The following is a 72,089-nucleotide window of genomic DNA, read 5'->3' as shown; positions in this document are numbered from 1 at the left end:
GGCATATGAGCAATATCATCCACCACTTGGACAAAAAAACAGCACGAGAGGGTATGGAGCGTGAGAAAACAAATTCACCACACATCACATCCTACTATTACGAATTAGTCTTACCCCAATAGTGCCGCCTCCTACATGGATATTTGATATGCCACCAACTAAGCCAATAATTCATTGCTGGTATACTAGAATCTGTAACTTTTCCTGAGGCCCATCGAGCCCAAATGAATCGATATTGCATTATTGCATCATCTTCCTTTGGTTGCACATCTCCACATGTGACACAAGCACTTATGCTCATCTTGGAAACTCATACATGTATTGTGACGTGTGTATTTGGAGACTTTGTTTCCAATGAAATAAGAAAGATCTCTTCCTTTCTTGCATTATGTTGTCCAGTCCACCATTGAACATTGTGTGGATGGCCCTCCAATTGTGGCGATTGCCTCATCTACCATGAATCCTTAAAAATCAGTGCTTGGGTAGCCACACTTCTCCATCACTTCATTCATTTTTGTTTAGAAAAGAGTTTGTGCATTGCATCCTCTTCCTTCATCTCACGTATTGCTAGAGTCATCAACTCATACACTACAAAAAAACAAGACATGAATGGAAGAGTAAGGAAAACTATGTTCATTATGTTCATGTTGTGATGGTAGAATCGTGTAAGAGAAACTACCTTTGGTCATACACATGTGCTGCCATGGTGGTCCAATTGTTAATGTGATGCACGTGGTTGTGCTATATCCAACTATTGTGTAGGTCCCTAAAGCCATTCCTTCACATAAAATTCACTGAGTTAACCCTTGAGGCTGGCCTAATCGTTGACATTTTGAATATAAAGCACTTGCTATCATTGTCAACGACTTGCCCAAGAAATAGGCTACCATGGAAAAATATGTATGCACAATGTTGCTTTAACTTTAGAAGACGAGATTCCATTCCCTAATCACTCTTAGCATGTGCTGCATGGACCATGTGTTTGAACATGCATGCACAGAATATTGATCTTCATATACATGGCATTTTAATCATATTTTGGGATGTGTTGTGAATGGAACAATATGTTACATGTTCCTCTAAATGAGTGGTTGGAGTTTCTCGAGCATCATCAAGAGTTCAGAGTCAAACATGGGAACACATTGCTTCGAACCATGGCACTCATCACTAGCCTTCTAGCCATAGTCATTTGTAGGTATTGAGGTCTAGCTACATTAAAGTCTTACCATTTTCTGTACAGTCTTTCGCACCTCTTTAACATTAGCTTTGCACGTGCCTCTTTGCACCTCATGGCTATGTGTGCCTTGATGGATGAATAGTCTTGACATTGGGCTCGTTGGTATCACATAATACACTACACACCCGCGGTTGGAGAGCAAGATAGGGGGGGTTCTTACAATAGAAGCATCCAAGGCTTTCAAGACCATCAATTGACATTTCGACAGCCAATATGCTGGTATTAAGTTTACCTGCATTGCATGTATGAGGACTTGATTAGCATGATTTACTTGTAGTAGGGTACTAGAACAGGTCATGTGACTCCACAATCATTGTAATGGTAGTGGAGCAAATGAAGAAACTTGTACCTGTCCATGCCACCTAGTTTAGGGAGCCAGAAATTGACCGACTAGCAAAATTTCTATTTCGACACTAGTTCTTCAACACATTTACTTTAGCAAATAGTACCAGGGAATGCCATTGATGTTGATGTGGGCTTTGTCTAGTAATGGCCATCATACTTTTTCTCCATACCCTCCACTAGATGTATATTGTCTGCTAGTGGTGAAAGCTCGTATGCCACATTGCCATCATACAAAACTAGGATCTCCTCCACTCTCTATGGCACTTGTATTCCGAAGCAAATGATGTAACAATCAATGTCGGCCCCTCGAAGACATTATGTACTCAACCACACTTACAACATAAGAGGATTGCCGTATCCCCTCCTCTTCCACATCAAGTGTGATAGGAATGGTTTTGTTTTTCATAGTGTCTAGGGGGTAGCGAGGCTTCCATAGAAATTGTTGTTTTCTCAACACTGCAAGGGCTTTGGGTGAGGTCAATGGCAAGGGAAGCTTGCAATGTAGGCCCATTTCCTTATTCGACAAGATAGTCTTGCGAGACCAAGGTATCCAAAACACATACTTGGCTAGCCTCATGGTCATCGTTGCAATGGATGGGCGTGCTTTGTATTTGGCCACACATGGGTGATAGCAAGACATAGGGGATTCACTAGTAGTAATAAGAAGACGTCACCTGCGTGCAAGAAATATATGAAAATACCCCTTATCTACCCCCTATTTATGGTACCTTACCTTATAAAATGTACCTTCCTTCCCTTAAATAACCCCCTCCCTTACACTCATGTGGTACCATACGTACGATAAACCCTAGTGAACCCCTCGAGTAGCAAGAACAGGATAACCATTGTCATTGCAAATGTCTTCCTTATTTAATATCAAGGACCGACTGCTTGTTGGTATTTGGTGTAGCACTTGTGACGCTGGATCCATTTCCAAAGCTATATACACATGTACAAATACACTTGTCAAATATGGGTGACATTGAAAGACTTAGTGTGGGGGTGTATAAAGCATATGCAGGAGAGAGAGAGAGAGAGAGAGAGAGAGAGAGAGAGAGAGAGAGAGAGAGAGAGAGAGAGAGAGAGAGAGAGAGAGAGAGAGAGAGAGAGAGAGAGAGAGAGAGATGAGCTATGCGAAGAGAGAGCCACGAGAGGGGGAGGGAGGGGTGTTTGGCACATTTTTCTTCACCAAATATGGAGGCACCGACGACCCTTTCTTTGGTGATAGAATGATCCCAATCCACATGCACTCTCTCTTCAACCGTTCTGGTCCACACGCACTCTCACTCTCGCATAGATGTGGGCACTAGCGACCCCTTTCTCGGTGGCAAAACAATCCTAATCCACATGCACTCACACTCTCTCTTCATCTCCTCCAAAAAAGATCCCATACAACTAACATATTAATGTACTATCATATTAACTGATTAATTAATCTTAATATACTAATACATTGATTTATATGAAATGATTGATACTAATATATTAATTAATATACAAATTAATTAATGTTAATATACCAGGGAGTCACTTCATACTAATTGATTACTTTACTAGCAAATTAATTAATAATCTTATTGATATAATTTGATTGTTATACTAATTAACTAATTAATAAACTAATTGATATCATTTAACTAAATACTACTTTATTTATATATGTATTAATTAATATTAATAATTTAATTAATATACTAATATTAATTAATTGAGTAGTTAATGAAATTAATTACTAATTAACTATTTAATAATACACTATTTAATATAGCAAACTACTAATATACTAATTCATTGATTACTTCAAGATTTCATTGATTAATTACTTGATTAATTTAATAATATAATAAACTAGTAATTTATTAAGAAATTAAAATAACTAATTAAAGAATTTCATTAATATTTGATGCATTAACCAAATACATGGTTAAATAAATAAATAATTAATTATTTGATTAATTTGATAACCTTAAATTGATTAATTTAGTAAACCATTTGACTAATTAATTTATTACTAAACTTATCAACTAATTACTAATGATTAACTTAATATTTATTGAGTTTTAAATCAACTTTTTAATTTTCATATTAATTCATTAAAATAACTAATTAATTAAGTAAGATAACCAATATTAATTCTTTTTGCTTGAGAAGGGCCTGCCTCGACGACCCCTTCTCGGTGAAAAAAGAAAACCACAGGTTTGAGAATAGAGAAAATGGGGGGAAGAGAGAGTAAAAGAATGATGAGAGAGAGGAGTAGAGAGAGAGCATGCAATATGTACTCTTTTTTCACACCAAGAAGGCGTTGCCATAGCCCCTTCTTGGATGAAAAAAAGAAGCCATGAATCTATTATATACTATTTTTCCATCCAAGAAGGGACTACCAGCGATGCCTTCTTAGTGAAAAGAAAAGTACATATTGTATGCTCTCTCTCCTCCTCCTCTCTGTCATCATTCTTTTACTCTCTTCCTTCCATGTTCTCTATTCTCGAACCTGTGGCTTTTTTTTTCACTGAGAAGAAGTTGCCGGCGCTTCTTGGGCCAAAAAAAATCCACAAATCCACTTGTGACTTTTTTTCCGCTCGAGAAGGGGTTGCTAGTGACCCCTTTTTGGGTAGGAAAAAACCCCATAGGTGGACTTATGACTTTTTCTCTGATGGAGAAAGGATTGTTGCCGCCGACCACTAGTTGGGCAAATAATTACACATATCGCATGGTCTCTCTCTTTCTCCCCTCCTATCTCTCATCACTTTTTCTCTCTCTTTTCCCATTTTCTCTCTCCTTCACCTATAAAAGAACACATTTCCTCCCCCTTTTTCACACTGTGAATCATTCCCATGACCCTCAGTATGTGGCTCTCTCTCTCTCTCTCTCTCTCTCTCTCTCTCTCTCTCTCTCTCTCTCTCTCTCTCTCTCTCTCTCTCTCTCTATCCCTTCCTCACTCTCCTTTCTCTCTTCTTTGTTTATAAAAGGACCCTCTCCTTTAATTCAAGTTTGTATATTTTGTCCCCTACCCTCAGCATGGTTCTCTCTATCTATGTATCTATTTCTCTCTCTCTCAGTCACACATATACACTCTCCATCTATGTGTGTGTGTGTGTGTCTCTCTCTCTCTCTCTCCCCTTCCCCCCTCTGTCTCTCTCTTGATTTGTCTCTATAGGAGAGTCCATACTTGGATTTGTTCTAGGCTATTGTCTTTCTATATATAACAATTAGTATTTGATGGCAGGAAATCAAGGAAGCAATATATCTACAAGAAGTAACCCTAAACCCCTCCATCATGGCCAAATTAGATTTCAAAAGACAAGATCACGTCACCCTTTTTTAGGGTGATGAAAGCATAGAAGGTTTAATTTGACAAACGTTTCCCTCATCGAGCTTGCTCACTAGATAAGTTGGAGTTCTTGTCATCCTCATGCATCGAAGAGGTGTGAAGGCCCGTGGCATAGGCAGTACTGAGATTGATGGCAACATTGAGATTGACGTCGAGGAAAACACAATTGTGCAATGGTCAATGGAATAGACGGTAATAGCCCCTCTCTTGATTTTTATTATGGCTACTTTATCTCCCCTTGTTACCCTATTTTGGATCGTTGTGTGTAGGAAAGAGAGCAACGATCGGACAAGTGTCCCGAGGACTTTGACTAGCCCCTACGACCTAGAGCAAGACAAGCTATTGTTACCAGTAGCATGGAATCACAAGGGGGGTGTCACCCTCTAAGAGTGAGGGGGAGAGTAACAAACACAATCATTGACATCCACCGAGTTGCCATGGCACTAGCATGTGGCGAAGGAGTGACATCAAGAGAAGGTGGGCACACTTTGATGACACAAACAAGGAAGGGCAAGAGAAAGCTCGTAGCATCAGAGAGTGATACTAACGAGGAAAGCAACGGCCATCAAAGCATCAAGTCCTTTAGTGCACAATAGGGGCATGGTTGCATGCAAAGCAAGAAGAAGCGGACATGAAGAATTGAAAAGGAGCACACGAAAAAGGCCAGGGATACAACTTGGCGAGACCACTCTCACATTCACTTGCGATAAATGTATCGTGCAAGGATGCATCAAGGACCAATTGGAAATGTTGATGGTGAGTGCTTATAAGAGATGGTGACATAATATTGATTATGGTTTTTATTTCTTTACATTGATGTGGATATTACTTCATCATTTTATACAGATGCAAACATTCACCCCTTTGCCACCCATCCCATTATGTTGTTTGGTTTCCATGCCTACAAGAAGACAAGTCACATCAAGGTACAAGCAACTCTCAGAGACCTTTTTTAGTAATGGGTATGTTAGAGGGATGGGTATATTCATAATATCATTAGAGACTCCAAGGCACTAGTGTAGGAGGTTGATGATACAATTAGAAATGAGTGGGAAACCCATTGGCTAAATAAGCACGAGAACTTTGAGGTAGAAATTACCGACACCAATTGGGTCTCTTTGTCAAATTGCATGTTTTATGTTTAGGATGGTAACCATTGGCTCACAACATGGATGAATGAGATACACATATGTGAGTGCCCCTTAGCTATAGGATCTTAACATTTTGTAATGTTGTTGCTTATGTCGTCATTAACGTAATTGATTGTTTGCAACAGCCTTTCCATAACACAAGGCAACATGTGTGCATTGATTGTCACCTTGTGAAAGTGACGAGTAATGCATGAGATCGTGATATAGAATGTACATAGGCCGGCACAAAAGGAGGTTGTCCACACCTCATATCCAAACCTTTTTTGCGAAACAAGGATGCTAGGGCAGGTTGACTATGCAACTATTTTTGATAAGTTAACTGATGGTGCAAAGGCATAGGTGCAAGTGCACAGAAAGCAAGTGCCCAATCCCGCATGGTACAAGGCACCATTGATTGCACTTGCCTGTGTCACGTGGAAGATAGGTAGTTTTTCAAGCTAACTTAATAATGTTTTTCCTGATGCATTTTTTTCCTATGCAATAATGTTATCCTTTTAGCAAGTGCAGGATGAGTATGATATGGTGGTGCGGCCAACCAAACAGAAATGGATGTAGCTCTCCAACTTTGAGTTTAGAATGAAGTGGGGCAAGGTGTATTATAGTGTCAATGCAAAGCTTGTTAAGAAAATATGACATTTGCTAAGAGTTGTAGACCCTAGCCTCAAAGAAAAGTGGTATCAATAAGTTGCCACCTCTTTCTACTTGCCATTGATATGTACTCAAACTACATTGGTCCAAATTAACAATGTTTTTGTCAATGTAGAATTGTCTCGTACTTGGAGTGGGGCTTTAAGATGGGGAGTATGTTGAATGAGGAGGGAGTATACACATTGGCATCCTCAAAGCTAAATGAGGAAGATTGTGTAAGGATATTGAAGGCCATGGAGAGTTCTGATAGGAAAATTTGAACGTTGATGGGTATGCCTGAACATAGATTATTCTTGTTCGTCTATATTGTCTGCATCATAAGTCTGATGAATTGGTATTAAATGACATAACTTTAATTCGAGCAAATGGAAAGGCACCATTTCGAAGTTGGGTAAGACAAGAGACCTTTCGGGCCATGTTGCAAGATGGTGGAAGGAGGCCACTCTTGAGTTGGGAGGACTATTATAACATTCAATTGGAACAGGCTTTGTTCTTCCAATGTACATATGAGGTAAAGAGAAAGCATATAGAGAAAATGTTTCACACCGTCTTACATGATTTCAAGCCGGATGAAGATATAGAGTCACAGAAGTCATTGAAGTTGGCAACATGGAGGCTTTTGTACAAGTAGTTCATAATATCCTTCTTTTGTAGCATGCTTGTGGTGGTATCTTGCCAATTAATTCCAAAAATGTAATGGTGACTTTGCCTATCAGGTTCATGTATGAGTAGATGGGGGGGGGGGGGGGGGGGGGGAGGCATACAAACTCTACCGGGAGAATGTGAGGATTGGGTGGACCTGCAAGATGATTAGTGCATGTATACGGATTACTAGATAGATCAAGATTGGAATGAGGAGGTATATCGAAGATCCCCTACTTTCCTTGATTATCTAGAAGGTGAATATCCCTCCAATGAGAAAGGATTGTACAAAAAAATACTCGAGGAAAAAACAAACGCAAGAGACACAAGGTTCCGGGGGCATGGTAAGTAAAATGAGTTGCATTCTTAGGAGTATATTGCACTTTGTTCTCTCCTAATAAAGAGACTATAATGGGTTTATAGGAAACTGATACTAGTAGTGTGGTTATCGAAAAAAGAAAACAAAAGAGTAGGCTGCCTACACACCTAATATTGTCCAAGAAAGGCCAATCCTCATCACCAATTAATTTGGTTTCTCCACACCCAAAATATTTGATGTTTTAAAGTACTATAGATTGGATATCTCTCATATTCTTGTGGTGAAAATATGTCACTGAATATGAATCATAAGCACCAAACTATGTAGGCTCCTTGATTGACACCGCTGAAGAGCACATCGCAATCCCAATAGTGCAACAAACAATGCACTCAAGCAATAGATGTACGATAATTGAAAGTTGCAAGTTTGTCATTTATAGCATGTTCATCCATACTGTCCCAGAGGATTTGTATTGTTCCATACCTTGACATGTTTCCAATGGACTTGATTTGTAGTGGAAGGCACCATCGGGGAGGTTCATCTTATTGGCATGGATAGAAGAATAGAGTAAGTTCTTGTAGACTTACAGTGGAGAGTCTCAATACCACTGAAGAGCAAATTGCAATCCCAGCGATACAACAAACAATGCACTCAAGCAATAGATGTAAGACAACTGAAAGTTGCAAGTTTTCCATTTATAACATGTTCATCCATATTGTCCCAAAGATTTGTATTGATGATGCCAGGAGGCATATTCCACGGTGGATTCCGTAAAATTTTATTATCGGGTCTCATACACAAGGTGGATTCTTTGTGCGAAAAGTCGATGGGGACGCCTATCCTTTTTGGGCGTCTTGTTAATTTAATGTGTAAGTGGGTGATTTCATAGCAGGTGATTCTGCAAAATATATATTTAAATTAATAAACGTTTATGAGTTTAGAGTGTACACTCGTAATAAATTAAGGTTAGGATCGAGTTCTAACCAATTTATTTATTTTGTAGCTGAAGACTGCTAGGTATTCACTTTTGTCGGTTTAATTATATTATTTTTCTAACAATTGTGAATGCTTTAGTTGATGTGTAGAGCAAGCAGCGGTGGCATTGGGAAGCATTGGAGGATAGCGTGTATTCAAATTATTATCAATTTTTGATGGGCACGCATCTTAGGCATGGCGCCAATATTTTGATGCGCTTATTTATTAAAGCGCTTGATATTTATTTATTACTTTTGTATGTGCATGGGCGCACTGTTTAAATATTTGTATTGAACATTGTATTTGGGTACCGCCTAACTCCTTGGGCACCCAATAGCTTTAATTCTCTAGTGGCACAAAAGCAAACACAAAAGCTAAAGCGTGCTAATTGTAAATTGGGCTATTTTTTGAGCTTGAAGATGAATAATATATAAAATACATGCTTTGTGGAGTGCTCACACAAGGTATGGGGGGAAATTGTACCCAATTAGTCTCTTGCTTTATGTTGTGCAAGCTTTCTTCCTTGTTTTTGGTGCAAAAGTAGAGTTCTTTTGTTCTTGGAGACCTTTCGATGCTCACTACGCGTGCATACGGCGTCCGAACTATGCACCAGTGGTATCAAAGTGAAGCTGAGATCGAGAGCTTCCAATCGCTTACCATCTTGCGTGAAGGCGGAGCTTCTGGAACGATCGAGCTCTACAGTCCGTCGCGTGGCAAACGGTCGATACCAACGTATTCCTGGTAGTCAAGAACCCCCTGTTCTACACTCAGATTGCGAGGGACCGGCCTCTGCGGCAGGCGGAGGACCACGCGGAAAGATCCTACATCAAGTTGTTGGTTTCTTCTCGACAGATAAGCAAATTTCCACCATAGCTATTAAAGCTTCAAAGTTAAGCTTGGAAGGCTTAAAGAGAAGCTTTTAAAAAGCTTCAAATCTCGTTTTTAATCCGTCAGTGGCGGCAGTATGTATTGCACGTCGTCGAAACGAACGTCAACATACTCTTGTCCTCAAAGTCACGATTATTAAAAAAAAAACTGAAGCTATAAGCTCCAAAGGTCCTAAAGTTCCTAAGCTTCAATTTCAACCAACTACCATAGAGACAGTTCCTATTCGACAATACACGAACCTGCTTACAACTCTCTGGAAGCCCCTGTTCACACCTGTGAATTGACAAAATCAGATTCCAGCGAACAATCGGCAACATGCAGTCTATACGCAAAATATTTTCTTAGAAGACGACTGTGATATCAAATTTCGCAATCGTAAAGGAGAAATACTACAAAAGCCAAACAATATATATATATATATAAGCCTTGTAAACCCGCCTTTGAGCTATGCTCATCCCGCTACAAGGTTTCGAGTGTGTGAGGTCTTTTGGAATTTTGTAGGATGACTGATCAAACTATGGAAGATTTTATGGCTGAAGGTGATTTACCCGAACCAACAATGGAGCAAAAATTGGATTTGATTATGATGCAGCTTCAAGAGGAACGAAGAGCACGACAAACTTTGCAAGCTCAATTGGCCAATCTGCAACGATCTACCTCCGACCAAGATGCATCGCAACCTGAAGATCTTATACGACATACGATCGATGCAACACTTGAAGCCCAATCTATTCGGAAAGAAACAAAGATAAGTAAAAGAAACTTCAAATTTCATACTTTTAATGGATCACGCGATGGAAAGACTGTACTTGCTTTTATAAGTCAATTTGATGATTATTTCCATGAAGAATCATATGCTGAGAAAGATAAAATTAAATGTGTCACTAACCATCTAGTTGACCGAGCATCCTTATGGTGGATTGTCGTCCGTAAAAGCGTTGATTGTCCCACTACTTGGGAGACTTTCCAAAAGAAATTTTTGCAGAATTTCCTTCCACCCCAATTCCACGAAAAAGCAATCAAATAATGGGATCTTCTACAACAAAGGGATTGTGAACCTATTTCATAATATACTGAGCGTTTTTGGAATGCTTTACTGCAACTACGAATGCTCGAAGATGTACCTGAAGCAACTCATAAACGCAAGTTTATGTGTGGCTTATTTGGAAATTTTTATGCGGAGGTCAATATGTTCAAGCCAATAACCCTTGAAGACACAATTTCCTTGGCCCATGACACTGAAGACAAAATTCATGGACGAGATAAGCGACCACAACAATTTCAAACTAATGGTAACTTTGGTTCCAAATAGTTCAATTCAAATTTTTGAAGATTCAATCAAAGTCGTTTTCTTCCATCTTCATTCCGTAAATCTTGGACACAACCACCTGCCTTGCCATCAAACACAAATCCAAACCCTAAGCCATCTCTTCAGTCAAATCCCAACATTACTAAACTTCTTGCTATTACCAATAATGTATCCAAAGCAAAACCCATAGTTTGTTACAAATGTCATCAACCTGGACATCTAGCAGCCAATTGTCAATCTAAAAAGCCATCTGTTCATATCAATTATCTGGGAGCAATAGAAGATGAAGAACGTGAAGAGATGTCGGATTTTATGGAAGATGATGACGACATTGGTACTACTTTTGATACTTTGCCAGGTATACCAACTCCCCATTCCTTATTAACAATGAAATGTTTTGTGCATGGTAAAGAAAAGACTATTTTACATGATGAGGGGAGTACACATAACTTTATTTTTGCAAAATTGGTCAAAGAATTGAATTTACATACTGTTTCTACACATTATCGCATCAAGGTTGCATTCTTAGGTACGAGATATAATGGAACACAAGAGGTGCATAATTTAGAAATTAAAATTGGTGATTATACTGAACAAAGAAATTTCTTAGTTGTACCTTTGCAGTCTAGTGACATTATCTTAGGAATGCCTTGGCGACATCAATACAATCCTGATATAGATTATTCTATGCATTCAATAAAAATCCATTCTCAAGGAAAACAAATCACACTGAATGGTATGCACACTTCCAATAATTCTCCATTGCTTACTCATACTCACGCTAAACGTGCATTACGTAAAAGTAGCAAATCCTATTTAATATGGGTGAATGAAATTAAAGCTAAAGAAAATCAGATGCATCCTAGGCATGCACAATTTCTTTCCCAATTCCAAGATTGTTTTGCTGCTGATTTACCACCTGGATTACCACCTGTACGTCCTGAAGATCATAAGATAGATTTAATTCCTGGATCACAACCACCACCATGTAAAGCACCATATAGACATAACCAAATTGAACAAAAAGAAATTCAAAACCAAATAGACGAATTGCTAACCAGAGGATTAATTAGACCTAGTAGTTCTCCATTTGGTGCACCTGTCTTATTAGTAAAGAAGAAAAACAATACCTATTGCATGTACATTGATTATTGTGCCCTAAATAAAATTATTGTTAAGAATAGATATCCGATTCCTAGGGTAGATGATCTTATGGACAAGCTACAAGGATCTGCCATATTCAACAAGATAGATCTTAAATCTGGATATCATCAAGTAAGATTGGACAAATCTGATATATTCAAAACTGCATTTAGAACACAATTTGGACACTATGAATTCTTGGTTATGCCTTTCGGTTTAACTAATGTACCAGCCACATTCAGTCATATGATGAATCGCATATTTTTGAAACATCAGCATTGTGTCATTGTTTTCTTTGATGACATATTAGTTTTCAGTAAAAATGAGAATGAGCATTATGAACATTTGTCTTTAGTTTTTAAATTATTAAAAGACAATCAATTATATCCTAATCCAAAAAAGAGTGAATTTTTCCAAACAGAAATTGAATATTTTGGACATATTATTTCATCAGAAGGTATTAAAGTCGACCCTAAAAAAATAGAAGCAATCTTAAATTGGCTAATACCCAAAAATGTGCATGAATTACGTTCTTTCTTAGGTCTTGCTAGCTTTTACAGAAAATTTGTGAGGAATTTCTCATTACTTGCATTACCTTTGACAAAACTATTAAAGAAGGGTATCATGTATAATTGGTCTGACAATCAACAAAAGTCCTTTAATTTGCTGAAACATGCTTTAACTCATGCTCTTGTATTACAATTACCTAACTTCAATAGACCATTTTTCTTAGTAGTTACTGACGCTAGTGGATCTGGAATAGGAGCAGTCCTTATGCAAGATTCTCATCCCATAGCCTACTCTAGCTGCAAACTCAAACCAACTGAACTTAAGTAGTCTACCTATGACAAGGAATTGCTAGCCGTAGTACAAGCCTTATGTCAATGGAAACATTATTTAATGGGATCTAAATTCGTGATAAAAAAAAAACCAACAAAGCATTAGACATCTCCTTAGTCAACCACAAATATCTGACCGACACATTAAATGGACTGCTTTTATTCAAAGCTTTCATCCCCTTATACAATATCAACCTAGAAAAGAGAATGTTGTTGCTGATGCTTTGAGTAGAAGACCGACAATTCACAATATTTCTGTGATATCATTTGATTCCCTTATCCCAATGAAAGATGCTTATCACCAAGTTCCTACTTTTCAAGCTGATTGGAATAAACTAGTTGCAAATAATTGGATTCCTATTGATTCATTGTCTTATACTAATGGATTTATGTTTTATGAAAAAAGATTATGTGTGACTGTTCCATTTCGATCATTTATTTTGCATGAAATTCATTGTCCCCCATACCAAGGTCATAGAGGAATTATATCTACTTTGCGTACACTGATTGAAGATTTTTATTGGCCACACATGGACACTGATGTATCTAATTTTGTATCTGAATGCCTAATTTGTCAAAGAGTTAAGAGACACCATGGTAAACAATATGGTTTACTAATGCCCTTATCCATTTCATCACGACCATGGGAACAGATTTCAATGGATTTTATCACTGGTTTACCTAATACTAAAGCTAATCATTATATGATTTGGACTATTGTAGATAGGTTTAGCAAACAAGCATATTTTATTCCATGCAAGAAAACCTTAACTGCATCTCAAGCTACTCAATTGTTCTTGAAAACTATTTTCACTAGCCATGGTTTACAAAAAGTTATTATTTCTGATTGTGATTCTAGGTTCTGCAATAATTTTTGGATTACTTTGTTTGCTAACTTAGGAATAAAGATTGATTTTCCATCTACATTTCATCCTGAAACAAATGGTCAAACAGAAGCTACTAACAGTACCATTTTAGATCTTTTGCGTGCCTACACAATTTCAAAACCGCACACATGGGATATATATCTACATTTACTTCAGTTTGCATATAATAACACACCACATACAGCTACAAAGAAAGCACCATTTGAAATTATTTATGGATATCGATTGCCTACACCTGTTACATCATTGTCAAATAAAATTCAAACTGCTGATGATATTGCTAATATGCATGCTACTATTTTTGATGAAGTTAAAAATATGATTGCCAAAGCCCAGCAATCATACACAAAACAAGCAAACAAGAAAAGAAAAGCTATGAGTTTTAAAGTTGATGATTATGTTTGGTTACGAATTGAAAAGCAAAGATTACAAAGTGTAGATAAACACCCTGTTGTAAAATTAGCACCTAGATTTATATGGACCATTCAAGATCATACACAAAATCAATGACAATGCATTTAAACTAGAATTACCACAACATTGGAAAATCCATAACACCTTCCATATCAGTTTATTACGACCTTTTAGAGGACAACTACCTGTACACCCTTGTCTATGAAAACCCTCCTTTGCTAAACGAAGAAACTGAAATTCTTGAGCCTGAAACTATTATAGATACTGATTTTATGACCACTAGAACTGGCTGTAGATATTCTAGATATTTGGTTAAGTTTAAAAATCATCCTATTGAAGAGGCCCAATGGATGCACGCTAGAGACCTAAGTGCTTTTCCCACACTGTTAGCTCCACAATGAGCTAATAGCAATTGAGGACAATTGCTATCCCACCCCGGGGGTATGATGCCAGGAGGCATATTCCATGATGGATTCCGTAAAATTTTATTGCCGGGGCTCATACACAATGTGGATTCTTTGTGTGAAAAGTCGATGGGGACGCCTATCCTTTTCGGGCGTCTTGTTAATTTAATGTGTAAGTGGGTGATTCCATAGCGGGTGATTCCGCAAAATACACATTTAAATTAATAAACGTTTATGAGTTTGGAGTGCACACTCATAAGAAATTAAGGTTAGGATTGAGTTCTAACCAATTTATTTATTTTGTACCTGAAGACTGCTAGGTATTCACTTTTGTCGGTTTAATTGTATTATTTTTCTAACAATTGTGAATGCTTCAGTTGATGTGTAGAGCAAGCAGCGGTGGCATTGGGAAGCATTGGAGGATAGCGTGTATTCAAATTATTATCAATTTTTGATGGGCACGCATCTTAGGCATGGCGCCAATATTTTGACGCGCTTATTTATTAAAGCACTTGATATTTATTTATTACTTTTGTATGCACATGGGCGCACGATTTAAATATTTGTATTGGACATTGTATTTGGGTACCACCTGACTCCTTGGGCGCCCAATAGCTTTAATTCTCTAGTGGCACAAAAGCAAACACAAAAGCTAAAGCATGCTAATTGTAAATTGAGCTATTTTTTGAGCTTGAAGATGAATAATATATAAAATATATGCTTTGTGGAGCGCTCACATAAGGCATGGGGAAAATTGTACCCAATTAGTCTCTTGCTTCATGTCGTGCAAGCTTTCTTCCTTGTTTTTGGTGCAAAAATAGAGTTCTTTTGTTCTTGGGGACCTTTCGACGCCCACTACGCGTGCATATGACATCGGATCTGTGCACCAATTGTTCCATACCTTGATATGTTTCCAATGGACTTGATTTGTAGTGGAAGGCGCCATCAATGAGGTCTAACTCATTAGCATGGATAGAAGAATAGAGTAAGTTCTTCTAGATCTTGCAATGGAGAGTCTTACACACTACTATAGAGAGATGTATGACAACAATGAGAAGCAGTGAGGTAATAATCAAGGACATGGCATCACATCAAATTGGCACATGTATTATAGAGCACTGAGGTGGTAAGCTTGCTCATGCACAAAACTCATGATGTGAAGGAACGTAAATCTTGTTCATCATCAAAGTTACAATAAGAATGTTTTTTTACTATGCAGAGGGTGAAAGAACTAAAGGTCTTAGATTTGAGGAGGTGACAGTGGACATGGCCCATGCATAGAGAGATGAAGAAATGATGCTCATGAATTTTACACATGTCGTGATCAAATGACATCATAGCTTAAAAACATTCTATCATTATATGATGTTAATAGTGATATGTCTCCCTATGTAGGGAAGGAAAGAATGCAAGAACATGGACTAGCCATGCTGCCAAGGGATGTGGTGGCTACCGGTAAACAAGTGTGACTCCTGGGTTTTTTCCATAATACAATGTTAATAAGAATGGTCTATATTTTTGCAGGGGGATACAATTTTTTATTATGGACCTATAGTGGTGGAGGATGTGCCAACCACAAGAATTGATAAACTAATATACCTCAACAATACTATCTATAGTAACATTTTAAAGAAAGAATATATTACTGATTGTGAGGTCTTTGTGCAGAGTGCCATACTGAAAGTCGCATGGAATCCCCCTTACAAGACATTGTCTCCCATGAAGCTACAATGGTGCAAGATGTGCTAGCCACACACATAAGTAAACAAATGTGTATCAAGAATATTATGTATAGTAACATTTAGTAAGAAGAATATATTACTAATCGAGGAGTCAATGTGCAGAGGTCCATATTGAAAGCTATATGGAAGACCCCTTGCAAGTTATTGTTTTCCATACCACTACGATGGCGAAGGTGGAGTGGCATACTATTCTATGTGACCCATTCGAGATAGGAAATTCATTACGAGATGATAATCCAAGGGAGGCATTCTCCCGATTGGTAGAGGCATTAGAGGAGGTCAACCAACACAAGATGGTTGAGGTTGACAAAGAAACCACAAACATGACATGCGATATCATGGTGATTCATCTCCTTGAAGATAGTGGTGTGCATGGATTGGGGGATGGAATTTTATCAATGGAACTCCCATATTGAGGTAGAGTTAGTCGATGCCATGCATCTGGCTAATCATATGCTCAAGGAGATAGGGATGTTACTTTTTCTTTCCACAACACACTACATGGTAGAGCTTGTCAAATAGGTTGCAGAAGATAGACATCGATAGATGGAGTTGGGGCAAAAGTGTTGGGGCCTATGCATGGCACAAATTGTTCATTGCAAGTGACGCCTGCCTGTGTCATTACAGATAGTGAGGTGAGAGTTTTAAAGTCATGATATGGTCATGCTCGATATTATTTATGTATCACACTTGCTAGCTCTATTCAGTAAGTGCAATTGCTAAAATGAGTATTTCATGCTTTAAATGTAGGTTTATGTGATATATATTCTACCAGACATGCATTCACATGTCATTTACAATGGATTTATCCCTTTGAAGTTCAAGAAAGACAACATTATTGCAAATGAGTGGGTGTGAGATACATCAGGATCCTTGGTAAGAGGCTAGAATGAGATCCAATGTTATTAAACTACTATAGAGATGTTTTGTAGACATTTAGTAGATTTCTAATCCCTTATATGAATATGATATACTATAGGTGGCATGCAACATAGCAAGGCTTTTTGGAGCTCATTCTTGCAAATGTACACAAAAGAAAGAGACACCATTTTAGATTGCAATGTGGGATGGAGATAAATTGAGGATTGTATTTAATAAGTCAAGGAACTCACTCAGATAAACCACTCAAGGAACCCACCAATAGGAGAGGACCCAAAGACGTAGAAAAACCATCAACACGCGAAGTAGGACGAAGCAAGTAGTGCCAACGAAGTGGATTTGACAAACCTACTCAACATGATCGATAGCTTGGTGGAGCAGGAGAACTCAACTATGGCAGAAGAAAGCTCAAACTACACGTCTAACGAGGAACTCGACTTAGGCGTTTTCCCAGACGTTATTCAGCAGCTGGTCAGTAGCTATGATGCGCACGCCCGGTATGAACACCGCGGTAGGACAGCAGATGCTATCATCGTAGACTTAGAAGAAGAAAGAAAGCCAGCCCACAAGGCATTGCAAAGCATAGTCGAATACAATAGAGACCAGCAGGCTAGGAGCCACAGAGTTGCGTGAGGCGTAGAGGGTGCTGAACTTAGCCGATAGGAACCAAACAGATCACGAGAGAGCCCTAGAAGGAGACTTAACGCTGAGCAAGCTTCTCATGAAGCGACTGCTAGACAACACCACAGCAGAGCAAAGTGTCGTAGCATTGGTGACATCACTGCTGGCAAGATTAGGAGCTCTTTCTAACCACATTGAGGGTCTTGGCATAGCCAGGATGTCCTGAGAAAGGGGAGTCATGGGCTTCCCAAAGTATCTTCTGCTTTAGTGATTGGCTTGCCGAGATACATAATCTCGTTCTATAGTAGACAAGTCCACTATTGATAGAGAATTCTTGATACTTTGTTTGTAGCTTCGTGTCTTGATCCTTGATGGGGATCTCCCTTAGCAAATTTTGATAGGTTGGATTATCACTAAGGGAATCAACGAAGAAGAGGACCCGTCCATGGAAGATAAGATCGAGAGGGCAATTGTTCATGCTGCTCTCCATAAAAAGGGACCAAATTGCCAATTTTCGATGATTCAAATACCATCGAGCTACCGGGGTAAGAAATTCAAAACTCTGATTGACTGTGGCAGCACTCATTCTTTCATTTCACTAGCCTGTGCAAGAAGGTTAGGGATAACCACTGTAGTTGCACCCACTTTGCTTGTCGAAAGTGACCTTCCATCGATAGCACTCAATTCTAATAAACGAATTACATGTTTGTATTTCTTTGCTGAAGATGAAAGATATCTAAGAGCAAAGGTAACATGTTTACATAAACTTGTAGAATATTTAAGTGATATGTAGTGCTCTTTTTCGTCACACCAATGCATGGGTGCTCACCTTTCCATGTGTGCATGTGTAGCTACCTCCCACAATTCGAAAACTAATTGTGTTCAATGTGAATGCGGTGCTTCAACATAGGTGGCCAAAGCAAAAGGGATCGTTAAAAATATTGGGTGATTTTGCAGCTAGGGCTTGCAATATTTTTAAAGGAAATATCCACATTGTTTGACATTGCCATTTGGAGCTCCCTGAAGGAAGACAACTTAAGTGAGCTACTCTAATTGGTTAGAAGTGAATGTGTGAAGTCATCAAAGTAAGCACCAAACTTTGCATTTCAATATGGACAAGGCAAGTGCAAAGCAACTCCCACAACCACTTCTTCCAAAAGGAGTTACACAAGGCCCCTTTTCCTAAAACGTTTTGATGACATTGATTGGTTGCACTTCAGCCCAACAATGACACTATTTGTGGATGATAGCATGGAGAAGATCCAGATGAACCCACCCAATGCCTTTGTATGCCCACCCCATTTAAGGGAAACCCTATGGATATAGTCCTCCTAGGGAACATGCTTTCCTACTTGACCAAGCTAGCATGCTTCCATAGTTCAGTCCTAGACTTTGTTAAGGATAACCAATTCCATCCTCCAGCAATGTAACTTGATTAATATTTGATGTGCATGATGAATATGCACTTTTAGAATTATTTTATTGTGTTGATTTACAAGCGCAATGAAATGATGATGACAGGAAAGAGAAGAAAGAGAGAAGAATGCACAAGTGAAGGAGATTGTGTATATGCGTTCACTCAATTGCAAACTATAAGGTGTCTAAATAAAGCACGTGTGAAATATGTAGAAAAGGGTGGAGTGTAGATACATACATGCATGTGAGTGTATATGTGGGCAGTAGATTGAGTAACAATGAGAGAATATTGTTGTCCCGAAATTAACTATTCAATCAATGTGAAAAACAATAGATATTGCATGTTATTGCAGTAAGTGTAACAAACTCTTTGATATCGTATCCTCTTGTAGTCAGTCCACACAATAATGCTCAATTGAAAGTAGCAAAAACTTGTGTGATGTAGTTTCACTCATGTGTGCACAATGGGAGTGATATATCAAGGTGTAATAGCAAATCATACACATAAAAGTGAGACGTACATGAATGTATTATGCACATGGGAATAACAATGTGATATTATTTTTGTCCTAATATTAATAACTAAAAGTGTCTAAGACAATGGACCTCATGCAACCCTTGACCCTTGCAAAATTAAGAGGGTTGTGAAAAACAAGTGGACGACTCTTGCAAAATCAAGAGGGGGGAGAGAGAGAAGTTACTAATTCACAGAGAGAGAGAGAGAGAGAGAGAGAGAGAGTTGCACTTGAGGCAATTAACACGGGGGGAGTTACATGGGTAGGGACATTGGTGGTGGAAGTGGTGGAGGTGGTAGTGATTGTGGTGATGGAGGTGGTGGTGGCGACGAAGGTGGTAGTGGTGGTAGCGACGACAACGGTGGTGGCGGTGACGGTGGGGAAGTAGTAGTGGTGCTTGATATATGGCCTAGGAGAAGAGGAGGAATAAGTGGACTATGTGGAACAAGAAATGGAGGTTTCCCAGAAATGCTCACTTAGAAAGCTAGCTTCTTGCGTGGTGGATGGCTTCAATCTTGGTGATGTTTGGTTTGAAAGGATGAGACAAAAAGAAGTGAAGGTCACGTGTAAATGCCACCAATGTTGAAGGGTCTCCATTGAAATATTTGGTGGTATGTATAACAATCTGCACTCCCTAGGGTTTTGACTACCTAAGGGAGGGTGCATTGTACAAGAACAATTAGGAAATGGGTCAAACCCAAAGGGTTATTCCATACTTGAGGACCCTATTTGTATGAATTGTATGAAGCTAGTTGTGTGGCGTTAGCCTAAGGGTAACAAGGTGGCTAAGTGACCTCAGGATCCCTTAATGTGCCTTGAGATTGTGTAGTGGTGGAAGGGCTAGGGTTAGAACCCCTAGTTGTAGTGAGAGTGTGTCCATCTTTTTCTTTTCATTTTTTCTTGCAATACTTTTATGACTTAGAGAGAGGCTGCAATGTTCTTGATATTCCTTTATAGATTCCCCCAACTTAATAAAAGAATCTATGAAGAACGGGTACGTGTGGACATAATGTTGATAATGTCTTCTAGTATGGCAATAAAATATGTTAAGAGGAGAAATGCTTTGAGATAAAGTCATGTCATTATGACACAATCAATTTCAATTTTTATGTCAAAGAAGAGGGATGGAAAGCCAACCTCATATGGCATGGGTACTTGCTACAAAAGCTTCGCTAATAGATGAGGATAATTACATGTCATGTGATGAATGATAGGTACATGCATTTACTAAATGTCTTAACAAAATTATTGAAGGAAGACTTGAGATCCCTAAGTTGGAATAGCTAGATCTTTTTGAATTTGGTGGCTTGCACATTAGGATCTTTGGGAAATTTATATCTCCCATGAAATTGGACATTATACTCACTATGGAGTCTTCTAGGGAATGGGTAATAGAGTACATTAGTCCACTTGCTAGGTAATGAGTAGCAAAATGCAGACTAGGCATGCTCATTAGCTTCAAGAATGGTGTAATGCCACTGTGGTTGCTTGGCCCATGCCTCTTGGGCTTTGTTCCAAGACACCTCCTTCTATTCCCTTAAAGCTTGCATGCTTCAAGGAGGGCCTCATTGCCTTGTTGGTTAAGCCATTTTCTTGATTAATCAGTGGCATTTTGCATCCATGCTTTGTAGGATCTTGATCATCTTCTCATAACTTTTCTTATTATGGAGAGCCATTTCCTTTCGTGATTGTGAGCCTTGTCGTTCTTCTTTTTTTGCCTCTATGGGAGCATCAAAATCTAATGGGTTCATGTACTCTGATGTCAAAATTATGACTATAGGTGACTCGATAGCTCTATTAGTAGTAAATAGGCATCATTAGACTCCAAGGGTGCTTGTGACCAAAACCCCATTTCCTCAATTCTTGGTCATTGTAGCCCATGTATTGAAGGTGATCTAGTAGTCTTTGTTTAGTAGGTAGATAGGAGATGACATTGAACTAGGTGCCAAGATCAAAGTTGTCCAATGCTATTGTGGCAATGACAAGTTGAATTTCAACTCCTTCACCTTATTTATCTTTGTAATAGAGGCAGTTATGATGCCCTTTTGATATAATTATAAGAAAAGCCCATAACCACTTTTGAAGAATCTTTGTCTTGGCCATAAAGGTGGTCATGATGGCCTTTTGATATAATTATACGGCAAGTCCATAGCCACTTTTTGAAGAATATATGCATGCACATGATTAACTCCTTCTTCCACCCAGCCTCGATTATAGCTCGTAGACCTATAAGCACTATGTGGAGTTATACACGTGTTTGATGGTTTGCTTCTAGCTCTCTTTTCAGAGCAACCACTTTTGCACTTTCATATTCCAATTGATGAACTTTGCTACTTGCTCCTTGGCTTAAGCCCCCTTTCACTATACCTTAAACCTACTTGCTTATCTCTTCCAACTCCCTTCTTTTATATTCCATTTGAGTTTGAGGTCCTAATATTTCCAAACAAACTATTGTGACATCTCCAAAGGTAGGTCCTTGTTTGATTGCCTACTCTGAATCCAATTTGTGTGGGTTTAGTTTCTAGTACGAATTTTTTTATGTAATCCACAAATCCCAGCGTTCGGACTAGTCCACACATAGCCTTGGTGAAGTTGGTGAGGCCACATTCTTATATCAATCCCTTTGTCATGTTACTAATCTCTATTACCTTGTCTAGGTTGGCAAAAAGACAAGATTTTAGGTCTAACATTAAATGCTTGAGGTTTGATGTCGAATTCTTGCTTATGCTTCATACTAAAAATTTTATATTGCTTTTTGGTATCCTTGGTGGGAATGAGCCCTTGGGGTATTTCTTCCCTTATGCAAAAACACAAAATTTGATGTGAGAATTTCCAAGTAAATGGTGATTGTAAGTTAAGAACTTTTTACCAATTTTTACATTTATCTTTTACGTGATCCCAACATGTGAGTCTATGTGGTTGTCCCCCCACTAAAATCTTTTGCAAAGCTTCCTAGCTTTGCAATGTGAAAAGGTGCATAGTAGTTTGCTACTGTGTGAGTTAAAAGAAAATTAATTATTGTTATATACATGAGGGTTATTCATTTTAGTTATTTACAAGGGTTTTTGGGATTCGATTTTGGGAAGCCATCAATTGTAGAATCATGGATTATATTGTAATTCTACAAAGGGGATCTAAATCAAATGTTCAACATACTAGCAGGCATAGATATGTGACAATGTTGGTCTTAGAGTTGAGGGTCGATCAAACTAGCTAGCAATGTTAAGCTCTTCCTCATATAAAACTTTGTCCAAGAGAGGGTGGTGTTCAAGCTCTAATAGATAGGCCAAGTTTCTTACAAGAATGCTAGATGTAAGATAGATCATATCATTGTGAGTTGGGTGATACCATAGCTTTTTCGAATGTTCCTCACTTCATCAAATAATTATTCCATTGAAGAACTTAATTGTATATATTATTAGAGGTTTGCCTTGGGGATCCTAAACCAACCAAAAAGGCTCCTAATCCTATGTGGCACAAGGAGGAGAAGTTTGGTATTCAAGAAATAAATAGGGCTTTTTCTTGAAGGGTGAGTGGGGATTGTAATTAACACACCACCCCACTCCCTGCCCCCTCTTTCTCTCTCAATTCAATACACGTACACATACTCTTTTAATTGAACACACACACACACACACACACACACACACACACACACAATTGAGCATAGGATATGACTATGGAAAGGGGAAACGTGAAGCTTTGAAAATTTGTATCTGGCTCTCTCTCTCTCTCTCTCTCTCTCTCTCTCCCCTTTTCCTAGAGAGAGAGCGATGGAATTCTTTTTTAATTAGACATGAAATGATATGATATCTCAATGTTTGAATATGTGTATGCAATGTGTACATACTCTAAGAATACATGCACACACACATTATAAGAATACATGCACACATGTGCAAACACATTTGCACATGTATGCATATATACATACATATACTGTAGAGAGAGAGAGAGAGAGAGAGAGAGAGAGAGAGAGAGAGAGAGAAGAAATGGATACACACTTATAAAACATGAACATATGCAAACTTATATACCTATACACAAATATATTTGTGTATATATACATGTAATAAACACACATATAAACGTGCATATACATTGTAAGAAAGCAATCAACCATGGAATGAAATCTAACTGAAATTGAAAATTAACTAAGCTACAACAAAGAATTAACCAATCTATTGCACCAAGACATCCTCATCATGTATTAATGGTTGGGGATTCAAGAATACATGACGGCCATAGCTGAGTGCTTCATAGACTAAGAAGAAGCTAACTCCAAGAAGATGGTAAAGCCAAGATTATTGAATGATCAAAAGATGTCTTGCCTTTGGCCTCTAGTCCCTTTTGTTCTAACCCTCTTTCCAAACTTAAGGGCTGTTCACACATGTACACATAGGCTAGGGCTGAATTTACAAAGGCTGGAATTAATCCAAGGTGCAAATATTAATGTTGTATTTTCCTTCATGACAAACCATCCCGTCCTGAAGATGGTTTTGTCCTCAAAACCAAGAAGTAATGGACTAAATCCAAGTCAAGGATGATAGTCATGCCCATTCATCTTCCAAGTGATAAGAAAGCACTGTTCATGAAAAGAAGACCTTTTTGCATGCCAAACTGCGAGAAAACTGGTTGCTGTCCAAACAGGACTGATTCACTAAAACTGCCATAACTTTTGATATATTGGTCCAAATGAGGCATATGAGGTGTAGAAACGAAGTATACACTCCCAAACATCACCTCATAACATCAAAATCAAATTTTGATGAAGTCAAGACAGTTTTATTGTCTGCAGAAATTTCATACAACAAGCTGTCTCTGCACAGTCACTGCATACTGCATCATATATCATCCTGTAATAACCAAGGAAAGTTACTGACATAAGTGGATGGTTGCCAAGAAGACTCTTCAATGGGCAAATTCTTCCACTTAATGAGATACTCAATGACAGTACGATTTCTGAGAACTTTCTCTCTCTTTCCAATAATGCTTTCAGGTTCATATATGATCAGTCCTGCCTCATCCAATGGTGGTACCTCTTCCAATACTTGTACATCGGGCCCAACATACTTCTTCAGCTGTGAAACATGGAATACATCATGTATTCTAGTAGAAGATGGTAGCTGAAGTTTATAAGCGAGCTCTCCAATTTTGTCCAAGATCAAGTATGGCCCATAAAACCTATGAGCAAGCTTATTGTTCCCACCCTTTAATGAAGCATAATGCGTCTTGGGCACTTTGAGAAATACCCAATCTCCAACCTTGAAGTCTAAATGTCTTCTTTTCTCATCTACATAGACCTTCATTACCTCTTGTGCTTTCCTTATGCCGTCCTTGCATTGCCTCATGAGCAACTCCATTCTTTCCAACTCTTCCTTTGCTTGTGGGTTGATGTCTTCATGGAATAAAACTGATGGAAGTTGGACTTTATACCCATAAAGAGCTTCAAACGGAGACATCCCAATGCTCATGTGGTGCGTGTTATTATAGCAAAATTCAGCAAGGTGGATCCAACGATCCCATGAAGCTTGTGTGTCATGACAATAATGCCTAAGGTACACTTCCACCCAATGATTGACTCTCTCCGTTTGCCCATCAGTCTGAGGGTGATAGGCCGTGCTAGGAGTGAGGAAAGTACCTGTAGATGAGAATAGACTTTTCCAAAAGTTGCCCATAAACTTCGAATCACGGTCAGATACTATTCTCATAGTGTCATGAAGGAAAATACAACATTAATATTTGCACCTTGGATTAATTCCAGCCTTTGTAAATTTAGCCCTAGCCTATGTGTACATGTGTGAACAGCCCTTAAGTTTGGAAGAGGGTTAGAATAAAAGGGACTAGAGGCCAAAGGCTTTGATCATTCAATAATCTTGGCTTTACATTTTCTTGGAGTTAGCTTCTTCTTAGCTTTGAAGCACTCTGCCATGGCCGTCATGTATTCTTGAATCCCCAACCATTAATACATGATGAGGATGTCTTGGTGCAATAGATTTGTTAATTCTTTGTTGTAGCTTAGTTAATTTTTCATTTTCAGTTAGATTTCATTCCATGGTTGATTGCTTTCATTACATTGGTATCAGAGCTGTAGCTTAGATCCTTGCAGAAGTCATTTTCAAGTACTAGATTCAGTTTCCTAGGCTAGAGAGAGCAAACCATAGTTAGAAATTTGAGTGACACGACTTAACAGGACATGAAGGCTTCAAACCGGAGTTACATGTGAAGGTCTGCTACAAACAGGGATGAAGATGGTGATTCTTGGCATTACTAATGGAAGAAATGGAGGGCTCCAGCCAAAATAGCAGGACGTGATCAAGATTTGAGCCAAAAATTTGGGTAAGTGGACAAACTAATGGTTACAGGATTTAGAGGAAGGAAAAGTTAGAGTTGCTTTTCATGAAACAAAGGGTTTCTTCTCTTTTCCTTCAAGGGGTCCACAAGAATCCATGGCCAAGACAACATCAGATCTCCTCCTTCTCACTTCTATCATGAGAATGTATTGGATGACCTTCTTCCCTGCTTCAAGAGCTTCAAGGGGAGTAGCTAACATAGCTACTTAGCTTCATCGTGGATTTCTGGTACATGAGTATGTACTCACGCTGTTTGCGCCGCCTGCACATACTCCCTTACTGCGTGGAAAAATTTCAGAGAAATGATGTTTCTTAAGCATTGCTAATGAACTTCAAACCCTGGGCAAGAGATCTCTCACAAGTTTCTTCAAGGTTCTTACTATTTTGGAGTTTTCCCTCTTCTTCAAAACCCTAGCTATGGCAGTTTGGAACAACATCAAATATTCCTGAAATTTTTAAAGCAAATCATGGGGTTTTTGTGGGCAAAGCATCTCTGAAGCTTCCTCAACCATTTCCCCTCAAGAATCCATCAACATTGGACCGACATTGAAGGAGATTGAAGCCAATGTAGGTCTAGGTGTTCAATGGACAGCATGAAGCTTTTATGCCATTAAATTTTGGCATTCCCTCTCAAATTTCGGGATCTCTTGGACACATTGAAGCCCTCTCTATTACCTATTGCAACCTACTTCATGTAGAGAAGGTAATCGGTCTTCATCAACCCTCATTTGGAGCATTCATGGAGTCATGGAGCTTTCATGGAATTAAAGAAGCTGAAGCTTATCAAGGAAGGGATTATTCTTGAATATTGAAGATCTCTTGGACTGATTTTAGAAGGATTATCAAGCTCAACTCACCTATGTCAAGCATTATGGATTGAAGGTCATTTCATCAACAATGCTCTTCTCCAATCAATTAAATGAGGTACTCTAATCACTCTTAATTTCTCTTTACATCCAATTGCTGATCTCATTTCCAATTGTTGAAGAGTCAATTTACTGAAATGGCCATCTCTAAATGTCTCAAACTCTTCCATAATGAATGAGCATTACCCATCTACTTTTCATTCACTGAAATCGGTAATTTCTTGAGCTTCATTACTCAATCTTTATTGCCTAACCCTGACATGAAATTGATTGCCTATTTTGCCTCTTGATCATAAGAAAATCATTACCCAATTGGTAAGTGAGAAAAGCTTTGTAAGCAGTGAGTCACTGCTGAGGTAAATACCTCTCCATTTCTCATTTACATTTCAGCCTTTTCAATTCCAATCTTACATACCATGAAAGGGCAAATGAAAGGCAGTTGTATTTCTTTCCTATTCCATGCATATCATACTCATTTTTAGAGCTAGAATTCACTTGCCATGTACTTGCCCACGAGGAAAAGTGGATGCTGGGCGAGTCGGTAGGACAAAAGAGAGGTGACCCTCCCCTACCGACGAGGACTCTGAAGGGGAGCGCAACCCGGCCCGAGAGGGAACTTTGCAAACCCCTCGGGTCTCGGATCCCACGTATTTTCAAGTTTAGGTGTAGGTACAAATCTCAAAGGCACTTGAAATCAGCCTACAGCATGAGTTATGGGCAGTGAGTTCTTGAGATTTTGGCAAATGTATGGTATGGCAAATGTATGAAGACATATGGCTACAGTAAAATGTATGCATTCTATGGTAAAGACACTATGGTTCAGCATTAAAGTTTGGAACAGAGTATGTATACATACCCTCATTAAAGATTGCAGTCTACATTGAGTTAGGCAGCCATTTTACTGGTTACAGAGGTCATTTTCAATATGGGCAGACGTATGAGACTCTCCTACAGGGTTATGAAGTTGGTACATGCTTGGTATTGATGGTACAAGCCATTAATTGACTAGAACAGGGTATTCACTGCCTACAGGAATTTTCAGACAGCAACAGAAAATCCCTTACAGAAATTTATGTACTCATACATTTTATGCACTTGATAGATCGTTGGATAGAGGGCTCTTCAAGCTTTGAACAAAGCCAAAGACCTCGTAATTTGGAGCTCTAGAAGTGAAGATAATCAAGTTTTTCTACTGCAGGAAATTCAGGACAGAAATCAACCCATGGCTAGGAATAAGAAGAGAGACCTTGTTTTGGATACTATCAATGAAGAATTGAAGGAATATCAACAGGAAAGGGATGAACATCAACAGGAAAGGGGTGAACATGACACTTCTCAAGATGCCATTTACCGAATGCATTATGAGAACGATGAGGTCGATGCAAGTTCCACCCACTCCCCTACCAATCAACCCATAGAGACGTCTCATATCTCAATGAATTCAAACAGTTTTCAACAATTGTCAAATGACATAAAGGATATGAAATCAGGTTTCGAGGGTATGAGGTTGGGTATTGACAAGCTTGTAGCACTTCTTGGTGAGAAAATGTTGCCTACAGCTGGTCTTAATATCCCACATCCTCATAGGACTGAAGAACCACCTAAACCACCTACTCCTAAGATGGTAGGTCAATTTGAAGTTGGAGAATCATCTAAAGCTAAGGAATTTGTTCATCCCACTTCACTTCAGCCACAATTCCATCAACAAAAGGGTCACTTTCAGCCACATGGGCAGGATCTTCAAGAAAGAGTGCAAACAAACTCAAAGCATGATGAAGACATCCATGGGTGCAACTCTTTCTACAAGCAATTTTACCCTCAAGCAAATGTTGGTGGCTATGAGCAAGGGCATGTTAATTCAGCCCCAAACTCTTATGGGCAGCCACATGGACATGTGAATTCAGCCACAACATAATTTCTCTACTCAAGTGCAGCCCAATAGGCCAAGTCCCATGTTAAATCATGGTTGGAATCAGCAATATAATGGGCAGCAACCACCTTTCAACTCACCTATGCATGGACAACCTCCCAATGTGAGCAACACATACTTTCAGCCTCAAGGACATTGTTTCCAGCCACAAAGTCATGGTATGCATTATGGACAGCAAACTCCTTATGCGCAAGGGCATGGAAATAATGAATATCCTAGGTAAGGACCTTTTGGCAATTCTTTTGGGCCACAACACCATAGTGGGCAGCAGCACCCTAATGGACAACCTCCTCAATACGAGAGAGAGTACAAGGAGAAAATAATTATCTCAAACTTCAAGGGAGAGAACCCTTCACCCACGGAGTTGGAGGAGTGGTTTGACAAGTTAGAGATGTATTTTTCCCTTTACCCAAGGCCCGAGAATGCCAAAGTAAAATTTGCAGCCCTTCATCTAGAAGGCTATGCTCACACTTGGTGGAGATATATGGCGAGGATGGGACATGACTTCTTGTCTTGGGATACATTGAAAAATGCTATGATTGAAGTCTTTGTTTCCCCTATTGAAAAAGAGCGGTTAGAGAAAAAGTGGTATGCACTTGAGCAATGTGGTCTCTCGGTTAGAGAGTACTCAAATCAATTTTTGAACCTCTTGATGTATGTTCATGGGGTCTCCGATAGTGCCAAGTTGAATAAATACATATTTGGTTTGGAACCTATTCTTTCTTCTGAAGTTGGAGCCATGAATCCTATATCCCTACAAGCTGCCATTCAATTGGTTGAACGTTATGGGCAGAAATACAAGGGTTTTTAGCCAAAAACAGGGCATTCTTTTCAGCCTACGCAGTTCCCAAGGACATCAAGCCATTATGGGCATGCTAAAACTGATTTTCAGCATATTGGGAAGCCATCAAATACTTTCAGCAATACCTACAGCAAGATACCCACTTTTCCTACTGTTTTTGGGTCAAAACAAAGCAGTAATTTCAGACCTAATGCTGAAAATAGATTTGATGGAAAGAGGACTGATATAAGTGCCAAAACTTTAGCCCCTACTCAAGGCAAACATGTATCGAATGACAAGCTCAAAGATATGTATGCTAAAGGTCTATGCTACAAATGTGGAGAGAAATGGTCACCCGATCATAAGTCCAAATGCAAGGCCAAAAATATGAAGATTAGCATGATCATCGAGGATGATTCCGACGTTGAATCTATTGAAGGAAGCTTGGCTCAGCTTGATGTCACAACAACTCAAGAAGAGGCGCATGAAAATGAAGAGAATGTCCATGATGAGTTCTATGATCCGATGGATGGGTTTCCTTTCGACCCGGGCGGTCATTATTTGGATGATGCATGGACTGATTTACATCCATCACTATGTGCCATATCAAGTGATGCATGGAGTGGTTCAAGAGGGGATAATACCCTACGTCTTAAAGGTCAAATCAAGGGAAGGACCGCTCATATACTCATTAATACGGGAAGTACACATAGCTTCATTAATGCTAAGTCACTCAGTGGGCTGAAATTGAATACGCATGAAATGCCTACATCACTCAAAATCCAAGTGGCAAATGGAAATTTTGAGAAGAGCAATCAATGGTGTCCAAATGTACCTATCACCTTTTCCCCATTGTGCACTACATCGGTGAGCCTAATTGCATTAGAAATGGGTCCCATTGATATAATACTTGGCTGCAATTGGCTGAAATCTTTGGGCAGATTTACCATGGATCTCAACAACATGGAAATGGAGTTTAAATGGTGTGGACAACAAGTAACACTACATGGAGTTGAAAAGAAAAGAATGGAGATGATCAGTCCCAAGAAGGTTAAGAAAGAGATAAATGCAAAGGCATGTATGTTCACCATTCTTCTTTCCAAGATTGAAGAGGATCAGCCCTCTTCTCCTACCAACAATATGGACCCATGTCTTTGTAAATTGCTGAAAGAATATGATGATATTTTTCAGCCACCTACCTCTCTTCCTCCCAAAAGAGAAGTGGATCATCCCATTGACTTGCTGCCCAATACAAAGCCCATCAACAAACCACCATATCGCCTCTCCAAAGTGGAAAGAGAAGAGGTAGAACGCCAAGTCAAAGAGCTTTTGGAAATGGGTCTCATTAAGGCAAGCCAATCACCTTTTGCTTCTCCAATCCTTCTTGTGAAGAAGAAAGATGGCTCCTTTCGAATGTGCATTGATTACCGCGATCTCAACAAGGTCACTATCAAGAATAGGTATCCAATACCTAGAATAGATGATCTCTTAGATGAATTGAAGGATGCCAAGGTGTTCTCCAAAATTGACTTGAGATCGGGATATCATCAAATACGCATGAAGGAAGGGGATGAATTTAAAACAGCCTTCAGGACGGAGAGGGGTCTTTACCAGTTTATGGTTATGCCTTTTGGGTTATCAAATGCTCAAGCCACATTCCAGTCTCTCATGAATAAGATACTTCAGCCATTGCTCTTTAAAACAGTTTTGGTATTCTTTGATGACATTTTGATCTATAGCAAGAATAAAGAAGACCATTTGCAACATGTAAAAGAGGTCTTTGACATATTGAGGATACACAAACTGTTTGCCAAGGCCACTAAATGCTCTTTTATGACAAAGGAAGTTGAGTACTTGGGTCATATAGTGGGAGAAGATGGAATCAAAGTGGATCCTAAGAAGGTTCAGTGCGTCAAAGAATGGCCTACACCAACCAATGCCACTTCATTAAGAGGTTTTCTTGGTTTGTCATCCTTTTACCGACGGTTTATGAAGAACTATGCTCATGTTGCAGCTCCTCTTACCGATCGGCTGAAAAATGAGGCCTTCTTCTGGGATGAGATCGCTGACAAGAGTTTTAATGAGTTGAAGCAATTGCTTGTTTCAGCACCCATACTAGTTTGCCCTGACTTCTCCAAGACTTTTACCATTTATGCATATGCCAGTGGTAGAGGTTTGGGGGCAGTTTTGGTACAGGAGCATGGTGTCATTGCATTTGAGAGCAGAAAATTTGATGACAAAGAGAGAGAGATGCATGTTTATGAGCAGGAGATGCTTGCTATCTTACATGCAATCAAGAAATGGCACCACTACCTCTATGGGACACACTTCAAAGTCAAAAGCGATCATAGGGTCTTGAGATATTTTCTCTCGCAGCCCAATCTTTCTCCCAAGCAAAAGAGATGGTTGGCCACTTTGCAATCATATGATTTTGAAATATCATACATGGCTGGCAAGGATAATGTGGTGGCTGATGCGTTATCAAGAATGTGGGCATGCAGTCTATCTACTGTGTCTACCATCTATAAGGATTGGATTGAAGACATTCAAGAGGAATATGTGCTTGATGAGCATGCTGCCCATATTTTACAGAAGTTACAGCAAGGGTGTGATGCTGAATTTCCTAATTTTAAAGTGCATAATGGCCTCTTATGGTTTAAGGGTAAAGTGTACTTGATTCCCAGCAGTAAATTCAAGCTAAAGGTGCTTCAAGAGATGCATTCATCGCCAATGGCTGGTTACTTGGGCCTTTTCAAGACGTTTGATAGAGTTCATCAAAGCTTCTATTGGAAAGGTCTATGGAAAGATGTTAAAGAGTATGTATCTCAGTGCTTGGAGTGTCAGCAAAATAAGGATTTCACTCTATTACCTACCGGCTTACTTCAGCCTTTACCCATACCTACGGGCAAATGGACAGATATTTCCATGGATTTCATAACGGGATTGCCTACTACCAGTCATGGATGGAACAGTATCTATGTGGTAGTTGATAGATTGACCAAATCAGCCCACTTTATCCCAACTAAAGTCCAATTTTCAGCAAGGCAAGTCGCTGAGCAATTTATGGAAGGTGTGTTCAAACTACATGGTATGCCTATGAGAATAGTATCAGACCGTGATTCGAAGTTTATGGGCAACTTCTGGAAAAGTCTATTCTCATCTATGGGTACTTTCCTCACTCCTAGCACGGCCTATCACCCTCAGAGTGATGGGCAAACGGAGAGAGTCAATCATTGGATGGAAGTGTACCTTAGGCATTATTGTCATGATACACAAGCTTCATGGGATCATTGGATCCACCTTGCTGAATTTTGCTATAATAACACGCACCACATGAGCATTGGGATGTCTCCGTTTGAAGCTCTTTATGGGTATAAAGTCCAACTTCCATCAGTTTTATTCCATGAAGACATCAACCCACAAGCAAAGGAAGAGTTGGAAAGAATGGAGTTGCTCATGAGGCAATGCAAGGACGGCATAAGGAAAGCACAACAGGTAATGAAGGTCTATGCAGATGAGAAAAGAAGACATTTAGACTTCAAGGTTGGAGATTAGGTATTTCTCAAAGTGCCCAAGACGCATTATGCTTCATTAAAGGGTGGGAACAATAAGCTTGCTCATAGGTTTTATGGGCCATACTTGATCTTGGACAAAATTGGAGAGCTTGCTTATAAACATCAGCTACCATCTTCTACTAGAATACATGATGTATTCCATGTTTCACAGCTGAAGAAGTATGTTGGGCCCGATGTACAAGTATTGGAAGAGTTACCACCATTGGATGAGGTAGGACTGATCATATATGAACCTGAAAGCATTATTGGAAAGAGAAAGAAAGTTCTCAGAAATCGTACTCTCATTGAGTATCTCATTAAGTGGAAGAATTTGCCCATTGAAGAGTCTTCTTGGCAACCATCCACTTATGTCAGTAACTTTCCTTGGTTATTACAGGATGATATATGATGCAGTATGCAGTGACTGTGCAGAGACAGCTTATTGTATGAAATTTTTGCAGACAATAAAACTGTCCTGACTTCATCAAAATTTGATTTTGATGTTATGAGGTGATGCTTGGGAGTGTATACTTCGTTTCTACACCTCATATGCCTCATTTGGACCAATATATCAAAAGTTATGGCAGTTTTAGTGAATCAGTCCTGTTTGGACAGCAGCCTGTTTTCTCACAGTTTGGCATACAAAAAGGTCTTCTTTTCATGAACAGTGCTTTCTTATCACTTGGAAGATGAATGGGCATGATTACTATCATCCTTGACTTGGATTTAGTCCATTACTTCTTGGTTTTGAGGACAAAACCATCTTCAGGACGGGATGGTTTGTCATGAAGGAAAATACAACATTAATATTTGCACCTTGGATTAATTTCAGCCTTTGTAAATTTAGCCCTAGCCTATGTGTACATGTGTGAATAGCCCTTAAGTTTGGAAAGAGGGTTAGAACAAAAGGGACTAGAGGCCAAAGGCAAGACATCTTTTGATCATTCAATAATCTTGGCTTTACCATCTTCTTGGAGTTAGCTTATTATTAGTCTATGAAGCACTCAGCCATGGCCGTCATGTATTCTTGAATCCCCAACCATTAATACATGATGAGGATGTCTTGGTGCAATAGATTTGTTAATTCTTTGTTGTAGCTTAGTTAATTTTCAATTTCAGTTAGATTTCATTCCATGGTTGATTGCTTTCTTACATGACGCGACTAGCGACGTGCAATTCCTCTTCCGTAAGGAATTGGTCAATGTAAGGGTGGGCTCGTCTAAGTGTATGTTGCGTGTAATGGCCAAAACCCTAAATGAAAGAGGTGCCACATAAGTAGGATCGTGTTCAATTGTTTTGATTGCCCTTCTTTGCTCGACTTGTCATGATACAGCAGCTTTTTTTCTCCCATTGGAGTCACAAGGCATACCACTATTGTAAGAACGAAGAAGCAGAGCTGGCAAGCTGCGTGAGCTCCTCCAGTTCTTGTTCACGTGTAGAGCAAGCAGGCTTGTGGTACGAGGTAATTAGTCTTCTGAGAACGGCTTGCTCCTTTGAGATTTCTCCATTAGCGATTAATTCAGTGGTAGTTTTGGGGAATTTGACAGTCATAAACTTATAGTCTTCCCAAGTGCATGGCAACGCACGAACATCAAAAGCAAGGGGTTCATCAAGAAGTCCTAGGTCAAGCCTCTCGTAGCTCCTAGCAAATGTGGTGAAGGTGTTATCTAACTCCTTGATGCATGTCACTACGTCATCTCTCGAGGTCTCAGCAAGATCCTTGGCCACTGAAAGGAAAGATCGTCTTTCATACGAAGGCCTAAGACCTACTGGTGGTGATGGTGTAATTGGGCTGGACAGAGGTGACTCCATTGCTGGCATCAGAAATGGACTTTGCACTCAGAAGCACTTTGAGATGCTGCAGGGGGCTCCAGTGGCATAGAAGGTGTACCGCATTCTATGTGAGCCGGCATGGGGGTGCTCGCCTCCTCTGACTTGGATAATTCTGGGGCATCTAGATTTGGACGATAAATGAGTTGGGATTCATTAGTCACAACCAGTGCTGGTCCAGCTTGCTTTGCAGCCTGTGCTCCATATGTGCAAGCATCTCTAGCTGGAGCGGGGTTGCTTAGAGTTGAGCCTCTTGAATGGCCACTCTTAGGCACCCATATCCAAGGGTTGCCCTCATAGTATCCTTGTGCTCGCAAGAGATCTTTGGGGATCCATCGTGGCATGGTAGTGCGCCTATGTCGATAGCATCTGAGCTGCCTCTTAGGCTGTGACTGATAGTTTTTGTGTTTAGAAGCACGTTTCTGCGGTTTACCAAGAGGTGGCCCTTGTCGTTTTGTCACCCATATGAGCGTGGGCTCTTTGGCCTTGTGAATAGCCTTGGTGGGCTTGGTTCTAGCAGTTTGAGCGTGGCGTGAGATATCACAGCCTTTCTCCCTAGGCTTGGTTATAGGCGTGGTCATAGGGGTCTCTATTGGTGGCTTTGCAATTGTAGAAGGATCAAGATAACCCTTGCTGAAAGTAGTCACTATGCGCACATTGCCTATAGCAAGATGGATGCGATCTAGATTATAGTCCACATTGCAGTTCGTCTGCTTTTTAAAAGTGCGACCTAGTAGTGACTTATTACCAACCCCTTTAGTGTTTGACAACACATAAAACAAGACTGGCTTACTTTCAGACTCGATAGAGACGGCCACTTTGCATTTTCTTGAGAGTGGATAAGTGTTGCCCCCAAATGGGCTGAGTTTAGCATTTGTGGGTTGTAATTTAGGTTGACGAATGCGTGTCCAATGGTCATGCGTCAAGATATTATAGTCAGCATCGTTGTCGATCAAGGCATCAAAAGAATACGTCCGTTCTACAGTGACCGTGATTCGTAGGTAGGCGGGTGCCACTACTTTATCTTAATCTGTCAATTCGGTAATAGTGGCTACACAGACATTGACAGGGGCTTCAAGCATAGGTGGCTCATGCAACGGATGGGAAGGAGGATAGTACTTTTTCATGCGACTGCCATTGAAGAAGCCTATTCCTTCACCTTCGAGCGTCTCTAACTCAACATTGCCTGTTCTACTAATTGTACGTACTCAGAAAGGTCCTAGTCCTCGAAATTTCATTTTCTGTTTGTGACCCTTCACAGAGTATAGTAGAACGAGGTCCCCCCGATCAAAGTTGCGTTGTTTGACATGCTTGTCGAACCACATCTTTCTTCGTGTCTTCTTATAAATCAGAGCATGGGTGGCTAAGAGTCGAGTCTCCGTGAGACGCTCTAACTCCACCAAGTGGTTGGTCCAAGCCTATCTTCCCTCCCAACGCTCCCGAGCTGCTATCCTTAAGCTAGGGACAAAGAACTCTAAGGATAGAATGGCCTCTACTCCATAAGTCAGCCTAAAGGGCGTCTGTCCGACAGCCGTCTTATAAGCTGTACGATAGGCCCACAAGGCCACCATTAATTTGTTATCCCAGTCACTTCGTGATGTGGATACTATTTTAGTAAGCATGTTGACTAGGATTTTATTCATGGATTCTGCTTGGCCATTTGCTTGAGGGTAGTAGGGCGAGGATCTTCTATGAATGATCTTCTATGAATGATTAGGAAGGTCAAGAGCAGGTGGGATATCACTTCATTAATGAAGTGTGTGCCATGATCACTTACTAGTTCAATTGGACAACCAAAACGTGAAAGGACTTGCTCCCACAAGAAATTCGCAGTGGTTCTAGCATCATTCTTCCTAGTGGCTCTTGCCTCTGTCCACTTTGCCAGGTAATCAGTTGCCACAATGATATAGCGTGCCTGTGAGTACTGTGCCGCAGGACTAATAGGTCCAATGAAGTCAATGCCCCATTTTTCGAAGGGCTGTTATGCTATGACGGGGGTCAACTCCATCTTATCCTTGCGCACAGGCACCTTAGTCCTCTAGCACTCATCGCAGTGTTTTATAAATGTAGCAGCATCACGGAATAAGGTGGGCCACCATAGTTGGGATTGTAGCACCTTACGGGCTATTGTATCCCCACTAAAGTGTCCTCCAGCTATTCCACCATGCGCTTCTCTTAATACATCGTGCATCTCGTGCTCACACACACATCTACGCAACAAACCATCTTGTCCTAGCCTATTGAGTTGGCCGGCGATCAGTTGGTATGGCTGGATCTTTAAGATAAGTCTCCTTAGCCTGGCTTTCTCAATAGGTCTCTCAGGCAGACCATTTTCTAGCACTTGAACTACATCATCGGCCCAAAATGGCGTCAGATCGGCCCTAAACAAGTCTCTTTCGCTAGACAAGCCAAAGAGATTAGCGTCTGGTAGGTTGTCAGGCATGCCTTGTCCAGCAGCTTCTCTTGTGGGTATGCGGGACATGTGATCAACCATGTAGTGCCACTTTTCCTTACATACAACCATAGAAAAATCAAATTCCAACAGGAAAAGTAACCATCTAGCTATGCGACCTGTAGCGCACGGCTTGTTCATGAGATAAAGCAAGGCTTGATGGTCAACGAAAAAGACGAAGGGGGTGGCCAACTGATAATGCCTAAATTTCTTTATAGCAAACACCATGGTTAACCCTTCCCATTCTGTAATGGAATAGTTCATCTCCGTTTCAGTGAGTTGCCTGCTAGCAAAACTCACGGGGTAATCTAGGTTATGCTCACCAGGCTGGCATAGAACAGCTCCAATAGCAAACTTAGAGGCATCTATGTGTACATGGAATGTTATGCTCCAGTTTGGGGCTCGTAAGATTGGTGTAGTGGTGAGAGCCTTCTTCAACTCTTCATATGCACGCTGGCATTCTTAAGTCCACTCGAATACGATCAGCAGCTTGTACAATGGTTTAGCAATCAGTGCATAATTCAATACAAAGCATCGATAGTATCCCGTATGGCCTAAGAAACACTGAACGCCCTTGTAGTTAATGGGTGATGGTAGGTCGACAATGACCCTGAATTTTGAGAAGTCAGTGGCAATCTCATTCCTTGACACTACGTGCCCTACAATACATACGTGCTTCACCTAGAACTGGCACTTTAAAGGGTTCAACGAGAGGTTGTATAACTGACATTGTTCAAAGACAGCTCTCAACTTTTCTAAGTGTTCGGCCCAACTAGAGTATACGCATAAGTCATCTACGAACACCTCTAGCTCACGTCTAAGCATATCCTTGAAGATGGTGCACATTAATCGTTGGAAGGCCGTAGGTGCATTCATTAGCCCAAAGGGCATAACGATGTAGGTGAATACACCCCACTCCGTAGCGAAGGCAGTCTTATGCCTATCGTCAAGGTGCACTTGCACTTGATTATAGCTAGAGAAGCCATCCAGGAAGCTATAGGCTTCTTTCCCTGCTACCCTCTCCAGCATGTGCTCGGCATACAATAAGGGGTAGTTGTCCCTCTTCGTAGCGGCATTAACTTTCTTGTAATTCACGCACACTCAAATTTTACCATTCTTTTTCATAACGATCACTATGGGTGATACCCAATCCGTCTGCTCAATCTCATATATAAATCCCGCCTTCATGAGCTTATCGATTTCCTCCTTTACTGCATGGGCATGTTTGGGATTCATAGGATAAGGTCATTGCTTTGTTGGCACCGCATCTGGAACCATTGGGATATTATGGGTCACAACCCTAGGATCGACTCCTTTAAGTTCCTCCAAGGACCAGGCAAACACGTCGACATACTCTCGTAGGAGAGCAACAAGTTTAGCCTCCTCATCCTTGGTCAAGTCATCAGCAATGAACATAGGTCGAGGCTTCTCGCCTTCCCCTGCCAAGTTGGCTTCCTTGACCTTGGCGGGTCCCTCAATCGGCTCACTGGTTTGCCCTTGTCTCTTTGCTCCTAGCAGAATCACTACTCTCACCCTTCTTAAACTTTGTGAAGTATTTGGGGAGATCCTGCGACTTCTTTTGCCTCTCTGATTCTAAGTCATTAGTTCGCTTCCTGGCCTCCTCCTTTAGCCGTCTGTGCCTTATGTGGACTGGCAAGTCCCCTTTGGTGTGTCTAACCTTAGAGGGTTGGGGTATTTCGGGATCACTCTCCGTACTGACTTCAGACTTCGAGTTAAACTCACATCCCTTGCTTGAGGAAGGAGTTTCACCAGGGGGTCTTAATTCAGTAGGTGTATCCGTCTTAAGCACTGGAACTACCAATGGTTGCGCCACCCCTGCCTGCTCATAATCCATTGCTCCTATGTGCTCCAACCAGGATCTATCGCACTCCATCTGCATGACTCCTCTTTCATTCCAGCCTGCCCTTTCCCTTCTGGGCCTAGAGTCTGCCTTGATCTGTGCGATCGCTCTCCCTTCAGTGTCATATTCTATCATGTTTAACTCTTCTTCACTCTTGTCTCCAATAGAGCGGCAGTCCTCGTACTCCTCATCATCAGAGTCTTGCCCCTCTGACTGCTCATCATCCCCCAAGCTTTCCTCTCCAATCTCCTTTTCGTCAGTAACTAAAGCCCAATTGTATAACAGGTTAAGATCGTGAATTTCGGTCCATTTCCACTCAGGCTTAGCCAAAAGATCACTTAGGGGTTTTAGATTGGCAGCCATGTTGCTCTTCAGTTTACCAGTCAGGTACTCTATGATTCCCTGAAGCTCGAGCTTGTTGGTGGGGATATGGAATGAGACCGGTTTCCCTGGGTTATGTGAGCTTCCTGCCATCATGCAGAGTGGCACGATGGGCTCCCTTGCTGGAATGCTTAGGGATTTAGCAGATTGCCTATATAGCACTTCCTCATCTGAGAACGGTAGGTCCACGGATGCCAAGATGTGCATCCAATCCCGCTCATCCTTAGGGCAAGGGATGTACTTGTTCAATGACCCATAAGGTTTGCTTGCTTGTGCATCACCTTTTAGCATGGTTGAGATAGCATCAAGGTCGACTGGGGTAGTCTTCCAGGTATCCATCTCAACCCTTACAACTTCTATTCTATTCCCCAAGAAGATGAGATTGTTACCCCAATCTTCAATAACTCGTGCATTCCTCATCCAGGGTCGGCCTAGCAGTATGTCATAGTCCACTCCCTTCCTGACAATGAAGTTCACAAAAAACTGCACCCCTGCGACCTTCATTGGCCAGTTCTTTAGGACCCCAAATGGTCTGACCTTCATTCCATTGGCCAATGTGACATTCAATCTAGCCGTTTCCACAGGTGGGTTTCCCCAGGCCTGTAGAACAGTGTGGCTCAAGACACTGACACCGGCACCTGTGTCTACGATTCCTTTTCGTGTTGCATCCCCCAAGGCTAAGATAGGTAAGACTGCATGTATCTCAGTGCCTTCCTAGAAAGCATTGACGTGTAGTGACCTTGGAACTGAGTGTAGCGTTAGACTTAGAATCTGCGTGACTACGTCCTGCTCTTGCAAGTCAGCGGCAGTGTGCTCCTCCTTTCCCTCCACCCAGTGCTTTAATTCTTGCCATAAGAAAGGGTGCTGCCGAAGCAGATCTCCTAGGCTTAAGGTTACTGGCGTGGTTATAAAGTGGTGAGGAGGTTGCCATGTGGTTGCCTTCCTCCTTGATCAGCATTCTTTGGCCATATGTCTTGGTTAGCTTGCTAACATGCTTTTTCTTGGTCTTGTCTCTGTGGCATCTCACGTGGTGTGGGTATGTACCCCGATTGAGGTCGCGATGGTGAAACGGGTGTACCCACACTAGAGAGGTCTTCAATATGATCCTCCAGTATGGGCTCTTAATCCTTAAGGTATTCCTGGGCATCCTTGACCCACTCCTTGACTTTGGCTATAGCCTCGAGTTGCCGTCTGGGGTGGGGGTATTTCCTTACCTTGGCACTCCCTAGTTCTGTTGTCCTAAGAGCTGAGGTTTCTGCCTCTGCATCAGTGACCCTCTTTCCCGTCACTAGCATTGTAGCTCCCTCAGTCTTGAGGGTAATCCTTGTGTCCGTTCTCTTTCTCCTTCTCCTCCGTCTTTTCTTTTCCAACGAGGTTGCATCTAGGTTACTTGGCCCAGGCAATGAGATGCCTGCCTGTTTGGTCTGTGCTCGCGTCATGACATATAATGGGATGGGCGTATCCTCACTGTCAAAGGTCTCCACACCGAAAAGCCCCAAGGGTATTGAGGGCACATTGGCAAAACTAGTTGATGGCTTTCGTCTAGGACAGTCAGGAAATAGGTATGTGATTTCACACTCAGTGCATCAAAGGTCAGCTTTGTCCTTGTTTGCATGTTCCCTTTCCAGGCAGCATGATGAAATATGGCCGCAAGTCCAGCATGAGATTGGATCTTGGCTTGGTCCTCCAAAGCCTCTACCTCTTCCTCTACCTAGCACCGTCACCGATACTGGTCGGTAGTCCATCAGGACTGGATTGCCTTCCTCATCATAGGATATGTATGGGTTCACGTAGGTCTCCTCTTCACTAGGTTTTTCACATAATGAACAGGAGCGTCACTCGGTGGATGGGTTACATAGGGCCTTGGTGGTCTGGGTTGCCTGTTGGGTTCATCTCTAGCCTAGGAATGGCCGATCTTGCGTCATTTGGTGCTGGAAGAGGCAATTGGGGTCCCTTGCCAAAGAGGTTAAGTGGCATGTTACCTAAGTATGGAGGGTTGTATTGCTGTGCATATGGGAATCTCCATGGCAGTCTCCAATGTAATGCGTCATGACCAAACTTATCGCAGTTCGAGCATGGCCTAGATCTAGGATCTTGGCACTCGGCTGGGAGGTGGCTACTGCCACAGTGTATACACTGCACATGCGACCACACAAGCTTCCTCATTTGTTCTTGCAATCGTGCAAGCTCCGTTCTTACCTCAGCTAGCTCCTGGCCTTGGTCAACACTCTTTCCCTTCTCATGTATGCTAGAGTTCTCTCTCTCTCTCAAATTGTTGACCGCTTTGGAGCCCTTTGGCTTGTATTGTCCCGATTGGTGTTCCTCATGCTTCGCTCCCTAAGCTGATCGTCCACCCTTATTGCCTCTTCAAAGACTCTAGCTAACACGTCCCGGTGTAGAGTGGAGTTACTAGCCAAAGCCTTGTAGAGCTCCTCGCTTCGAATTCCATTTATAAACACGGTAGACACAGTCTTCTCGTTAGGTCACTCATTGGTAGGGATCCTCTTATGAAGAGACTACGCACATGAGTGACATAGTCCCTTACGTCTTCCTTTTCCCTCTGACCGACATTCATCAATCGCACGATGAGATTGTCAGAGTACCCTGCCTCAGAGAATCTCTTGATAAAGAGGTCCTTAAGACGGGCAAAGTTCGTGCACTCAGTTGCATCTAAACTAGTGTACCAAATTCTCCCCTTATCACCTAAGCACAAACCGAAAGCTTAAGAGCGTTGTGCAAGGTCCGTGAGACCATTTGCTTCGCAAACTTGTTCAAATTGCTCCACAAAGCTATATGGGTCATTGCTAGGTTCATACTTGTCTAGCTGCTTTGCTACAATAGGGATCCTAGATTGCCCCTTTGCCCCTTGCGTGATCCCCAATCCCGAGAGTAATGCTGTAGCTAAGGCTGTTGCACTCTCCTCAGTAGACGTATTGTCCATGAGCCGCTTGGCTATAAGTTCACTCAACGATAAGTCAGCCTCTGTTGCTCGTTCTCTCTCTGCATTTGGTCATGCTTTGTCTGCACCAGCCAAGGCTAGCACACGGGCCTCGTACATGTCTACATCTTGTTGGAGTTTTCTAGCCTTTTGCTCGTGGTTAGAGGCAATTATGCTCTCTAATGCTTTTCTAATCGCCTTTCTTTCCTCTTCTAGGTTTGCTACCACTTCCTCTACTGGTCTGCCCCGAACTACCATCCTAGTCAACAAGTCGTACTCATTAACTAACTCTTGCACCAAGACTAGGAATTCTCTCAAGTCCAGTCGGTCCTCTCCTTGTCCGCCTCCTGATCTTGACATTGCTCCCACTTCCAGCTCCACAAGGTCATCGATCAATTTGAGTAGCTCCGACAGCGTTCGATCCTCTATGTTATCGCCTTCTAGATCTTTGTGTCCTCTTACGGTCCTACTGATGGGGCTCTCAGGCACCCAACTATGTTTTGGGATCTTCTCCTAATCGTGGGTTCCTTGATGTTATTATACCTCCTGATGAGTTCCTTGTTATTGAAAGCAGATGTCAATCTTATTCACAAGTTGTGCTTTATGCTTTCTAGTGCTCAGTGCAAAAACAGGTTTTTTCTTTTCTTGTAGTGCACCTTTGGTGATGAAATCAAAAGTGAGGTGCGGATGCAGGCAATGCTCAATGCAAACTCCACTCTTCCCCTCACGTTCGTAGCCTGATATGGCTCTAAGCGCAGGTTCTGGCTGATCTAAGGTCTTACTGAAAGTCCATGCTGCGTTCTCTATTCTACTTCAGGGTTGGTTGGTTGGTTACGGAAAGTCAAGTCAAGTTCTAAATTCGATCTGCTCAGTGTCTAGCTATTTGAGGTAAATCCTCGGTTATCCTGTCTCGTCTCTGGCTTCTAGGGGCTAAATTGGGTTTCCAGGGGGGTCAGAGATTTGATCAGGATGGCCAAGACTATAGGGCAGGCTGAAAAACCCTCTATTTTAAGTTCTGGTGAAGTGGTCCGATTCTGGGAATCGGACATGCTAGTTTGATTCTGGGAATCGGACGGGCTGGTCCGATTTTCACAATAGGAATGGTGGTCCAATTATCATAGTTGATCCTATTTTGAGACTCGGACAGGGTGGTCAAATTTTACTTTGGTCCGATTTCCCTATTCGGACAGGGGGGACTGACTACTGCGATGGGTCGAGTGGTCCGATTCTAGGACTAGGACACGTGGTCCAATTTTGGCACTAGGTCCGATTCTCGCAATGGTCCGATTCTTGGAATCGAATCGGACAAAGTGGTCCGATTCTCGCAGTCGAACGGTCCGACTCTAGAAATCAGGTGGTCCTATTCTGGGAGTCGGACGAACTGGTCTGACAGCGCAAACAACGGCACGTGGGTTGCGCACGATGCTTCAAGGTCAACACCTACTCCGTGGAATCATCCCGTGCCTTCCAAATAAGAGCAAAACAATACAAGGAAATGCCAGGCAATACCTGGAATCACTGTGGCGCTCGAATCGATCGGCATTCCAAAGATCTCCCTACAGCTCTCTCTCTCTCTCTCTCTCTCTCTCTCTCTCTCTCTCTCTCTCTCTCTCTCTCTCTCTCTCTCTCTCTCTCTCTCTCTCTCTCTCTCTCTCTCTCTCTCTCTCTCTCTCTCTCTCTCTCTCTCTCTCTCTCTCTCTCTCTCTCTCTCTCTCTCTCTCTCTCTCTCTCTCTCTCTGTAAAAAATTTATGATTGAAGTTAGTGTATATAATCAATTTTAAGAAATGTGCATCGATTGGATTAAATCAAAGATTCAAGTTGGAAGATCAAATGTCAAGAACTCTTCAAATGAAAAAGCATATGTGAAACGGCTTGTAGATCAAGTAGACACAATTGAGGATTTAGAAAAAGACCTCAAATGGCGAGTATGCATGGCAAGTATGGAAATGGAGGGTGAATTTTTCTTGGATACATGTTTGAAAGTAGAGAGTCTACATTTGGGCATGTGTATAATTGATCAAACCCAAGGGCATGCATCAAGGATGCCATGGGATTTCCAATTGTATTTCAAGTTCTTTCAAGAACTAATGCATGTTACAGAGCTTGGATTTTGAAAATGAAAGGCTTTGTTGTTATGCAACGGCCTTGAAATAGGAAACTTCGAAGCATTGGATCTTCTTTGGGATGGAAAGCATTAGAGAGATGATACACCCTTCAAGCATGTTCTTGAGATAATGTTAGTTTTTGTCTTTATTGGAAAGGAACGAGTATGATGGGTTTGTCATATATTTGAATGTTCCCATTGATGAGAAGCTAGATCTCAACATTTACAATATTATGGAAGGTGATCTTCAACAAAGAAGATACAATTTATTCTCTCTCTCTCTCTCTCCCTGGCTCTCAAGCTCACTCTCTTCTCACAAGGCAGAATGTCAAATGTGGTCTTTCCTGGTTCCCTGGGCCTCTTATTGCCCCATCCCAGCGTGTTGTAACCTCAGAAATTAGTCCCTCACTCTCTTCCAGCCAGAAAATCAGAATCTGTGTCCCTATTTCATTGTTTCCAGCAGTAGCAGAACCCTTATGTTTTCCTTCCTTTTCCTGTCCTAATCTTAACCTAATGCAACAAAAATCAAAACCAAAGATAGAGATGGATGGTCCATTCAACAACAAATCAAAATACTTACTTGCTCCAAGGATTAAAACCTCCTAAATCTCCTAACTATCTCGAGCACCGGTTTGGGCTGCAAACCCTACTTCTATGCTCGATTCGATGCACACGGCGCTCAAGGCTCGATTCCTTCGGTCCCGACAACGAAACCAAAATGGAGGGGAGCTACGGAGCTCTACCTGAGACCTACGGACCGCTTATTAATCAAGCGTTTCAAGCCGAGCAGCCATGGCTACCTCTCACATAGCCGACGCGCAATGCCTACCTTACGAGTGTAGTGAGCCTACCTTGATGCTCGATCGAGTTCCCTCCTCTCTCTTGCACTCAGGTAGTTTCACAATCCTTGTGGCAAGCTCAAGCAATCTCAAGCCCTCTTCGTCAAGCTCCATCCTCCATAGCCGCGCGAGAGAAAAGAAGAGAAGAGAAGAAGAGAAGATGAAGAGAGAAGATGAGGAGCTTCTTCTCCACGATCCCTCACTCTCACACACTCACTCCCTCACACTTCCTCAACCCCTCACTCAAGCACAAGCAAGAAGGTAAGAAACAAGAGAAGAAGAAGAAGAAGAAGCTTTGGCCACACAAGAGAATGAGCTTCTCATTCACTTTTGAGCTTTATATACATGCCCTACTTTTTGGACGGTCATCCCTACTTTTACATGGCCGGCCATTAGCCTATGCCCCCTTTTCCTATTTCCCACCGTTCTAACTTATCCCATTCCCAACTAGTGCATACAATTTGCACAGGAGTGAGCCTGGCACTCTTTTACAAGGATTCGAGAGCGCTTTCACAATTAATGGTGCGCTTTTACTTTTTTCTTTTCTCGAGGCGACATTGAGGCCTTCTGGAGAGGTCGTCATTCACATTTTTCAGGGTCTAACTTCCATCCGGGGCGCCTTTTCCTTCCTTTGTCCTATGCCCTTTTCGGTTATCTCCTTTCCATTTTTCCGCTCCTCTGCTCCATTTTCCTGCTCCACTGTGCTGTGGTAAATAGCTTGACAAGCAGATATCAGATGTAATCCTTGAGGATATGCAAAAGAAGGGAATTGGCCGAAGAGCTAAACTCTCCAAAAAGGGAGGCAGTTGTACCCTCACAACCTAGCGAGGCTATTCAACAGGCCACGACTATGTCCCATGAGGACACACTAAAGAAAGAGAATGCTGAGGCCCAACCAAGCACATCAAAACGGTTGACCTAGTCTAGGGTCCTGAGTCATTGAGAGATGCACCTTCACTAACCAAGAAAAAGAGTAGGAAACAATAAAAACAACAGCAGTTACAAGTGATTGTGGACCCCAAGAACATTGAGACCAAGAGCGCTGGAGAGCTGAGGAATAATACAGGGTGACAAATTTATACTAGTCACATTTAAGGAGAACCATGATGCAATAACAAAGCCTAAGGGGAAACATGGAAACCTCGAGAGCATAAGCAACCCTAGTGTTGACCAATCTTGCTCATCTAGGCCTAAGCCCCCAGCTATGCTAAAGCCTAGGGAAATTCCTAGAACCTTGCATGAGATAGCGACCAAGAAAGCCCTCATTGAACATAGAAGTGTCGCAGAATGCTTAACTAAGTTGGATGCTAAGCTCAAAGTGTTCGCACGTGTCTATATCCTGGCAAACATGGGTGCATTCCCTAAGGAGTAGCTTGAAGAATACTTGCCATTTCCCCTATCCTGGGAAGAGCAAGAACATCTTAACGAGCACTATGACAGGCTCCTGCATGAACGCATGCGACAGCCGACGAACCTACGCTTAACTGTAACATTCAATGATATGCTCTACCAACCAAATCTCTTAGAGATAGAGAAACTAACACAACAATCATAGGGTCGAAGTCAATTCGAAAAACGTTGGGTTGAAAACCGCGTTGTAATGGCCGAACTAGGAACCCAAATTATAGTGGTCTCGGAGGAGTGATTGGCCAAATGATGATCTCAAAGAGACCCAACCTATGTGGCACCAACTTCCTTTTGAGTGTGCTGACTACCATTCGGGATGCAAACTTAGCTGGAACTAGCCAAGAGAACTCTCTGGCTGATAAAGTTCTCACTGAGGAGGAGCTACATGTTGCAAGTCGACTTGGACAAGGTACCATGATACTTGACGTTGCAAAATACCTGATGCTATTAAGAAGACTGTCTGGATGCGTGTGCCATGCTCCAGTACAATCTTGAATTCTACAATTGGTTTTTATCCTCATAAAGTGACATGGATTCGTAAACATGTGCATAAATAGACAATGAATTTTGTGACCCTATATGGATAATATCAACACACACAAGCAACGATAGTCAAGCATAGGGAGAAGAGTTGGGTTTGATACGCTGAGCTCCTCAGGTCCTCCTCTCACCACACATTTAGAATTCTTGCCTCCAAGTGGAGGGCATACAACCCTCATTGCCGCCATAGGAAGCCTTGACCAACATCTCTGATGGTGTAGATAGGGTACCGTCCCTTTCTATACACCTTTTCCCCTTTCTGGTCTATCCTTCCGAGGATGAGCCCTGCCCCACTCCATGACAACCAGTCCACGCAACTTAGCATAAGCCAAGATCTACTAATGGCTGGAGGCAAAACGAACATCATCATGGGGGCCATCCCTCTACAACAAACACTGCATGCCTCACCTCTCCCCTCCTCATCATATGCGCTTGATAACCCATTGTATAATCCCTTCCATGAGAATAGGTTTATCCTACCTTAGGGCCTAATCCTTGGTTCGCATTTTGCAGGTCCCCCTACGGTAGCAGCCATGGACCACGTAGTGCAGCTGGCATACAAGGAAGCTCTCTGCCTGCCGTCAAAAAGAGCATAAGGCACTAGTGCCCCCACCAAAACGCTACATGCCTACTCTAAAGAGGTACGCGCCGAAAAGAGACCCTAAACAACACCGCCCTGGACGCAGGCCGAAAACCCCCCAAGCCAAGAGGACGAGGGCTCAAGGGAGTACACGAGGTGTGGCAACACCAACCGTGCAAGCTCCCACCAGGCGCTCGGGCACCAGGTGCTCAAAAGAGGAGAGGGCAGCTCGAGACAAGGAAGAATTTGATGCATTGTTTAAAAGCATTCTGGAAACAGTTGCGGCCAGGGACTACACCATATGGGTCCCAGCCGACATCTTCCTCGCCCAACCTCATAGGAGCCCCTCACTGGCACAACCTCGGTCGCGCGACCACCCAAACTCGCCCCGCCTCGTGCAAATAGAGTAGCCCCTATGATATATAAGCAGCTTAACAAAGACCATCCTATCATAACTTTTTGTCTTTAAATGGTTAAAGAGGCAAGCTCCCCACCTGTATACACTTTCCTTACCTATTGCTAATATATGCCACGCCTTTAACAAGCACCGGAATATGCATTGCAATCAGTATCATAGAATTTTGATAAAGTAATATCTTGACATGATTGCTTCTATTTGTTGTACTTGAGACGTGCAACTTGCATATACTCTCATGAAGTGACAAGTGGATGCAAGACGACATAGGTCTTCATACGAACGTGTTCAATGCCCAAGTCATCGCAAGACCACTAACCTCACAAAGAGCCGCAACAAAGCCACGCTGCCGAAAGCAAAAATCACCATTGCAAATACCCACCTCGCATGGCCCAAAGCATGATCTTAACCACTTTCTCTTTCTAGGTTACACTCTGCGCCAGGCACTCATGGCAGCTGTTATCCCAGTTATACCAATATCGCATGTTCCAAGGAGGGTTGTAATATCTCAAGTGTATCTCCCCATCTCAAAACTGCTTCTCTAACAACAAGGCTAGGACACAATCATCACTGTAATATCCATTCTATGAGCCTTCGAAGCTTGACATTTTCCAACCCAGTGAAAGGTTGATAGCCTCAACATATTGCAATGGTTGTACTCAGGCAAGTCCAACAAAAAAAAAGAGGAGAAAAGAGAAGAGAAAAAAAGAAAGAAAGAAAAAAGCACAAGAAAAAGAAACGAAAAAGAAAATGGAAAATAAAAAAAGAAAAGAAAAGAATGAAAAGATACGAAGCACCCATGATCACAGCACAGCACCTAGGGGCCCTCAAATTAGGTACGTCCAATGACCTCAGTCAGCTGGCTCCGTCCCTAGTCCCCTAGCTCTTTAGCATCACCCACAATTGTTCAGGGCACATCAAGGACAGGACATACCTAGGGAGCTTGTCTCGCCTATGGTTAGACCTGTCACCCTGATCCATTCGCACGATTCCCTCTTGCACTCTACCGTAATACCATTGCAATTAATTGTGGTAAGCGCCGCACGAATGGCCATGAAAAGTACACCGTCCTCATCAAGCAAGTCCAATAGCTCCCAGCTATCGAAAGTGTAGTGTCCTTGTGTTCAATTATGCTACGCCGTGCAATCACAATGCAAAAGATGTCTCATACACCTTCACGTGTACTTCTTCTCAACATGGACAACTTTACTTCATCCACACATTGTTACGAGAACCCAGTCCGTGGTCTTCTAACTACGTAATATCTAAGTATACATAAGCACTCATATAATATCTGTACCAAAATATATACACAATTTGAGTCCTCAAGTGCAGGACAATACTCTCAGCTTCCTTAGAGTTCGACCTGTCTCCCAAACTAATTGAACTATCTCTTGTGCATGATAGAGAAGACTAGCACTACCCCTAGGGAGAGACCACCTATGAGAGGTTTTCAATTGTAGGTATTGAAGACTCCAACGAGAGTTTCGTTTGCTCTTCATCGAGACCTAACTCTGAATTCTTATCCTTTATCATCTTGCAAGCCTACCAGGAATCATCATGTGCAGAATCCCCAACCAACCAACACTTGTGCTGGCCATCAATGCAATCCCCAACAAAAAACAACCCCACCACCAACTTCGACAACCCTACCACCAGCCACCTATGCCACCAACGTGCCCCCAACAACCTTCCTTCACACCACCACCAACACTCCTCCACAGCAACCATCGATGTCCCTTCCACCCACATCTTCAGTACAGGCCAAAGCTTACTACCTACGACGGTGAGTGCCATGGAACTGGCACTCGTCTAGAAGGGGGATAATGTTAACCGTCAAACGAACAAGGTGGAAAAGTTAAAAAATCTAAAGTAGAAGACACGACCAAGGCAAAAGTGAAACAGAAGATAAAGGCGCACTAAGAAAAATCTGAAAACACAAGAAGCATAGAAAAGTCCTAAAAAAGGGAAAAATGTGCACAAGGAAAAGCGCAAGTCAATACTTTTGTAAAAGAGCGCAAGCGCATCATGGTTTAATTTAAAGAGCGCCTGACTTTCACCCATGCAATTTGTAAAGGTAGATGGGTGGTAGGAAGGAAGCTAGGAAGATAGGAGGACAATGGGAAAAATGACCTAGGCCACATCCGGCCATGTAAAAAAGGGGATAAGGGGATGACCGCCCAAAAGGGATTTAGGGTTTTGTATATAAAGTTGAAAAGTGAATGAGAAGCTCATTCTTGTGTGTGGCCAAAAGTGGATCTCCTCTTCTTCTTCTTCTTCTTCTTCTTCTTCTTCTTCTTCTTCTTGCTTGCTTAAGCTTGTACTTGAGAGAGGAAGTGTGAGAGTGTGAGGGAGTGAGTGTGTGAGGGTGAGGGACCAAGGAGGAGAAGCTCTCCATCTTTCCCTCTATTCTTCTCTTCTCTTCTCTTGCTCGCGGCTACGGAGCTTGGAGTGTGGAGCTTGAGGATGAAGCTTACTTGAAGCTTGCACTTAGATCGTGGAGCTACCGGAGTGCGTGGCAAAGGAGGTAACTCAATCAACCTGGAGGTAAGCTCACTACACCCATAGATGTGGATGGCGCATCGGGTATGTGAGAGGTAGCCATTAGTACTCGGCTTGGAACGCTTGAAACGATAAGTAGTCCATAAGTAGTCCATGGATCTTAGCGGTTGAGCGTGAGCTCCCACAACATGGATCTACATGAAACACCCCTAAGGATAGTCGAGACTCCACAACTCATCATTTATATTTCCTTGATTCCCCAATAAAGTTTGCTTCGAATTAAGTATGATGAAACCCTATCTTCCTCATATGAGATTGTAGCTTATTCCAATAGGTGCAAATCTTGACACGGTCCCAAAAAAAATGTCCTTGGCTAACTCTTCTCCCCTTTTACAAAGTGGGCATAAATGAGTGACACCTTTAACATTAATGCTATCCCTTATTGACAGCCTGTTAGCTATGATTCTCCACAAATCAAATTGAGCTTGAAAGAGGGAGTAGCCCTCCATACTTTTTTCAATCTCTTCTTTCTAAGTACACATATTGACTCTAGGATCATAACATTTCTAGCTAGCTACCATCCTAAGTATCCAAACAATATTGGATACCACAAAGTCACCCAAAAATTGCACCACAATTGAAGGCCATTTGTCCTTCAAACTTTACTTGATTTCATGGTATCAATCGAGTTCCTATCTTTCCAATCCAAAATCTTTGACCAACAACATCAACATCACAAAACTCCAAAGAAGTAGGATCCTAAACATCACACCACCTAACCATACCTTTGTTGCACATCACCTTGGAAAATTCTAGATTTGTTTTAGCAGAATAGAAGTTTCATTCAAAAGCTGCACTTTGCCACTAAATAGATTGGTGCAAAGAACCATCAACCCTACCTATTTCATCTCCCTTTCATTGATAGTTCATTATTAGAGCTTTTCAAGAATTAAATATATTTTGAGCAACATCAAGTTACTTGATTTTGATGGAGAAATCCTTGTACAAAATATTATCCCAATGAGACAAGTCCATCCACCTATGACCTACATTAGCATCATTGATCCAATGCCTAAAAAGTATAGCCCATGGTGGCTAGAGTCCAACCATTTTAAGGAGATAGAACCACAAGACTTATGACTTCTCCTTAAGGGACTCCAAACCAACACCTCCTTTCTCCTTAGGCCAATTTAACTAGTCCCAGATGAGCCACTTTTCCCTTTGAATGACAACACATACCCCCAAAAGAGAGCGTCCGCCTTATTCCAAGTTGTATTGGAGAATGAAATCATCGTTGCATTGAAGATAATCATTGGGCTAAAGATTGATTTGAGAATCGTAAGTCTACTAGCAACACCTAGGGCTAATCCACACCTCAAACCAATCTTATTTATTGATTTGCAATGAAATCTCTAGGCTTATGAGCAGTTACCTAATCAAAGAAAAAAGCAACAGGAGTAGAGCACACCCTTGATGGATAGAATACCTAAGCACAAAAGGCTTAAAGAAACAACCGTTGATACCCACCACAACCAACGCATTGGAAAATAAGGCTTAGACCATGTTGCAAAACAAATCACTAAAACCACACTAGTACAAGACTTCAATAATGAAACCCTAGTTGCAAGATCAAGGTTGATGAAGCAATAGCCTTCTCTTAGTTGCATGGCCTAGTTAATCTCAAATAGTAAGTTCGAAATATCGTCATGAATCTCATAGGAATACACAAAGCCATATTGTCTTCCATGCATGATCCTAGACAAGATAAATTATAATCCTCATTGCCAATGACTTAAAGACCACCTTATAAAGGACATTCATCATATAGGTCCAAGGAACCTATGAAGACACTCTTGATACCCCTATACATAATCGAATAGAAGCTAGATGCTTTACAAAAATGTTGGAGATATCATCTTGATCCCTCACGCTCCTACCAACTTCATCCTCAATAACAACTATAGTATCACATTGCTGCTTGCATTTAAAAGCTTGAAAAAAAAGATTGGTGATTGGCTTATCGCAATGGAGTTTCAGAGGCCCTCTATTGTATCTTACAAGTTGAAATTCTACTATTTTGCCATGCATGAATGTAACTTTCAACATCCTATTATAGTCGATGAAGGTAGCCATTAGAAGGATCAACAGAAGCACAATTAGACACCAATTGTCTACCTCAATGGCATCATCCAAATGCTTTCTACTTCTCATAGCTTGAGCCTCTCCACGCTCATTGGCCACTACAATAATCAACGTGATGCAATTACACCACCTCTTTGTCAAGCCCTCAAAGATAGTTGCATCAAAACACCATGAAAACCTCATGCATGTAACAAAGCATCTGTCAATAAAGAAAGCTAGTGTTAAACCTTGGAAGGGGAAGGGGGGGGGGGGGGGGGGGGGGGGGGGGGTTTTGTAGGTTCGCCTCGTGCACTTAACATTTGATCATCATCAAAATATGGTCAAAATCCACATACCCATTTAAAACCCCGTATTTTACCTCAAGAGAATACCAATTAGCATCCTAATTCACATCAAATCTATCAAGGCAAGCCCCACACCACATGCCACCAATTCTCCTATTGTGACATTTGAAAACCTTGACCCTTCAGCTCACTCATAAATTGCAAATCATCATGCAACTTCCACCACTCAAACTTCTCCTTCACCATGCAACCATTACCATGCAACCTATCCACAAGCAACATTGTCATATTCTAGTCTATGCAAAATGGATTGGCGGCCAATATGTTGCTAGCAATCCATGCCCAAACCTTTGCCCTCTCTGTCAAAGAGTTGGGAGCATACACAAAGACCACCATGATCTCCTCACTATCCAATCTAATCTTGATGCCAAATACCAAACCAAAATCATCAACAAATGCTAAGTCTAAGGTAAAAGCGCATTGATCAATATTAGAATTCCCCAAGTTCTTCTATTTTGGAAATTATTAAAAAATTAAGTATCCTCATAATCTAATCGATGCATTTGGGTCCATTTTTACATCCTACAATGTGAGTACATCTAGTTTTCTTGTCATCAAAAGCATCTAACAAGTGTTTTGCCTACCTATGAAATAAAAGCCCCTCACATTCCATGATATCAAGGTAAATCTTATTGTAACCCTACCCATAATGGCTTAATTAGATGTTAAAGTCCAACTCACCCAATGAGCAATACAAGTTGGTCAATCCCTAGCCCCTCCGAGATAAATTCTTAAGCTTCTTTCAATGCTCCTTGGGATTGGTGCCACTATCAACTAAGGGAACACCCTTGCTTGAAATAGTCACATTTTCTTGATATCAAGGTAAATCTTATTGTAGCCCTACCCATAATGGCTTAATTAGATGTTAAGAGTCCAACTCACCCAATGAGCCATACAAGTTGGCAAATCCCTAGCCCCTCTAGGATAGATTCTTAAGCTTCTTTCGATGCTCCTTGGGATTGGTGCCAATGTCTCCTCTACCACTATCAACTGAGGAAACACCCTTGCTTACAATAATCACATTTTCATTATTAGAATACACCTCCTTAGAAGGAGGCAATTTCCCCTTTTCCTTGTTACTTCTCAAGATCTTTGTACAATGCAACTTAGCAATCGTTGTACGTTTCACACGCAAAGCATTTTACCGTAAGTCTAAGCTCTCTTACCTCCATTTGAAGGTTTCCATGTAAGCCTTCCACTGGAGACAAGAGGCCTTATTCGAACACTGCCGATCGCTATGAGTAGGACGAAGACGAGCAACTGCGAAAGATGCGGATGGCTCTCAGTGAGAGAACAGGTGGTGTTCAAAAACACCATAAGAAAGGCTGACCAACAAGAGCAAGCAATGTGGTGTACTCTAGGCGCTGGTGAACTTGGTGACGGCCTTGGTGCCCTCCGAGACGGCGTGCTTGGCGAGCTCACCGGGCAAGATGAGGCGGACGGCGGTCTGGATCTCCCGGGAGGTGATGGTGGGCTTCTTGTTGTATCGGGCGAGGCGGGAGGCCTCCTGGGCGAGCTTCTCGAAGATGTCGTTGATGAAGGAGTTCATGATGCCCATGGCTTTGGACGAGATGCCGGTGTCCGGGTGGACCTGCTTCAGCACCTTGAAGATATAGATCTTGTAGCTCTCCACCGACCTCTTGGCCTTCTTCCTCGACTTCTTATCAGCCCCGCCTTCCTTCGCAGGCTTCTTCTCGGCCTTGGGCTTCTTCGATGCCACAGGCTTCTTCCCGGCGCCGGCAGGCTTGGTGGCCTTCAATGCCTTCTGCTCGCCCTCGCCAACAGCGGCGGCTTCTTTCGCTTTAGGCGCCATTTCTTTGGCTTCTACAGACGCACAAACAGAGCACAGGAGAGGATGAGAGAAGTTTTTGAGTGCGCGGATGATGGGCGTGTCGAATGGCATGCTTTATGCGCTTGAGCATTTGCCATAGCCAATCAGCGACAACCAACCGGATCCTGTTTGAATTTTTCTTTTTGAACGCAGCCAGCAGGGCGGGATCCTCATCCCCCCCCCCCCCCCCCAATAGATATCTCTTACTTTTTGAGAGCTAGGCGATTGGTTGGAGGCCATCGGAAAAAGTTTAAATTGGTCAGAATCGCCTACCCACCCCCCAATAGAGCATCAATATATCTTACTTTTTGAGAGAGGCAATTGGTAAGAGGCCATCGGGAAAAGTTTAGATTCGTCACAATAGCCTCCTCGTTTAGTCATGCTTTTGGTCTCTCAGCATCACCCATTCTTTTACAAAACATGTCCCATGTACAGTCCATCAATCAAAGCAATAAAAATTTCCCAATGTTAATCAATCCTTGCAATTCTGATGGTAGAAGTTAAGACAAAGAAATCGGTTGCGTTTTCGACAAGCACAATGTTTTGCACCAACTTATTGACTCCGCTACCCTAGAGTCTAGAAACCATAAGGGCTAACTTTACTTAGAGACTTCATGTGGCGTTTGAAACTTCTTCTCAAAATGTGGCAACTAGGGATGTTATAGTTTGAAACATGGTTACACAAGTAATGGTATCTGATATTAAAGGTCAATCATGGAGTTCATGTAAGCTGAAGGAGAAAATCGTGGATTAGTAGTGAGTAAATGATTGCCTATAACAAGTCAATGTAGAAAACAAAAGGCAAAGTTCCATAACTTTATCTAAAAAGTAAACGTTATCAAATGCACAAAAGGAGCTCAAAAATGGAAAATTCGCTCCATTTTTTGCCCGCAAATGGCTTCCATGCATTCTAAATAGGCTCATGGGAGGGTGTTGTTACCTATCAAACTGCTTTAGAAAAGGTACCATATGTGATGCACTTCACTTGCACTTTCAAAAAGTCTAGTCATGACGTGCACATGGCTTGACCTTGTTATAATAGCTTGGGTAGACATCTACTCTTATAGCTCATCTACACAAGCTTCTCACTATAATAACCATTCAGAAAAAACATCTTTGGTAATACATAGAAAAACTTTAACTTAAATTTTGGAGGGATTATTTAATCAAATTTCACATATACATCTATTTTATAATCAATAATTTTATAAATTTCAAAGGTTTAAACCTTATTCTTTAAAGTTCAAAAGTTATTTTGAAATTTTTACAATTTTCTTTACTTTAAACCTCAATTTTTCATGAATAATGCTGCGAAACTATCATGTACTATTTGTTTATGATCATGACTCAAAAATCACTAAATTTGCATGATTACTAAACATAGATGATGTGTATTGTGTTTTGGAGATTCTCAACCAATAATAAGTTTGCCATTTTGATGAAATTATAGAAACAATCATTTTACACCCAAGGGCTTTTTTGTTCATAGATTATGATTTGCTACACTACTTAAAAGGGCAAGATATTCTTCATTTATTATTACTATTATCCTATTTGGTCCTCATGTATATGGCCTCTCGATGGGAAAAGGGTTTTGTGCAATTTCACAACTTTTAAATGTGAAACTAATTACATTAGGGACTTTAATGTAAAAGCCAGTAATGCATGTTACTTATTCAAACTTCTATACATGTAGTGCTAAACTTTGTAAGTAAACTAAAGTCAATTAATTAAGAAAAGAAAACACAAGAGTCTGAGAGAGAGGAGTGGAGAACATGACATTAATGCCCTTTTTTTGGCTTTCTTATCATCAACTACTACCATTAACTTTAGGGAATGTGTCCATATGGACATGTAAAGTCCACCCTCCTACATGCAGCTTCCTATATTGTGCCTTGCTCAATCTACCCTCAACGAAGCTTCTCATGAGGATGAAGCCATGGGGGAAAAGAACATTGACTATAATGATATGATAATTGAAAGTCAAGAAGTCGTGAGGGCAAGTCACGCAATATGAAAATAGGGGAAGAGGAGATGGACGGTGTCAACACAACAATTTGTGCATGCCGAGGGTTGTGAACTATCATGTGCATTAAAGGCCTAATTTAAATATCTCTTATTTGTAAGTTTATCATGAATAACACACACTCCTTTTCTATTCAACCTAAGAATATCCCCATTAATTGATATCCTTCGATAGATAAAAAGAGTCTTAAAAAGGGGGGTTTTAAAAATCCTTTGCATTGAATCCACATTATAAACTTGTATATTTATGAGAGACACCCCCAAGGGTCACTAAGATCCTTGATAAGCACATCTAAAAGAACATGGAAGATAAGTTGCACTAATGGATTGGGGGAGCCTCTTTGTGTATCACCTTTGGCAAGTCCTTTCAAGAATAGGAATGGGATAGGAAAGACACACAAGCAACTAATAGCCAACCCTAGGCAATTTGAGCAAGTTACATTTTCCTACATGATCGAGAAAGTATAAGCGAAATTGCCATAGACACTTAAGAGAACAAGTAGGACCCATGGGAAATCTTTATTCATGCACATCAACATCGTCTTAGCCTATAAGGGGTTTGAATTTGTGAAAACGAAAGAAAGAAAATGCTTTGGGTCAAATAGTTTTTCAAGAAGCTAACAGAAGGAACTAAATTTGGAAGAAGAATCTTTACTTAATCATGCCCAAGTCATGAGGAAAGCAACCTTGTAATAGAACTCAATAAACTAAGCTTTCAATGTAACCAAATAATTATGAGATTTCCAATGCACTTATTGGGAAACAATTAGGAGCCTTCAGCTTGGCAACACTATAGCAAGAAGATGGTACATGAGTCAGTGATCAAAAAAAGTATCATGCAACAATGCCAATACTATTTTCATTCTCTATATGAAGAGGAATGCCCTTTTGAGTAGGAAGCCATTAAGCAACTAGTAGAATCGATGGATAAGGTGGTTATATGTGAGAAAAATGCACTCCTCACTAAGTCCTTAGTTTAAGTTGAGAAACTAGGGGTCCATTGCATGGCTGTTGTATGTAAAACTAGATATTCTTAAGTGTTTCATACACCCTAATTGGAGATGGGCTTTGATCTTCCTCTTGCTTCCATAATGGGCAAGAGAGGACTGTATTTGGTGAGGCAAGGACTTAGTGAAGCACCATGGCTGAAATTAGATGGAAGCCTGAGGTCTTTTGAGGACTCCATCACCTTCTAGGCTTTGCCTATTTCTAGAAGACCTTATTGGGAGGTGCTGGCCAACAAATGTTTTAACTTTCACCTATCAGATGGTCTTCATGATAACTCTCAAATCTTGCCCTTCTTTACTTTAAAATGAGAAACTGCTATGTAGACCTTGTGTAGCAAGGCTATCAAATAGCTAAAAGCCAAGGGAAAGGGGAAATGGAGCAAGTGTGCAAAGCATGGGAGCTCCCTTTTATGAATGTCAAGTCGATGAATTCTTTAAGGGATAATTGATACTCAACACTACCTCTCCAAGGTAGAGTTTTTTTTTTTTTTTAACATAAAGTGATGCTTGGGGATATCATGACAATAGAGAAGCTTCAAAAAAGAGGATTTGCAATCGTGAAGTGTATTATAGCAAATCAATCAAGATACAAAGTAAAATAAATTGCACAACATCATATTCAAGAAGACTTAAAGCAATAAGGTTGGCCAAACAATGTTAATTATCTACTTATCCATGGGTATCTATATCCATCTCGAGGCCTAATTTTCATTTGAATTAGGAAAAAGAACAAATAAAACCTAAGGTGTATGCTCTATACAAGAAGTTGACATTCAATAGATACTCCCTCATGTACTTTAAATGTTCTCCTCAAGTCCAATTTCATTAGGTTGAACACCCTCAAGCTCCTCTGATACGACCTTCTCGTCAAATCTAGCAGTCTCCTCTCCCTCTTTAGTTGTACATGTGAGATATCATGAGAAATTTTTAATGCTAATGAAGCACAACAATTTGTAATTATCTCCTCATGTGTTTTCATTCTCGTGTTGTGATGAAATTGTTGCTCCATTATCATTTCTTCTCCATAGAAGTGCTCCCATGTATCTTACTTATTGTGTTGGTGATGATACAATGTCTCCAAGCAAGAGGAAATTCTAGCAAAAATTTTTATATGTAAAATAACAACACTATTATGAGTATTAAATGCCATTAAAAACAACATAAGATGCACATAAAGTTAATGAATAGATTAGATTCTTGCAAACTCAACCTCTCATAATTCAATACCTCTTGGATTGAAGTGTGACAATGCATCCTACGACATTTGGAATTGTGGGGCCTCTGTGTGGTGTCAATCAAAGAACCCCCCACTGTATACTTCTTTGTTTGGTTCCACTCGCCCTTTTGAATTGTTGTAGGATGGCCATGTGGATGAATTTCTCACTTTATTCATTTCTATTGAGTCTTGTCTTGGCCCTTTAGTAAGCACCTCTTATTGGCAATGATAGATTTGACTTTACTTACTACCCATTTGTTGAAAAATATATGGTCATCATGATTTGAAAACCTATTGTGCACAAGTCTAATGGTCTCCTTGGACAAGGTTGCTTTTGAAATTTAACATGCACAAAATAGTCTTTATAGTCTACATCACAGAATCGAGGTGGCTCACAACCTCCCTCCCATGCATGAACTTAAACGCACCACCCACATCATTTATGTTGTGCTATGTTTAACTTTCACAAGGAGATGGTGGTGATAATGAAGAGTTATCCCCAACCTCAAAGCACTTTCCTACATATTCTTGACCTCCTCTAGTCTCCCTACTAATATGATGTCTATGACTGCTACCACTCTCATGGGACAACCACAAAGATGGTGATGGGGTTGAAAAGATGGAATAGGTGTGGTAGATACTAGAGCATTTAATAGCAATGTGAAGAAGAAGGGTGTTTGTGACAGAAAAGGACTTACTAATGGACTTTGTAAGGTAGAGGGACTATCATTGTGCAATGAATAAAGTGCATGTAAACACAGATTAGACCACCATAATGACATCAAATATTTGTATCTAAGGTAACTAACATTCGTACAAGATTCAAGCCTTCTTGTGCCATCCTCTTGTTTCCTACTACTTTCTAATTCCCTCTTATTCTATAGATGTTTTCAAACATTTTCTCATGTTTTGTGGGTTGTCAACCTCGTATGCTTGGGATTAGGATACCTTGGAGCAAAACCGCATCTTGGTTGGCAAATGCTATAAATCAAATTCTATAGTTAGTATGTACTATGGCATGAAGGTATCTCACAACCTCCTTTCTAGGTGGGACTTGGAAGATCCCATCCTTTCTAGCCAACATGTTTTACATATGTTCCTCAGTATTGGCTATTGTTGATATGTTATTCATCCTATTGGGTCACTAGGGAGGGCCTATGATTGCCAAAATAGGCTCCCATACATCCTATACCTTAACCTATCTCCCTATGCCTATGATTGCCAAAATAGGCTCCCATACATCCTATATCTCAACCTATCTCCCTATGCCTATGATTGCCAAAATAGGCTCACATACATCCTATACCTCAACCTATCTCCCTATGCCTATGGTATCCACAACTATTGCCACTCTCGTAAGACATCCCAAATGATGTAGAAAATGGAGCAGTCACAGCAAGAGCAAGTAATGCTACTACTAGTGGACAAACTGACCTTTGTGATGTCGGTTGAGTTAAGAAGGTCAAGGGTTATTCATGTGCTCATAAAACTCAGCTACATTAGGGGGATGCCCAAAAAATCTTGTATCTCAATTATAAAATCTATCACATGTTGCAATATTCTTTTCAATATCAAGGTTGGGGTTTTGAGATGATGACCAAGGACGCATCAATATTTGCAACATAGTAACACAACACATCATGATTAGTAGTGTATATCATCAAAATACATTCTAACAACAACAACATAATGGTGGTTTAACATTCTAACATGGGCATACACATGACATAAACCTAGCCTAGCATACATATATGTATGACATACACATATTCGTACACATATGCATTACATATGCCTAGTATAGCATACATATACACATGACATACACATATGCATATGCATGACATTACATTTGCATGGCATAGCATACACACGACTATATATATGCATACATATAACATACGACTAGCCTAGCATACACATACACATGTGCCTAGCCTAGCGTACACATATGCATAACATACACATGCACATGCATATACATGGCATGTACCTAGCCTAACAAACACAATGCTAATGTTTAGGCTTATAGTTTGGTGTAGGATATTTGTTTTTTGATATGTTGTTATCATGTTGAAGGTGGGATTCGCTTTCACAATTTGGGGTGATTTCTCTTGGTTTTATTTTAGTAAAATGTAGACATAGTTACATTGTTGAATGCAATTTGTTTGCAATATGAACACACATATACTTGCATGCATAAATGGGTATGTTTTCTTCTAACATTTTGTCAAGTTTTCTTATCTACTTTTGTTCTATTTGGGGTAGGATTTCAGTTTATAGTTTCAAGGTGGATGTCTCTTATTTGGTGCTCGGAGAAGAATAGAAGAAGAAGCATGTAGGTTCTACAAAAGATCAAAGGAATAGATTTGCATTATTCTTTTGATGTTTGGTAGGATTTCTCTTCTTCTTTATTGTTTCGAATTCCAATGGGTGAGTGGGTAAGGATGTCCTAGTAGTTGGTTAGTGTGCTTTTTTTTTTGTGGGACTAAAGTTAGAATGGTCACTTGGTCACCAATTTGTTTAGGTGAATCCAATGGCTTGTATTCATGACAATAGCTATATTATATTAAGCACAAGATGCAACTTCATCATATCTTTCTTTTATTTATTAGTCTTTCATGGCATGGAGGTTGGTTTGGGTATAAAGGTTCTTGCAAGCTCTAGAGTGTGAGAGTCTACACATACAACTATGTTAAATGATGTGGATCTAGGACATGACACAAGCTATGGTGGATCAAAGATGTAAACCAAGTTCATAATGACATGGACAAGTAGAGACAAACTATTACACAAGTGAATTAGGTTCCAAGATAGATTAGCTTGGACTCATAAACACAATCTTGTGTAGAATCGACAATGACAGACACTTAACTGAAAGTACAAAGCATCATGATATTGTGTTCATTTCATAGTCAAGTACAATGCTTTATAGGCTTTGAGTTGTTCCACTCTCCTCACTGTGCATATGGGATTCAAGACAGCTCCTCTTGGAGCATACATCATTTGTCTATTTCTCAACACCCCCCCTTAAATGATGAGTCCCTACACTTGCTGGCTTTTGCCCCCCCTTCATGATAACATGGCCCGGAAGACTAGCTCATAGGCAGCCTAGTCAAGTTAAAGCTTGAGACTTTACATCTTGGCAAGGGTTGTACAAATCAAATCCACTAAGGAAAAGAAAGATCCACTATGGGAAAAACATATGAAAGATATAATGAAAGTTCTTCAAAACAATTTGTCAGAGTTGTTGATGGTAGCGGAAGCATATTCTTCTTCTTCTGCTTCTTCCATGAATTGGTTCTGGTGATGATCACTTTGCAATTGTTGGGCTCTCTTCTTGTGGAAACATTCACTGGCTACATGGCCAGTCTTACCACAACAGTGACATGTAATCCGATCCTTGTTATTGTTGTTGATGAATCCTCGACCTCTTCCTTTAGGTCCAGCAGCTCCTTTGGTGTACAAAAGATTGTCCCTAGATGATGAGACATTGTCTTTTGCATTCTTGGTCCATGAATGTGCAGTTTCACATGCACATAAGCACGAAGGCATAGTCACGTACACATATGTATACATATATAATGCTAACATCACTATGCTCAACCTCTACATTTGTTGCAAATTGTTGTTGTACATAGGCCTTTTTCTAAAATGTTGTAGGTGGCTATATTTGTGCCTCATAATATATAGTATCTACATTTGTAGAGAATTCCTTATTCTTAATTAAAGTTGGCTAACAAGGTTGGTGAGAGACATTTTTAGCAAATGGAGATTCATTAGTGCACCTAACCCCCTCTCTCTCTCTCTCTCTCTCTCTCTCTCTCTCTCTCTCTCTCTCTCTCTCTCTCTCTCTCTCTCTCTCTCTCTCTCTCTCTCTCTCTCTCTCTCTCTCTCTCTCTCTCTCTGTGTGTATATGTACATGCACATTTTTATGTGTATATATGCATATTTGTGTGTGTGTGTGTGTGTGTGTGCGCGTGCGTGTGTGCGTGCGTGCATGCGTGTGCGCTACAAGTGTAACATGTGAATTACTTTTTCCTTATTTACAAAAAAGGGGCAAATTTAGAGCACCTATAATTTATAACCATAGAATGTTTAAAATCGCATGTAGGTATGCATGCACATTAAAGTCTCAGTTTTGCACGCGCATGCGTGCACACACACACACACACACGCACACATGCATGTTCATATTTGAATATGATGTCCCTTTGGCCCATGCATTTACACATGGCATTAGATACGCCTGTAAATGCACATCTACAAATTGCATTTATGCTTTTGTTATGTTGTAGTGAAAGCAAGTTGGAACTACCACACTTCACTTAAGTCTATAGTTAGAACAGACTTATCTCCTATGCATCTCTTGGATGCAAGCACTCTCAAATATCCAGTGTCTCTCTTCACCATGAACATTCTCTCTTCATCCTCTTATCTGGCTTCCAAAGTCTCTATCAAACTATTGATCTATCCCCTTCCACATGCTCTTGGTTCATTTGTTTCTCTTCACACTATTCAGAAGCTTTTGCTTCCAAACTCATGCAATGCCTTAATCTCATGTTCCTCACTCTCAACCCACTAAATTTCACATTTGAATTCACATTTATCTCCAACTTACTTATCTCCTCTTCATCACCATTGTGAAAGTTGCCACATGTTCCTATTGTTCAAGCAACACAAATTGACTCTCTTGTCTTATTGATCTTCACACATCTCTTACATCATTTGGTTCTATACCCCATCTCAATCATTCATTCGTTAATTGTAATGGACATTAAGCCTTTTAGTCTTTCTTTAGCACATGTTCATGAAGTATACTATTCACCATCTACTTCATGCAACTTCTTCTCTCAATCTTAAATTTTCCCTCTCAACAAGCACATCTATCAATGAAGAGTCTCCACTATCACAAAATGACTATGAATGTATATGCTTATTCCCACCATGGTCAAGTTATACTTGCTTTCTAATATTTGAAGCCCTAGACTCTCATAAAGTGTAAACTTGAGCAAATCATTGGCAAAACTCTTATTCCTTAAACACTCCTCACAAACATCTTCACATCATTAAGTACACCATAATGTTAGATGCTTCTCCCAAACATCTTCACGCCATCAATACAATTGTTAGGCATTAAGGCCTACATTTATGCATTATGTGGTAATGTGGATCATAAATGTGCAACCCAAACATTTCAATATTGGCATGCTTAGAAGCTAAAAAGGCACAATAATATACATATGTACATTTGAACGCATGAATCTACAACTAGATCCTTCTTGTTTCCATGAATGTGCAGTTTCACATGCACATAAGCACGAAGGCATAGTCACGTACACATATGTATACATATATAATGCTAACATCACTATGCTCAACCTCTACATTTGTTGCAAATTGTTGTTGTACATAGGCCTTTTTCTAAAATGTTGTAGGTGGCTATATTTGTGCCTCATAATATATAGTATCTACATTTGTAGAGAATTCCTTATTCTTAATTAAAGTTGGCTAACAAGGTTGGTGAGAGACATTTTTAGCAAATGGAGATTCATTAGTGCACCTAACCCTCTCTCTCTCTCTCTCTCTCTCTCTCTCTCTCTCTCTCTCTCTCTCTCTCTCTCTCTCTCTCTCTCTCTCTCTCTCTCTCTCTCTCTCTCTCTCTCTCTCTCTCTCTCTCTCTCTCCCCCATGCACAACTCAGTAAAGTAGGGAAAGGTTTGTTGCAATCTTGGTAGAAGGATAGTTATGCATGTTGCAAAAGAAAGAGAGTGAGCACAAAAGATATTTGCATTCCACCCCCTTTGTTGTGTAGTGTATGGTTGAAGTGTAGCTCACCCACCATGCATGGCTGTGTTACTCTTGTCAATATACTTAGGTACATATTTTTGGCCAAAAGTTTTGATTGCCATTAATAGACCACTCTTGGGAGTGCTTAGATGAGTAAGTGCAATACCTATCTCAAAGAGCTTGAACCATGGATGAGAAAACTTCAGCTAAGATCATACTATTGAGCAATTTTGATGTAGTTTGAAAGAAATCTAGTGGCTACAAATCAACAAGATCTATCCTTTCAAACACTAAATGGGTCCAAATAATGCCATTGGGGTGTGTGTGTGTGTGTGTGTGTGTGTGTGCGCGCGCGCGCATGTGTGTGTGTGTGTGAAAATGAGGGAGCCTTAGGGTCTTCTAATACACGAATTACTTCATTTTCTCTTTCCTCCTTTTCAGATAAACAAATGTAGAAGCTCTTTTTAAATACAAGTGTGAGCAATGATTTTGATGGTTGATTTGTAATGATTATTGTATGGAATCATAATATATTGGTATTTCCTACATCTCCCACCTTGACATATCCTAGTTGACTGGTTTTAGTGTATAAGCAATCCCACTTAATATTAAGTAATGAGATATAGGCTAAGTAGTAGTAAGGAGAAAAATCAAGTTAAACATGTTCAAGAAGTAGTGGACTATAGTGTATTGTGTGAGTATATGTGTAGGTGTGTTTGTATACGTATATATTGATGTGTTAATGTATGTATCCATGTATCAACTTACTAATCTTATCACTATAGATTGTGGATGGGGATGTAGATTATCAATGTTAACCACTATGGAAGATAGAGAGATAGATAGGGATAAAGATTACTCAAGCATGCATGTGCATGTGTGTGTTTTGTGGCAACATAAGCAAAATAAAAATGTAAGCATACACATGTGTGTCAAATCAAGCATTGAATGCCTATAGAAGGCCCACAAATCCATGATGTGGAGAGAGAGGGAGAGGTAGAGGGAGAGGGAGAGGGAGAGGGAGAGGGAGAGGGAGAGGGAGAGGGAGAGGGAGAGGGAGAGGGAGAGGAGGAGGAGGAGGAGGAGGAGGAGGAGGAGGAGGAGGAGGAGGAGGAGGAGGAGACATCAAATGGGAAGGCCAATCGAGCCTTGAAGACTTGTAGAAGTCTCATGAATCCATAAAGAGAGAGAGAGAGCTAACCAATAAGAGAGACAATGAGCGAGAGATGGTGAAGATAGAGAAAAATTGAGAAGGTTGGAGGGCCTTCAATGTATGCCACTTGGTACTAATAGAAGCACCCCCTCACTTGCACTAGGGTGTCAGTAATAGCTAAGATATGAAGTACCTTAATTATTATTGACACTGGTGAAAAGCATTGATAGAATCTAGGTGCTTTGAGGAGGCTACGAGGTGGCAATTGTACATGTATCTTTGACAATGGCATGTGGCAACCTTCTCACTTCTTTTTCTTCCTCATCACCTCTATTAGCTTGCAAATTAGAAGCATATGTTCATTTTCTTCTTCTACTTTCCTCCATTGGGTTATGGTTGTGAAAGGCAAGGCGACATTGATTTGCTACCATTGATTGGATGGCCAATGGTGGATAGTGGTGAGGATGGATATTGTTGGTGGTTTTGTGCTAACACAGGCAACGTGATCATATCTATGGTTGTTGATGAGTGTAATATTTTAGAATGCTAAAAGTCACCAATAGGGGAAAAGCAACCTTTCAAATGGTTTAGGAGTGGTCAACGTTTTCCACCTTGTTTAAGATGGCCTATTCTAGGCTTTAGATTAAGCCTTAGTAATAGCTTAAATAATAAAACTTATGTCTTTGGCTAAAAATACAATTCTTGAAATAAAGACTAAGAATTTAGTCTCAATAGTTGAGTTTGAAACCAAGGCATTGGTGTTTGAAGACAACTAAAGATGGTGGCAAATGAGCAAACCAACAACAAATTTGGGAGTAGTAGGATGACACATAGTACAACAACATGGGCAATGCACATAGATTTTCCAAGAAGTTGAAAAGCACTATTCAACTCCAATTTCACCTATCTAGGTGGTATTTGATTGATGAAAGTGATTTTGATGGCTTAGAAGGTTTTGCCTCTATGAGGGATGTTTCCACACAATTTTGTATCAAAAGAAGGGGGTTTGGGGGGATCTTGAAGTACAAACCCTTGTGTAATATGAAGATCCACTGGATAAAAGGATGAAACATACAAGGATGAGGTGGAAGCTTCTATCTTTGGGATGTAGCTGTGCTTTGATGTTGATGGTTTGCCTATCACCTCACAATTTGATACCAATGATACACACATTATCAAATAATTAATAACAAATTGAGAGAACACAAGAGAGGAAGGGAATAAAAGAGACAAGAGCCCATGACAAGAGGAGTACGATCTCTCCCCATGCATGAGTGAGTACCTCCCTCATGCATGTATCTAAATATTTATATTTCTTTGCTTTTTTGCTCTAAAATCACGAAAACCATCCTTTTAGGATTTTTTTCATTCCTTAGCTTCTCACTACTAATTGCTAAAGCCTTTTTGCAATTTACTAAGGCCTAAACCATAATTCAAACTTTATTAAGATAATTGTCTTGCCCTAAGTCCATAATAATGTTGTGCATAAGTGCACAAGGAAAATCACGTAGAAATGGCAACTGAGATAATAGTTGTTCACACCAAAGGAGCTTTTGACTAGTAAATAAAGATTTGCATAATTGCAATTACTAATAATGTGCTCATCAAAATGTTAAAATTTACTTCTATGCTTATCCATGTGGCATAATGCGACCCATGCTACACACATACACATGCAACAAGTCACTATTATGCCATGAATTAAAAATAAGAATCAAAATTCTCAAAATAAATAAAATAAGGAAAATTGCCACCATCTCTCATTTTTATGCACCACATAAAACCATGGATCTATTATCACATATGATTAGCTAGGGAAAATTTGTGTGGGGTCTTATAGTGTAGGTTTAAAGTTTATAGAAGCCATTAAGAAGTATATATTTTGCATTCATAACATTCTTGCTCAAGCATAAAGAAAAGAATAGCATCTAACATAAGGAAACCTCCTACATACAAATTGATCAAATGATTTATTAGTAGGAATTGTTGTGTTTAAACATGTAAATATATATTAAGTTAATTTTGACTTGGCTTGAGACAAAGAGGGTATTAAAAGAATGACAATTATGATAACATTGACATGCTTGGACTCATGGATTTAGGAAGATTATTTCCATAGTGACTCCTCTAAATCACATCGAGACAACATTCAAGCCTTTATAAAGTGACTTTGAAACATATCTCTTATCACATAATTAACAAGTAGGTGTGATTTGGTTGGACATGCTTGGCTGCACACATATTAAGTCATAAAACATATTAAGTCATAAAGATTCATTTAACTCAAAAGGATTTCTCATGTAAGAGCCCAATCTACTCTAGATATTATTTAGATGTTTGCCTTGGGGATCCCAAACCAACTAGAAGGCTCAAAAACCTATGTGGCACAAAGAGGAGAAGTTTGGTATTCAATAAATAAAAATGGTTTTTCCTAAAGGGTGAGTTAGGGTTATAATCTCTCTCTCTCTCTCTCTCTCTCTCTCTCTCTCTCTCTCTCTCTCTCTCTCTCTCTCTCTCTCTCTCTCTCTCTCTCTCTCTCTCTAATTGAACAAGGGTGCACTATCATGCATAATAGCATTTTCCTTTTGTGCTTTTTTTTTGGAATTATTATAAGGACAAGTATTAAAAAATAGTTTTGAAAATACTTTCCACCCTATAGCCAATTATGTTTGACCTTTGGTATGCTCCAAGATATATGCTACTTGGATCTTGGATGTATGGATTCCTTCCACATGATGTTTTGAGCTTTGTTTGCTCATCTGACACTCAAAATTTGTTCCAAGGGGAGCTGTTATCTACCACTTGGATATTACATTGAGCATTTAGTTAGGTAGTTGAGCTTAAGGGTCTTACAATGAGACCATGGGACTTGGTGACATGTGGATGCTCTTGTTATGCCTTATGTATGAGTTCATGCTTAACGGGCTGATCTGACATTACTTTTGGGGTGGCACCTATGTCTATCATGATGTTGTCAATGATATATGCATGTATGTGTCTTGGTCAGTTATGTACTGAGCCTCTGTTACATTGCTCACCCCATTGTGCCTCTAGTTGGTCTCTTATGTTACGCGTGTAGAGCCTTGCTTCTCAGATATATTGGCTAAGGCAACTCGTGGACCTTCACATGGAGAGCACTTCTATATCAGCTCACTTAACTCAGTTTTATTCTATTATCAATCATTTGTCTTTGCAAGGATTGAATTCAAGGGCACTCTTCTTCCCTTGTTCTCTTAGTTACACTACTTAAATCATGGGATACCTTTCGCAATGCTATGTGTACCAATATACCTATTGATGGGTTAGAGTTGCAGGATATAGAGGGTGCACTCTTGACTAAAGAGGTTAACAAAAAGAATGTCGATGCTTCTCATATCTCTCACGCCTTGACAATTAGAGGTAATAATGGTAGGAGCGATAATGACCACCATGGGAGAGACTCTCAACCGTCTTGCTCTTAGTCACATGGACTGTCTCGTAGTAAGTTGTGTAGCCATAAGTCCTCATTGACTTGTTATTATTGTGGAAAAATAGGGCAAATTCGACGACAGTGCCATAAGATGTGTGAGGACAAGTGCAAAGAAAAGGGCAAGGGTTTAAAGGACAAAAATGATGATCATAGCATTGTCCCTAGCAAGTCCAGTGTTAAGAATGAAGAGATTAATGTTGTGCAAATTGATTTTGATGATGACTTCATGCTTCCAACTTCTTCTCTTGATACTTCACAAATGATTGATGCTTTGTCAGGGTATACTCAGTGTTGGCTCATAGATAGTTGGTATTGGTGAGGTCCAGCTACAATTTGGTTCAAGTTGCATATTTACTCTTTATGATATACGTCATGTAGTGTACCAACTCTCACGAAGAGCCTTATCTTTGTTGATAATTGGATGATGCAAGTTATACAATTTATTTTGGTGATTCCTCATGGAAGATTATCCATGGGAATCTTGTCATTCCATGTGGTACTAAGTCTAATATTCTCTACCCCTTGCTTGTATCTAGGTCAATTGGCCATATTTTGGCAATGGATGTAGTTTCACATGTATCTCTATGGCATCATCGCCTTGGACACATGTCCTTCAAAGGCATGAAAATGCTTACTCGTTTGCAGTATCTTCCTCCCTTTACTATAAGTGCTTTGAGTCTCAGGCAAACATGTAATATGCATAAAAAGTCCGGTATGACATGCATGGGTTAGTCGCTCATTAGCTGGTGTTCATTCGGATTTATGTGGTCCCATGCACTACAAGTCATTAGGTGGTGCAAAAAACATTTCGTTACTTTCATTGATGACTATATGCATAAGGTCTGGGCATATCCTATTAAGTAGAAATTGGAAGTGTTGGCTACATTTCAATGTTGGCTTACTTCGGTTGAGAACTAGTCTGCATATAGGCTAAAAATACTAAGGTTAGATAATGGCGGTGAGTATGTCTCTAAAGACTTTGAGTAGTTTTGTGACAAGAGGGATATTAAGCATCAATTGACCACCCGGTATATCCCACCCCAAAATGGTATGGGTTGAGCACATGAATAGGACAATTCAAGAGCAAATTTGCTATATGCTTAGCTAGGCAAGCTTACCATAATATTTTTGGGCTAAGGTAGTTACTAATGTCTTACAATTGATATATTGGTCCCCATGTAGTGCTCTTGAGTATCAAGTTGCAGAGGAAGTATGGTCAGGGAAACCTCTCTCATATGCTCATTTGCATGTCTTTGGTTGTGAGACCTTTTGCTATGTATCCAAGAACAAGCTCACAATAAGCTAGATTCTAAGTCTTGAAAATTCATCTTTTATGGTTATGGAGATGCAAATGAGATGGGCTATCAATTATGGGATCCACAAGCTCAGAAGATTATTCACAGCCATGATGTTGTTTTTCACGGGGAGAAAATGCATAAGCATCCTAAGCATGCCATTGAGGTACATATGGTGATATTCCAACACGAGCATTTTTGTTAATGTGCAACTAGCTAGATAGCTTGTCACAATAGTTAGATGATGCCCCAGTGGCCCAGGTCCCTAATGCTCCATAAAAGATGTACAGGTCCCACAGCCACTTTTGAGGTAGTCTACTAGAGATAGATGACAGCCTGCATGGTTTGATCCCTCTATGGATGATGTTATGGTGAAAAATGCTAGTGAGCCTCTTATTTATGATGAGGCCATGCACAAAGGTGATAGTCACTCATGGGAGGGGGCCATGCAATCAAAGTATGACTCACTATAGAAAATTCATACCTAGGATTTGGTTCCTTTGCCTAGTGGCAAGCGCACTTTGCCATGAAAGTGGTGTACAAGTTGAAAAGTACCCTTGCACGACCCAAGCTTAGATATAAGGCTAGATTGGTTGTTACTAAGGGCTTCAAGCAAGAACATGGTATAGACTTTAATGAAGTATTTTCTCCTATTATGAAGATGACTATCCTATGCGTTTAGTAGTGCCTTTGGTTACTTGGATCTCTATCAAATGGATATCAAGACAAATTTTCTTCATGGGGACTTGCATGATGAGATTTACATGGGGACTTGCATG

The 72,089-nt window shown here is 40.6% G+C and overlaps 1 protein-coding gene across 3 annotated transcripts; it reads right to left on the bottom strand.

Moving 5' to 3' along the window:
• Nucleotides 1-11,485: 11,485 nt before the first annotated feature.
• Nucleotides 11,486-55,401, bottom strand: LOC148012557 (histone H2B.9-like). 3 transcript variants are annotated; one of them, XR_015689034.1, is made up of 3 exons: nt 54,882-55,401; nt 54,692-54,785; nt 11,486-11,785 (listed from the first exon to the last, which is right to left on the bottom strand). XR_015689034.1 is itself a non-coding variant. In XM_087668915.1 (2 exons), the coding sequence occupies exon 1, from the start codon at nt 55,336-55,338 to the stop codon at nt 54,883-54,885; it is 456 nt and encodes a 151-aa protein (XP_087525041.1). In that variant the 5' UTR covers nt 55,339-55,401; the 3' UTR covers nt 53,509-54,785; nt 54,882. The 3 variants fall into 3 exon arrangements, 1 of the variants encoding a protein (XP_087525041.1); XR_015689033.1 differs by lacking the exon at nt 11,486-11,785 and adding an exon at nt 52,734-53,380 and having other exon boundaries at nt 54,692-55,399; XM_087668915.1 differs by lacking the exon at nt 11,486-11,785 and having other exon boundaries at nt 53,509-54,785.
• Nucleotides 55,402-72,089: the final 16,688 nt, after the last annotated feature.

The sequence above is a fragment of the Lygodium microphyllum genome, chromosome 27 (genome assembly GCF_053477565.2).
Source record: "Lygodium microphyllum isolate KBCC chromosome 27, Lygodium_microphyllum_v1.1.10, whole genome shotgun sequence".
Classification (NCBI taxonomy): Eukaryota; Viridiplantae; Streptophyta; class Polypodiopsida; order Schizaeales; family Lygodiaceae; genus Lygodium; species Lygodium microphyllum.
This window is presented reverse-complemented; position numbering and strand designations above follow the sequence as displayed.

Excerpts from the sequence above, each read along its gene's own strand:
- LOC148012557 (XM_087668915.1), bottom strand. The coding sequence starts at position 55,338 with ATGGCGCCTAAAGCGAAAGAAGCCGCCGCTGTTGGCGAGGGCGAGCAG.